General features: G+C 40.0%; 2 protein-coding genes across 4 annotated transcripts; both read left to right on the plus strand.

Annotated features, from left to right (window-relative positions):
* Positions 1 to 33226: 33226 nt before the first annotated feature.
* On the plus strand, positions 33227 to 35726 carry atp5mc3a (ATP synthase membrane subunit c locus 3a). Of its 2 annotated transcripts, none has more exons than XM_034128885.1 (5): positions 33227 to 33300; positions 33496 to 33590; positions 34381 to 34455; positions 34858 to 35048; positions 35159 to 35726. In XM_034128885.1, exons 2-5 carry the CDS (start codon positions 33552 to 33554, stop codon positions 35271 to 35273), a joined length of 420 nt encoding a protein of 139 aa, XP_033984776.1. In that variant the 5' UTR covers positions 33227 to 33300; positions 33496 to 33551; the 3' UTR covers positions 35274 to 35726. The 2 variants fall into 2 exon arrangements, with proteins under 2 accessions (XP_033984776.1, XP_033984777.1); XM_034128886.1 differs by having other exon boundaries at positions 33281 to 33388.
* Positions 35727 to 36712: 986 nt separating this feature from the next.
* atf2 (activating transcription factor 2) lies at positions 36713 to 53046 on the plus strand. 2 transcript variants are annotated; one of them, XM_034128883.1, is made up of 12 exons: positions 36713 to 36788; positions 37316 to 37389; positions 37865 to 37961; positions 38045 to 38163; positions 38275 to 38403; positions 39058 to 39236; positions 40183 to 40297; positions 41915 to 42007; positions 44432 to 44665; positions 45066 to 45272; positions 48296 to 48401; positions 51150 to 53046. In XM_034128883.1, the coding sequence occupies exons 2-12, from the start codon at positions 37342 to 37344 to the stop codon at positions 51323 to 51325; spliced, it is 1503 nt and encodes a 500-aa protein (XP_033984774.1). In that variant the 5' UTR covers positions 36713 to 36788; positions 37316 to 37341; the 3' UTR covers positions 51326 to 53046. The 2 variants fall into 2 exon arrangements, with proteins under 2 accessions (XP_033984774.1, XP_033984775.1); XM_034128884.1 differs by lacking the exons at positions 40183 to 40297; positions 41915 to 42007; positions 44432 to 44665; ... (1 more) ...; positions 48296 to 48401; positions 51150 to 53046 and having other exon boundaries at positions 39058 to 39382.
* Positions 53047 to 62082: the final 9036 nt, after the last annotated feature.

Below are 62082 nucleotides of genomic sequence, written 5' to 3' on the forward strand. Positions count from 1 at the left end.
TTCAGTCACGGTGAAGAGAAAGAGCATATGACTACAATGGGCTATTATTGGCTATAATAGGGATGAAGCAGACTCTCAGGAGAGACTGGGAGACTTGTGAACTGGAAATGTCTGCTGTTCATCACAGCATTTTACAGCCAACATTTTCTCTGCAAGAGCAGCATCACTGCCCAGGATAACTTACACTGATGCCTCACTTCATTTACACAGGGCAGTTTTGCTTCTGCTTGAACAGAAACGGCTGTTAGGTGTTGGAAAACTAGACAACTAGACCACTAGACCAGCCCCCTGTATAGATCCAGATATTCCACTGAACAGGAACCCTCCTCCCTCCCCACGAATATCAGCATCCATCTTTGTAATGAGGATCGTCATCACTCTCTTACGCTGACTGGACCTTCCTTTTCTCCCTCTTTTTGTTCGACTAAACCAGAACTATCTACCTCATCTTTCTTTTTCGCCTCTGTGAGCCACCCAGCGAGTTAGCATCACTCACTTTATCACCCCCGTTTCCTTTCTTGCATCCTTCTTTCATCATTGACGCCTGTCTGTGTTTTCTGGCTCAGTTAATGCAGCCGCAGTCACAACACTGCTCACCATCGCGCCCTCTTTAGCCGTCTCTCATCCCTCCCTGTGTTTGAAGGACCCCCCCCCCTTTCTTTACAGATCCCTCTCCCTTTCTCTCCTCCCTTCCCCCATACTGACCCTCCCCTCTCCCCCCCCCCTGGCTGGACCCCTCTCTCTGGTGCGGGGCCTGGCTGTCAGGCTCTCTCCTGTGAGTGCGGCTGCTGTGATTTCCTCTGGGCCATCAGGTGGGCTGCTGCTAACTAGCCAAGCCTGAGACAGGGTGACCTCAAGCCTCAACATGATGGGTCTGAATCAACAATGTGTTCGCCTAAACAGGGAGGGAGAGACCAAACAACTTAGAGGGCTGCCTGCCAGCGAGTAAACCAACAATGCTGCATCTCAAAGTTATCTACCTGAGGAAATGTTATTGTCCAAGTAAGCATTTCATTCCTTTCCCTAAAAGTGCCTATTGGGTTTAACTTATGGCTTTTTAGTCTACACTAAACTGTTTTCGCTTGGCTGTGTTTGCTGCAGTGTTTGTCGCAGTGGTGCCTCACAGTAGGTGTACTGTAAATCAACTGGGTGCAGCGTGAACTGTCATTACAGTGATCATTAACACTCGTGATATCATCAGCGCATGGCAGACACTTAATTATCGGATCCCTTCTTCTGTTTCAGAGGCCCTGGTGTATTTTTCTTTTTCAGAACAATTTCTGATGTCTGCAAAATCCATATAAGCCTGTCTGATTAGAACAAGCTCAGTTTAATGAGTTTCTCCTGTGCCACCGTTTCAGATGAATCTCATTAAGGGTAATCATACTGTAGTGTGAGTTCTAAGGAGGACTTTATACACAAGCCAAGGCTATCTAAATTGATTTTCCCTCTCAGTATTGAGCACTTAACAGGTGAGATTCTGTTGGTTAGATGAAGAATGTCATTCTGCTAATCAGATATAAAGACTGATCAAGTAAATGTTTCTGTCAAACGCCACTGTGCTGTGACTGTACAGAGCATTTGCTAGCATTTAGGTAATAATCAAATTTAATGATGGCATTACTGAATAGCTGAGGCTTGCCGCAATCGCTCTTTCCTCTCCTGGGTCCTTCTTCTGCTCCTCAAAATGTTTCAAACTTTTTCTCTTCCACAATTCCCTTGAGCTAGCCTCCCATCATATCTGAAATGCGCTTACAGCAGTGGCCGTCTTTTGCTTGAGAGCTCTTTGCCTTATGCTTCCATCAGAGGAGACTGAGTCTCACAGATGCACTGCTTAACAATGCCATCCCCTGTTCCCATCAGAGGGGGGAAGGTTGCGGAGCTGCGCCCCGCAGAATAAGGGGGGCAGGTCCCCTGTGATTGGCGAGAGCTGAACATCGATGCCAGCTTCCATCTGTCATGATAGCCTATCTCTGAACCTTCAATCTGTCAAAAGCTTGCTGCCTAGCTGAAGGCTCCAGGAGATTTGGCGTGCTAAACAGATTTGACAACAGGCATTATCACTGTGAGGGGCCCTGCGAAAAACGCCATCAACGTGTTAATTGTGGCTGGAGATGTAAACTGTCACTTCCCATCTCATTTAACACTTGCTTTGCCAATTTTCTTCTCACATCGTTTTCCTCGCTTTAGAAAACATATGGAAATATTTTTGGCTCACACTCTAATCCTCAAATAACGATATCTACTTTATAACTTTCACCAGTAGTTTCAGGCCTAGAAATTGTGCACAGTTTTGACCTTTGGTTAGCTGAAAAGTCAAGACAGACACTTCTACTGTTTGATCAAAGACATGCAGAGTAATTGCATCAGTGATGAGTCTGTGATTGGTTGATTTAATGTGAAAAACTGGGCAAAGTTAACATTAGCTAGTTCTAGTTAGCATCCAAAGTATTGCCACTCAGGTTTCAGTTGAGCTAACATGTGACCTCAACTCTACTTTTTTACTTATCAATTACTAATACACAATTGATATTAGCATAAGAGTTATATGTAAAGATCCAAACTAATATTTTACACATCATGACATTGTCTGCACACCATAGATAGACTGTATTAAATATGGACATAGTCTCCGTGATGTCACCCATAGATTTTTGAAGAGATGTAGTGAATCTCAAAAATATTCACCTACAGTATACAGTCCTTGGCATCTCTAAACACCTCATCTTTAAATCAAAAATTGGCATCCTTGGTTAAGTTTAGCAGACAGGAGAAGGCTAGCCACCTGAGATGGCACCCACCTGTCACTAAAAGCGGCCACAGACAAAATAATGTGTAACTTTAAACCTTCATATAAATAAAACTGGCAAGTTCTATTGCAAAGTTGTATAAGAAATAAGAATAGAGGCTGTACCATGTTTATTTTAACATTGGCGTAGACATTCAATTAACTGTTGTTTTTGGCACTTAAATAATTCCCATTCAGTTTTATTTTCAGGAAGAAGAAATATATCTCAATAAAATATTCTATATTTTTTTATGTAATGTTTCCCGTAAAAATAAAGGTTTAAACTGTTAATTAAACTCTAAACTGTCACTTCTCTCTCATGTGTTGTCATTATATTATTTTTTCCCTTTCAGAGGCGTTAACACAATGTCACGCCTCTTCCTATTAGCACTAATTGATTATCCTCTATCAAAGCACCTTATTATTTGTGAGTTGTAGCGATCAGCCCTATTATTTGTGGGCTTTCCCCTGACAGGCCTTTAATGGTGATGGTTGGTTTAACCCCAAGGCCTTGCTAATAGGATTTAGCAGCAGGTGACTGGTAACACAGACACACACACCCCTCTAACCCCTTCACCCCGAGGAATATCAGACCCTCCCACTGCCTGCTGGCTGAAAGAGGGGAACAAACACTGCGCTGATACAGCCGCGTCACTCCCTCTGAGCCGAATGTATCTGTATGTGCTGCAGCATCGAAGGACTGTAGTGTCACTCCTGGCTCTTCCCCTTTGTTTTGATTCTGTGGACTCAGGATGCATGCAGCAACGCAGACGTATGCCAAAGCCAATGCAAATACAGCTGAGGCATACGCGGCGCCATCTTGGAGATGACAGACGACGGCCAGACGAAAAAGGCCACGGCCCCTTTACTCTGGTTGACTCACGACAGCGATGTCATTACAAGCCACAAGGTTTGCAGTGTCTTGTGATGTGCATTTACTAAATTAATTACTGGAGGCAATTTATAGATTAAACAGCAACAGATTCTAAGACAATAACTGTTCTAACATGGGAAATAATTCATTAATTCAAGTGTAATCAACATATTTGAGCAGTTAATGTGTCATTAGCTGCAGAGCATCAGTGGTATAGGCTTGTGTAAATGCTGTCCCCTGAGTATATGGATAACAGGGCTGTCAGAACTGCTAGTTTACCCAGGTGAGGCCTCTGTGTCATTATAGTGCCCCTGTCCGTCAAGATCAGAGCGGCTAACCGAGGCACAGCTTTTATCACTTTATTTGGTGTCCATCCGTCCACTGTCTGCAGACAGCGGTAGAGGCTATCCATTTCTTCCCCGACACTGATGGGAAGGCGGAGCGCAGAAAGACTGGGTGGTGCCGATGTTGGGGGGGGGGGGGGGGTTGTAACACAGTGAGAGCAGCACCAGGAGGAGCTGGGAGGGGGTGGGTTTGTTATCCCGGTAATTAAGGACAGAGTGGCCTCCATGCCGGGTGTGCGGACAGGATGTGGCAAATTACTGGAGTCTTTGTGAAGAAAAGCTGCTCCCTCTCTGCTCCGTCCGTTCTCAGGGGACCTCATCATCTTCTCTAACAGTCAGGATGGGATTTTGTACCCTCTATTCCCTCACCTTCTCCTTCCCTCTTTCTGTCTCTCCGTTCTTTTCCTTTCACTTCGCTCTGTCACCTGCATCTTGAAATGCATCATAAGTCTAAAGAAACATTGCAGCTTTACAATTGTAGATGAGCATGCTTATTGTTTTGACTGTAACACTTTCAACAGCCATTTGTTGGGATTTTTTCACTCAAACATGAAATACAGTTTCATATTTACATAAAAGATTTCAATTAGAGAATATTTCTAACATCATTGGATGGCTTTTGATAATTAACTCTGTTTGTGTGTTTCACAAGGTGATTCCCCTGACATACACAGAAAGATAGAGAAACAGGAAAACCATAAATGGTAATTTATGTGCACATTCACTGTCACAAGCGACAGCTCAACAAACACCTTTGAGACCAAAACAAAAGTGTTTTGTTACTTTGGCATCGCTGTATAATTCCTGTAAAGGAGGACATTATGGCTCTTTTTTTTCCTCTTGATGTTTTGCTCTGGGTTCCTCAGGCGGCGGTGCTCAGGTGGGGCTTGAGAGAGCGTCGGCCCTCACAGCGACACTCGGTAGCAGCCGCCGCATGGCAAGACAGCGAGAGAACACTCTGGGGTTTAAAAGTACCCAAAGCATCCTGGGTAATTAGCCATTACGGCGCTGTCACCGAGGGTTCTGCAGTCAATACAGAGATAATTTGGGCAATGGTGAATGACAGTGCTGTCCAGGCTTTTGGGATGATCAAGGACAGATCCAGCTGCACAAGGCATCTGTCAGGCCCATGAATCACTCCTCCAGCCAGCAGCTGGGTGAGTGGAGCAGAGAGAATCGCTGGAGAGGCATGTGCAGACACACAAATAAACATGTTCCCCCTCTCTCCCCTCACCACACCGGGAAATGGCTATTAAAGGTCTGCCGTTACAGAGCACAGAGTGGAAAAGCCTTGTTACCTTCAGTGGCAAATGAATGACATTGGGAATAAGGTGAGGAATAAAAGTCAGACCAAGGGGACATTTCTCACAGTTATTTCGGCTGCGTAGCTAAAACCAAGGAGTGCAGTTGGCATGCAAAATTGGATCATCCAGTTTTCAATGGAAACGTTGTAACAAATGAGTTTTACACAAATACAACAAACCTTTCTATCTTGATATTTAAATTGCCCCTTGTTCTGTATGACTCACTACTAGACAAACAGCTGAATAAAAACATATTTAGATTCAGGTTTTAAGATTTAAACTAAATGGGATAATTTTATTATAGAAATAAAGAGCTGAGAAGAGGTAGAGGTAACAAAAGCATATTTGTGAAGCATGCTGTACACATTACACTCCTTTAAAACGTATAATTGAGCATCATCCACCTGTTTGCCGAGCCTACTGTATTCACACCATGTTTATATAAACGATTAAATATTGGAGATAACCACATTTGCATTTTCAAATCCATCCATCCATACATACATGAGTAAATAGAAACATGCATTTAATTCAAACAGCATAACAATTATTAGTGCAATCGTATAAATAAAAAATCTGGTAACATTACTGTACATAAAAGTCACTTTGACAATATACTGCGTACGCTTTAGTATCTGCTGATGTTTCATTCCACAACATTATTTCAAATGTTTTCATGCTGGATGTTATTACCAATATTTGTATTTTACCAAAATGGGGAAAAATCGTATCACTTTTTTTGGGATAAAAATAAATATATTATTCTGCTTTAATTTGTCATTATTCAACTGTTTGTAAGATCACCATAGATTTTGAATAAATTACATTATCTTGAGCTTAACAACACCTTGTTCTTGTTGCTCTCATAATATTAACTTGTGTTTCTATAAACTGATCACTGATAATGTGTCCATAACTACTCATTATAAAGAGGTTCCCCTCCTGTCATTTATTTTAAGTTTCTGAATGACATCCCAAATAATAACACATGGGGAAAAGCCAGTATTACCAAAACTATTATCTTATTATCATGTTGTAGTCACAATTATATGCAGATTGTATTTTATCTACTTTAATTGTAAGATATTCTTTGCATTATGTCAAGAGTCATGTGCGTTTTATATGTGTTCGCCAAATAATAAGTATTCTGTACCTTCTCTGATATCAAAAGAGCTATAATCAGGAGTTTAGAGCTATGATACTCTTTCATTGGCGATTAGAGGGAAAGATAATTTGCTGTATATAGATGCACAAAGCTCCTCTCTGAGATATAGGTCCTACCTCGATGCAGCGTATTTAATCATAGCTGTAAAGGCTCTGCCCTGGGACTGGAGCTTCTTCTTATCATACTTTAATCAATATCTCTCTCGCTATGTTAACACAAAGCAGTCCTCTCAACACTGTAGAGGTGCAGTGTCCTTGTGCTATTGATGATGAGAAATATAGGTAGAAATATGATGTGGTTTGGTGACCTGTGCAAACACTGTATTACTTAATTAAGAAGGCTAATTATCAGTCAGCATTTAAACAATCAGTCTTTCTATATATTTATCTTTTTGATGAACATATTATATTATATTAACTTCTAATGATTTCCAAATGTTTTAGTGTGGTTGCATTAAAAAGCAGAAACCTGTTATGGAAAAGGGAAGCGGATTTAGAGTAAGTCACCGTCCCTCAACAAAACCACTACCATTCATCTAAAAATGGAATTAACTTCATGATAGGCAGTGAGAGGTCCTATCCATCTCCGATACAATGAATTCAAAGATGCAAAACGCTGACAGTCAATTAAAAATGAAAGATAATCCACTTCCCCTTTTTAGTGAAATGCTTATATTCAATTTCACATATGTGTAACAAATGCCCGCCATGATTTTACATCAGTTTGGCTATTTATCTCTTTTCTTCTGAAGTGGAGAACCATAACATTTGAATATTTACCTGCAGGGTTGCTATCTTCTTGGTGAGTGTTGTGCGACCATATTTTAGTATTCCTCAGGGATCCATTCCCGTATATGCGGCCATAAAGGGAATTTGCAGAGAGCATAGTGAACATGTTATGACGGTCATTTGCTGTGCAAGGATATTTTCCTCCAAACTGCATTTTAAATGCTGTGTTTCTCCCCATTACTCTGCACTGAGAAACATTTAAATGCCCTTTAATTAGGTTGTCCTTCCTCTCTATCGATAGGCCACTGGTAATCACTCAGAGGACTAATGACTCCTAATTGAATTGCTTTAAAGTGAAACACAATAGGTCCTACCATCAGCACCCAAACAGCAACATTTGGGAAAGAATCCAGGTCATTTTGTTCAGCATTTCACTAATCGAAGTTACATATTTCCGCAGTAGCAGAGAAAAGCCCGATGTTACTGTGTTCATGTCAGATCATGCTCTCTCAATAGAGCCTGGGGAGGGGGAACTGGATGGGGGTGGCTTTCAGGATCATCAAAATCTCAGTAGATATTGATTTGATCTTTTCATATTGTCAAGGAGAAATCTAATCATAATAGAGCAACATAGCATGATATCTCCCTCAAATGTCTTTTAACAGCTATTGCAGCTCATTATCCAGTTTGCCTGCACCCTTCCCTCTGAAACAGACTGAAACACTCCTGAGGACCACAGACCTGTGAGGACGCCCGCTTCATTCACATGCTCATACTCAAAAACCACAGCTTTCATCTGCCATGCCTACAATTCAAAACAAGACTAGTGGATTTGCAGAATAATATAAGTGGGCAGTCGTGCGAGAGGACAAGAAGTATTCATGTATTTCTCCAGCAGGTCAAAGCCTTAATTATGCAAAATATATTCCCAGGTAGTTATAAAGATAGTTAAAGAGACTACATTCTGACATGTCTCTGAAACAGAGGTAAGGGGCTGCACCTTGAGTTAAACAGAGCTTAGTTGTAATGAAATGAAAAGTTGTAATGAAAAGGGTGAAGCGGCCGAGCAATTTTATATAGATACACTGTACATAGAGGGATTTTATATAGAACTTAATGATCCTATTTCCTGTAGAGTGTCATTGGCATCGCAGAAACTTTCTGTCCTAATTATCCATTCCAGCCTTCACATCTCTGCAGTCCCTCATTATCCCCACAGCCACCTCACAGTCTGCTCAGTGTTACATTAGTAAAATAGACCCTTTGATTTGTCTTCAACAGCACAGACGTTTGAGAAACAGAGGAAGGAACGAGAGCGAGAAAGTGAAACAAAGAAAGGGAAAGAGGGAAGGAAAGTCTTCTATATTAGCCCGGACGTGGCCTCGTCTGCTGAATATATTGACTGTGTCACCCTCGGGTTTTTGGGGGAAAAACTGAATTCAAGGCCACGCGAGGGATTTGATGTATCACAGACATAATAGGAGATATTTTGGTTTGCTCTCTGAAGTATGAGAAACCACCCCCCCCCCCCCACACACACCCTGTTGTATGGAGTGTGCGCTGCCGGAGGGCATTTGTAAAACAAAATACTTTACTTGACTGTGGAAACAATGAGTGCCCACACCCCCTGTGATTGTAATGATGCAGTGAAAACCAATTCAACTGTTCTTAAAACAAAACGTCCCTGATTCGCAGAGGCTCACTCTGTGTTGTGATGTTCTCCATGTTACCTGTGTTTCTGGAAGCACGGCGTACTGCAGGGAAACATCTCTGGGCTAAGTTTACAATGCACTAGCTGCCTGGGGCTCGCTTGTATGACATTACGTCGGTCTTATTAAAGCACTCCCAGTACCTAACCGGCCATATTTCAGCACAATATGACAGCAATAAGAACCTGATCATGTCGGGTCACTCTGTTTGAGAGCGGCTCCTGCCTCTGCTTCCTTTAATTAAACCCACACAGCGCTCTTTCATCTTTGCATATTTCACGGCTGGGACATTGATACTCATTATTTCTTAAGTCTAAACACCAAGACTGTGTCAAGAATGCATCCATCACCGGCAGGCTGCTTAGAGTCAGCAGAAATATTTTTCCACTCTGTCAGCAAATTTGCCAATTTGCAATTTTCTTACTGGGGTTCTGACATGTTTTTATCTTTCGAAGATGACTTTCAAATGCTGCGATCATGAGGACGGTGGCTTGTTAGTCCTCTCTCCCAGCCCCGGCTCTAATGACAGTAATTAACAGGGCCACATTAGAGAGCCACCTCAGGAAGCATCTGACTGTTCATTTGCATGGCATTAATACAGGAGGACGCTGTGCAGTGAGAGGCTTGCCACGAGTGCAGCAGTGCAGCTCTGCCTGTTTGGCAAGCCCTCCTGCTCTTAACAGCGCCTGGGCCTATTCTCACATTCATTATGTGCCTAAAGCTTGAGTTATCCTCTCCTTGGTACGGGGATGAATGTTATTAAAGGCATAGCTGTCTGACACAACTCTAATGAAAAATAGGATGTTTCTGAAGGTTACGTTGCCAGCTAGCTCACAAATGCCTGCTTCATTTTTCCCATCCCCAGCACAGGGCAATGTAATTCCCACCTCTTGATAGATCTTTTTTCTTAAGTTTGTGTGGCTCTGTGTGTAGGAGCCTCATCATAAAGAGACCTTTATTATCCGTGTTGCTTCCTCTGTAGATGCTCAACAAAGGGCGAGTCTGGACTTTTTGGCAGATCATACAATTGTGAAAAACTACATCTATGTGTCATTAAGTGCTGTTTTCTGCTGTGCCGGTTTAAATGAGAGGCATTGCTGTTTCTATTATGCAGAGGAGGGACTGGTTTTTCTGCTTTTATTATCAGAAATTATGTCTTTTTATTTTATGCATCGTCATTTCAGTGTAATTTCATATAAACATTATTGAGATTGTGAGCATAAATATCAGTATTAAAATACAGTATGCAGTCTGATGACGCATCCTCATGACAGAGAGGGAAGACTGCTCAGCATTAAGGGTCAGATTGCACTTTCAGAGCTCCGTCAGAGGTGGCAGGTCACGCTGAAGACGACCCAACCCGCCCACACTGACGGATCCCAGCTCTGGCCTAAAGTATAAACCCTCCCATCCCCCTGCTGCTGCCCCCTGCCCCGGGGTGGCCTCTCCGGTCCCTAACAGCCTCATCCACATGGGGGGCCAGTGACAGACATGCAAGACACCAGGCGTCTCCAATTTAGACACATTAAAGACTTCTCTGCAAAGTTACCATATTCATATATTTTAAAAGAGAATCATTGCTGCTATTGCAATGAACAAACACAGCACTGATGTTTGAAAACCTTCTCCAATTTGCACCCAAAGACATGCATGAATTCCTTATGAAAAATCAATGTTGAAGATATATCAGTGCAACAAATGCTCTTGATTTGAAGTCCCAAGACACCTAACGCCTTCCTTTTATATTGCACTGGTTATCTTACATATGTGAACAGGAGAAAATGAAACGTCAAAATACAAAGCAAACAATTCTGTCACCATCTGACTTGAACAGATGTACAACAGTAGTCTTTTCAAAAGACTCAGGCTTATTATTTATATATAAATATCTTATTATACAAACTATGTCTGTTGCGTTTGCCAGACAAATTGATGGCGGCAGCAACCGGCTCTTTTGAGAAAAATATATATTATTTTTAGAAAAGAAGAACATTAACCTCATTTGGAAAGTTTTCAGTACATAACATGCTGAGGACAAAAGATGGGTTTTGAGGGGAAATGCATTATTTCATATCTAAATAAAACAATGTAAAGAAATAAAGTCTAAGATGTAAAACTCTGAAAACAGTAATGTAAATTATCATCATAACATTTGCTTCATATTTAAATTATTTTTTTTATTTTTTATAATCTTGAGTTCCACAAACAAACTCTTCAACTGGAGAGGAAGGAAAGCAAATCTAATAGATTTATCACCAAAACAATCTGTTTCGCCACAATCACACTGCAGTTATCAAAGAGAAAATGTTGTCTGCCTTAAATTGATGTTTTTTATTTATCCATCACCTCAAACTCTTGAAAATACTTGATTAACATGGATACAGATTTCAGTAATGATTCATCATGACCAAGCGCATATCCAACATCAATATAGGACGGCAAAGTGTTACTCTTAACAAAGTAATTTTGCGTAATAAAAAATTAAATAACAGGACCCTTGGGAATACTTTCCTGTTTTTTCCACAATATTACATTCAAAATCACATCATGTGTTGCTGCCATTCAAGTGTAGTATTTTCAGGCTGCTCTATTTCCAGGGTTCTAGCTGCCTGTCTGCTGTGTAATCAGCTACAGACCCTAAACACAGATGTTTCAGGGTCAGCCAGCAAGACCTCCGACAATTGGTCACCACCTCTTACTGCGTGTAAATCACAGCCAATGTCAGCGTCTCCAAAAACCATGGGTATGTGGGTGTTCCCCCTGCCAGAAACCAGGAGTTATGAGCCGATAGTGGTGCCTTTTATAATGCTTAATCTTTGGGAACTGATATTTTGGGTTTGTGACCCGTGTCAGCCTTGTGTGTTTATTTTGTTAAGCCAGCATTCACTGCATATTAAACTGAAAGCTGGTACTTAGAAATAAACTGTATTAAGTGAAATATTTGCACTTTTTTCAAACAAAAGTTAAGGTTTACTCATGTGAAATGCCCTACTTATTCCATTTTGTTGACTTGCAACTGTCTGATTTCATAGCACGATCACCTGTGGAGCGTTTAAAAAACATGCAAGCATCGTCGCTGTTGTCTGGCATCGTGGTTTGTTAGGGATGTTTTTGAAGCAGCGACTCGCCGTGTCAGATTATGCCACACATCCATTTGACTTTCATAAGCTGTTTACGCTTCAGAAAATGTGGCAATGGCTTCTCTCTTGTGCAAAGGCTTTTACATATGTTTTGTGTCTCAGAAATGCTGCCCCAGTTATCGCTATCATTCTAAACAAAACAAGCCCACAAGGTTACACGAGGCTTGTCATTTTCACTTTTCTTTTGTTATTTGCCTCTTGTTTGTTGTTCGGATAAAACATGCAGGGAACATTTAAGTACAAAAAAAAGAAGAATAATACAATGAATTCTTACATCTATCAAGCCGTGACCCAAACTAAGGGTCCCTTTTTATTTATTTCGTACAATATCCTAATAGCAGTCCCATTATTTCTTCATTCTCATGGAGAAACTACAGTGTTCCTTTTTTAACAGCCATGTCTGTGAAAGTATTTATGGCTTATGTTTTACACAAAGCCTGGTAATAATGTGTTTAATGTGGACAATATTGCTTACACATGGGCTCTTATTAGTGAGTGGTAGTCTGGTCTCAGGATCAGTGGCAGTATCCTTAAGGGATGGCCTCTCTTAGGCAAGGATGAAACAAGTGCATGTGAAAAAAACCAGCATGAGTCCTGTTCAAAGGCGCAGACGAGTTCTGACTGGATTAACATTTATTGACCGTTCAAGCTTTCCCTTTTTTACACCCTGTTTTTTATTTTCTCTTTCCTTTTTTTGCTCCAGGACAAAGATTCAAACTTAATTGCAGTGGCTGTTCCACCAACTGATCACCAATGTGCCAACAAAAGCCTCCCTAATAGGCGCTTCATTAAGGATTAGAAAGTCTCTATTACAAAACAAATTAAGCATGCTCTGATCTTAACCTATAGGTCGAACGGCATTACAGCAAAGTTTAAGCTGTTAGATGGCTGAAAAACTTATTACGGGTTAGCGCTGAGGTAGCAGTTTGGTATTGATTTTACGATAGCTAGGTATGATGATTTATGGAGTGCTTGTGTCAGTATAACAAGCTGAAGGACACACAATATCATCTCCAACATCATTAAAATTCAGAGGTCTCCAGAGCTAGCTCATCAAGTACTGTTCACCACCTTGGAATTTCACACAGACACACACACACACCCATACCCACACACATATTGTCAGGAAAATCAGGATCAAGATAAGGTGTGTATTCATTCAGCCTTTCAGATTTTTAGAGTTTGCATTACTTTGATGCAGTGCCACATTACGTTGTGATTGTTGTTTTGTTTAAAAAAAAGAAGGTTTACCCTGTTTTCTATTTAATTTGCAGCATGTTATATTCTGATTTGGGTATAAGCTTAGTTAATGTTTATATCAATCGTACAGCCCAGCAGTTCAAAAGGTCTACCCTCAACACGATGAGCGCCTCAGTCTCTCAGTAGTCAGGGCAGTAAAATGTGTGGTACACTAGAGCCCCCTGTGGGCACATGGCAGTACTGCTGGCTGCTAGGAAAGAGCCACACTTACTTAAATTTGGATGAGGATTTGTTGTTGACAATTTGTCCCAATGCTCATGATGAACATGATCTGACTGCTGTTGTTTATAGTTTCTAAACAGTTTTCAATAATAATCGGCTACACTTCTTCACCAATCTGCATTAACATGACTAAATGGATATAAATGCATTTCTTTGTGGAAGTTTCTTATTTTACCGTAATTGTAATTTTAAACTCTAAATATAAATGTATAACAAAGCATTGCTTCTTTAACATTTTTGCAATCACACGACAGACACATTTAAGGTCCAAATACTACTCAAATGTTTTCCATTTCTTACTCTAATTAAGAAAGTCGGGCTGCAAAATATGAATACGATAATGAACTGAAATTGCACCGTCCACATCAAAATCACCATTAAGTAACTTTACTAAGAAATATGCCTGTATAATGCATACAGTAATAAAGGGAGGTGATAATTAAAAAACAAACAAATCATTTAGCTGTCATCCCACAGAAACTCCCCTCCTGCTTCCCCCCCCCCCAAAAAAGAACCCCAACAAGGAGACTTCAGACTACCATATCAGGTCGGGCTGTCCGAGGATCGGCCTGTGGGATGAAGGTAAGCTTCTGTACGTCTCTCTCTGTCTCTCAGATTCCTCTGGATCCACCCCCCTCCTGGATCCCAGATTCTCTCCATCATCTCCTCCAACCGTGAGGTCTAACCGGCAGGGCAGGGGCGTGTGGGCGGACATGCTGGGCGCTGGCAGCGTGCTCCGTCTGCTTGTGAGTAATGCGAGTACAGAGACGACCCCCTCCGCCCCCACACCACCCCAAACACACACACGCATCTCACACTCATAGCGAAGAGACGGGCCGTAGATGGAGAGGCAGGCACTCCTGCTGTGACTTGGCGCACCCCACTGGACAGCTGGAGACTCTGGGAAAGGAGGCGCTGCCAAACATGCCTGACGGAGCGGGGCAGTGCTGGAGGGGCAAGGCAGGGCGAGGCCTAAAGGTGGCTCCCATACCTGCAGCTGATCACCATCCCATCATCTGTAATTATCCACGCTTATATACCAGTGAGATCAAAACAGGGATGGTGAACACACACACACACACACACACACACACACACACACACACACACACACACACACACACACACACACACACACACACACACACACACACACACACACGAGCACTTGTAATCACATTAAAAGGCGTTGAAAACAGACCAGTGACCATCCAGTGGAAACCAATGAGTTTAAAATGAATGCACCTAATTATGTTACTCTGATGAGGAAGATGTGTCTGCTATAATTATTTAGATTGAAACAATTGAGTCGCAGTAATAGGCATAATGTGTGCCGCCATTGTTGAGCTAATGCCAATTATATTGTATAACAACAACAATTTAAACTGTGAACAATAGTTATTACTGAACCCGGGGCAATGATGATATCTTCTATGTATGAGTCATATTTATATTCAGTAAATGAAAGTAATTTTGTCTTATGGCTGCAACTAATGTGTATGTCCATTATTGATTCATCTGCATACAATTAATGCTAATAATTTAGAAAATATTTAAAAAAAAGGTTCATTATAATTTGTCCATCTCCCAAAGTGACATATTGAAGAAAAGCAGCAATTCCTCACATTTGAAAACATTTAACTAATTGCTAATAAACTTTCTCAATATATGTAAAGAGCTCTTAGAGAAAATATCTTAAGATGGCTTATGAAATGTTTAACCAAGCCAACAATTCACACACGTTCCCTCTCCGGGTCAAACAGCTTGCACGCAGCATATATGCAGATTAGAGCAAAGTGTTGCGATCTACATTGAGACGCTTCATCACAACCCTGTCGAGCTGGAGCTATTTTACAACTATAGCCTTTAATGCAGGACAGACCCCTCCCTGTAAGGAATAATATGGCTTTAATGTTTTGAATGTCAAGCTACGCCCCCTGCAATGTGTTGGTGGCCCATTTTCTCCTCCTTCATTCTCAATCTATGCTTAATCTTGATTCATCAGTGAGTGCAGCTTATTATGAAGCCCTGACAGCATGCTCGGGTTCTTGATAAATGACACTGCTCAGGCCACATTCAAAATGTGAGGCTCAAGTGCCAATTATCTATGCAGACCTGGTTAATAAGGGGATCTCTTGTTAACTATCTGATCGCAGTATGTGCATCATTTGTCATGAAGGCCCCTGTTTACCTCAGAGACAGGAGTTCCCGAGACCTCCCCTGCCTAACATATGTAAAACCTGGATCTTTGTTCCTTTAATAACCTTTTATTAACAGCCTGACATCATGATTAAGTTTGGGTCCAAACACACGCACAATGAGGTACACAATTACCCTCGCCCACTCGCAGAACTGCAGCCGATCACAGTCAGAGAATAATGAATATTGAGCCGGCGTTTGATCCATCCCACATCGAAAGCCCAATTTGCTCAAGCACCTGGAGCTGTGCCGCCGCATGCAGTTTTTTGAGGTGATGATGGATACTCATGGGAGCCTATTTCCATGAGCACATCTTCTCCTGATTTGTAAAGATGATAAGTGCTTTGACCTTAACTCATCATTACAGCTCATTAAAGCTTTTGTTTGTTCCACCTTGGAAGAAGAAGCCGTTTTTTAAATCAGCTCGTTTGAAAGCATTATGGCTCTTGACTGTTAAGAAGTTGGAAATGCTGCTTTAGTTTTCATTTAGCAACTTCTCTGAGGTCTCAAGGTCTCAGATTAATAAACACTCGCTGTGGTCAGAAGTGCGGAGCAGCCGAGGGAGGTGAGATGCCCCCTGTCCTCTCTGAAACCCAGCATTGCCATCCTGTCAGCCACTTCTTGATGTCTGGCTCACAGCCTCGCTGCTCGCTCTTAGTATGTCTTCTCTTCCTGGGAAAGTAGCAAATAAAAAATGTTGCAGGTCTGCATAGCCAAGGGACTTTGTCTTCCATCAAGAAACACCTCTAGCTCGTAAGAGCAGAAGTTGTAAAGTACTTCCAGACAGCACTTGGAACATTCCTTTTAACCTTAGTTGTCCACCATGAAATATGGAAAAAAAGCATTTATTGAAATAAATAATTAATCAGTGTGTATTCTATTATTGCTCGGATATGGAGTCAGTAGGAAGCCAGGTGGAACGATCAGATCTTCACAGCATCCCCACTTCCTGTCCCCCACAGAACGCTAGACTGTCTAGGCAGCATCTGCTGAGGAAAATAAAGCCCCTTTTCCTTCTCATGTAGAGAGGATCATTTGCATAATATCCCCCTCTGTAAGGTGAAAACAGAATAATAATTGGTTTGCCCTTTTCTCTCTGTGTGTTGTAAAACAGTTAGGAATTAATTTGAGGATAACTGTGCAATTAATTCTAAATGCTAAAGATGGTGTGGGGGCTTTGATTCAAAGGAGGGGAAAAGATATACAGGCTGAGGTCACGAAACAAAGACTTTGTGATTCTGCTGTTGCTAGAACTCACCGCATTTAAACAGTGCACATGGGGTGTGTGAGTATTTGGTTGACAAACAAGGGCAACTTGCACGCTCATTTACCCCTCCACATCTATTATTACTCTGCCACTTTAGTTCCAGCTTGCTGTTTATACTCAGCTGTGTTTGAATATTCTCGTCTTAATGATGAATAATAGTGCTGCGGAAAAAAGGGTGCATGAATACTAGGATTCATGAGTCTGTTTTTAACCTCGTTACACAATGCTGTAAATTCCACATGCATCCCCATTATAGCTAATGAGCAGCACAGTAATCAGAGCCTGACTGGGTGTTGTGTTTTTTTGTTGCACAATGCTGCGTTTAGAGTGAGGGAACATGCTCTACCTTCCTCAGACAGATGTCGATTACAGCTCCTGTATGTACAGCTTGAAGGTCAACATCAGAAAGGATAGTTTGACATGGCAATACAGTCGCTCCGACATAGAGTTAAGGGGATTTGACACAAGCACATATCTGTTGCGCTCCCATTTAGGCCAGCCGTGTGATAGTGGGACATACTTTGAGTGTAGTAGCAGTGGCCCTGGACATGTCTCCCCTCTCCCGTCCTATTAGGAGTTGCAGCTTCATTCCCCGACACTTCCACAGTGGGGAAAAAAGAACACGCCTCGCCATGAGTCCCAATTACACCTAATGATGGCGAAAGGATGGAGCACATGCAGATTGTGCCGCAGTTCCTTTGTCACGCCAGGCACAAGGCATGATCATTTATCACACCAGTCATATCCTGCACTCCTCCCTGAGTGCGACAATGAATCCCAGCACATCATCCATGCTGTTATTTGTGTTTAACTGCCAGGAAAAGGAAAATAAAAGCCCAGTTACAAGGCGTTGCAAGAACACGGCTGTATCCTGTGAGCAAACGTGAGAGTCTTCACCATCAGGGAGGAAATGCGGAAGTCCTCAAGTCCTCAAAAATAAATCTGTCATGACAAAGTCTACACACACACACACACACACACACACACACACACACACAACCGGGTGCCTTTCTCCCTTGTGTTTAGGTAATTTTATTAGTAATCAATTTTGGCTTTGATACCCAAATGCGATGAGTGTAAGGTCTATGTGTAACATGTTGAGAGGCGGGGGGGAGCTTAGTGTGAGATTTGGGAGGTGTGTGTGAGTACACGTGCTGCCGCAGCAGAGAGGCGGCTCGGTGCTTGTCAGTGGCTTTCTCCTAATCCTGGTCTGATCTTTGTGTTTGATCCGCAGCATGGTCCTGAGACAGCATGAGCAGCAGCTATTGCTGTAATTTAAAGTCAATATTGTACTCATGATCCCTCTCCCCGGGCTAACAGAACCGCCTCTCACCGCGATGGAGAAAGTCATCTCTGCTGCTTACAGGGAATCCTCAGCTTGAGTAGTTCTCCTCTCTCTGATTCTCAACAGAAACCTGGATGGTGGGTTGTGTTTGTTCCTGGGAAAAGAAAGATAGAGGATTAGATTTTCCTCTTTGCTGGTGTCTTGTCTCTTTCCCGACTGCTGACATGCCATGTACCCCTTGTGCAACAAAATGATGATAAACTCAATATCCCACTTTTTCTTAGTTTTACTATCCTGCAAGATTTAAAACATCAAACATTTCCCAATCTTTGAGCAGCAAAATGTAAATACAAATAGCATATTTCCACTGTGTACTGTATATATTCCAATAGACAATATCATGCTTTCTCATGAAAATGTTACTGTTGGTGACCATTCCTACAAACCCCATCAGATATTGTTATCGACTCCAGGATCCAGCTAACAAGCCCATAGTGACATCAATAGCTTTGATGATTCATTCAGAAGCACTTTAATAGATCTAAGATTAGAAATGGGGGTCTCATCCACAAATCTCGTCCTGTGTTATTACACCGAGAGCTAAGATATTTATCCTGTGTGAACAACATGAGATATAGTATAAGGGTGGCTCAAGGGCCCATTAAATCCATACATGTCATGATCGGCAATGTGTTACACTAAAACTTTCGACAAAATGCGTTGCTGACAAACACTTTGATTGAGGCTGTGCAGAGCTGTAAATTTAAAAGCCAGGGTCAGTGAACCCTCGATAGATGGAGGTGAAATGTCAAAAATTGATTCCTTTAGTGGACACAATTTGTTTTGATATAGTGTGAACCTTTTATTGTGGTGTGGTTTTACTATTTGGCGTTTCTGAAGGTTTTGGATTCAACCAAAAGGCTGCTGACTGCCGATTACCATGGACAATCAGAGGAGGAAGGGACCAATCATGTTCACTGGTGTAGCAGTATATGGTACAGAAAGGTTAAAGGGCCTTATAGGAAAACACCCAGTTGCTGGGAGATCGGTTTGATGAAACCCATTTATGCTTTATTGTGCACTATGATAGCACTTCCAGATGGTGGGTGATACTGACTAGCTTTGCCTCGAATATATATATAATCTTTTCTAATATTGTGTCCTAACAACCCACATTTGCTTAAAAAAAAGAAGCAATTTGATGTTTGGGTGAGATTATTATTTGTTTTCTTCTTATAGAAATCAATTAAGAAAGAAATCCAATACTAAAAATAATAGATTAATCTAACTATGTTGTGAAAGCATCTTCAGAGAAACAACACCGACACACCAGGGTGCTCCTAGTCCTGAATATATATATATATTTTCTGTCACACCACATTCAAGTTGTTGGAGCAGCGATCTTTAAATCTTTACTTTTGGTGTCGTTTTTGAGATTGTAGCTTTATGATCCTAAACAGTTGGTATTTTCTATACTGTCAGTACATTTCCTCCTTGATGAAGTTCGTGAAAATCTGCGTTATAGACAATTTCAAAAAGATGTCTTACCTTCTGGCACAAGGTTAACCTTTGACTCTAAATGGCAATTAATCCTATATTCCCCATTCAGCCAATCGAGCCAATATAACACTTTAACACCAAACTATTCAAAACTAGACTAGACCCAAGGACATATCCATAAGTACCAGTTGAAGATACTGCAACTCTAAACTCTAATTCCTATTTGTGGACACAGACGTATGCCATTGGCCCACTTACAGTATAGCTTAAATGACTAGTTTAGTTAACCTTCCTGTTTAGTCTAACATATTGTTATGACAGCAATAGTGCACTGTATAATTTCCACGACATTAGCATCAGTCATCAGCCCGCCCGCTATAAATACACCTGACAGCAGAAGTGTGGGGAGAGTTCTTCGCAGGATAGTGCACAGGACTCCAGAGGTGAGTTACTGATGGTGCAGCTCATGAAATATTTGCTGACTTCTATCACCTATGGGACTACTGTTCTGATGGAGCCAATGATATGTGCCCCTATTAGTCTCTAAGGAGGTTTCCTAGCCCACTTTCACCCGTTCCGTGCCAATTAAGTAGCAGAATTATGTATATTAGTTGGAGTCACTCGCACTTCCATGCAAAGGAATGCGTATGTGGAAGGATGACAGAGAGATAGCGTTGAATAATTGGAGTGAATTTTCAGAGCCCTGGAAACTCAATCATATGCTGCCATATGCTAACTATTTTTAACCTATTCCTCCTCCTTCCTTCATATATTCCTCTGCAGAGATCAAGAACAAACTCTGCACTGCTGTTGCTTTGCCTAAAGTAATTGTTAAAAGTCCACATAACATAAGAACCAAGGAGGTTTCATTAAAAGGGGCCATTTTGAAATGTTAAAAGTAGCACCTCACACTTTCTTGAAATAACTTGTTTTGATTATGTGTGTGTATGACACCAGCTTTCATTCTAACGTCTAATTATTTACACTGTTCCCTCCATCAATGATAAACAAGTAAATGGTTTCCAAAAGCTTCGCATGAAGAAGCATTAATTGAGCTCCTCAGACTTTCAGTAAACTCATTAAGTCATGCTTGGCTTGTCATCCATACAATGCTCACAGGCAATGGCTCTTTAGTCTTCTGCGTGGAGCCGGGTGGTTTGTGGAAATATGGAGTGTCACAAACAGACCTCTAATCCTCACAGACACTTCCCACAGTCATCAGTATTCTAATGACTCACCACCGCCGTCCCAGGGTGTTTATTTTTAGAGATAGAGAGATTGATGAGGTGCTCATATCATCCTTAACCACCAACTAATTAACTAATTAGGACATTCAAATGAAGACTTGCTCTGGATAATGCAGCGTGGCTTTGGCATGGGCAAACAGCTCTTGATATAACTGCTTGACTCAGCTTCAGGAGGGTGGTGGTGGTGTTGGAGTGGGGGGGTTCAGCATCATGGTGTCTTACTCATATTCGCCTCATTGGTGGCAAATAGTTCTGTTACATTATTGATGAGCGCAGGTATTGATCAGACAAAATGGCGCTGCATTGGAGGACCACAGTGACACTGATATTTATATTCATGTATTCGTACCCTTATCAGAGCCTGGGTGCCTCCTTACAGCTTCTCACACAGGTGAACATGAAGAGGCCTCATGTAGATCAATGATTTGTCATCACACCCCAATAAAAACCAATCCATCCCCTTCATTGTCTGAAGATGCACTTTTGTTTTTCAAGATCTGTAATGATTTTCAATCACGCTCCACTTACGGTGACTTTGAACTTTGAACTCATCTGCTTTGGAGGTGAAAAGCCTTGAAGATATTGCTGCCTGTATTCCATTTTATTTATTTATTTATTTTTCGCCATTGACTCATTCACCCTTTCACCTTGTTCTCACCACGTTTACATCCTCTCTTGGTCGGACCTGTATCATTATCCGCCTATTTGCACTGATTGTTAGCCCACCTGGAGTATTGTGTCAGCGTTCTGCAGGAAATGTGAATTATTGCTGTTGTAAGTCAGCTACTTAAAAAGGCTAACGTATCTCCTGATCATAATTTGAAGCGATGCACCTCATTCTCGTCTCGTTTTGCGAAAGAATGCTTTTGACACTAACATTCGAGGGTTTAATCCCACATGGCTCTACTTTAAAGGTTAATAATCCTTTTAATTAAAGGATAAGCCTGGTATTGAACACAAAATGTAATCACCAACGGATTACCAGCGGGATGACTATAGCCATAGCAATTAGTCCAATAATTAAGGTTTTAGTGCTGGACAGAGATGAGAGCGCTCTGGTGATGTGTCATTAAATTCATAGAGTTGTTAGGACGCTGTGAATATGTTAGTTGCAGCTTTACAGCAGCGCGTCTGCATGTGCACTCGGGGTGGTGGTGAAACATGGCGTCCCAGTGGATGGAGACGCAACAGCTGTTCTTTCCTGAGCCTGGTGTTTCGCACAATATGATCGCTCCATCAGCAAGCCCACTCTCCAAACAGCCACATCTGCATTCATCAAACACACCTATCAATAAACAGAGCCGCGCAACAGATACATGATCTCTGAGAGGGAACAAAAGAGCAAGTGTGGAAAAAGATGTCAGCCGTACACTTTAATCACTGATGTTGTTAATCAATAGAGCGGCTTCATATCTTTTAATTAAGGTTTTATTTGCAGCAAATGTTTGCCGAATCTGTCTGCATGTCTTTTGTTTTTTTCAGTAATGGCACCAGTTGTGGCTGGGGAATGGAGGTGGCAGCTGCTGATGACCAGTCACGATGGGGCACTTGTGTTTGTAATTGCATTTTGTCACCTACAGAGGGTGTTAAGAATCCTTGTTAAAAGCTGGGGGAAATCTCATAGTAACAATTATTGTAGAGCAAATTACCAGGTAGGCAATATCTAAGCTGTCAGGAAAGGTTAGGAGGAATGAGAGGAATAAGATGGACTATTCAGACATTCATCATGGCCATAGTTGCCACTTCCAAATTGAAAATTGGAGGGAAAGCATCCTTCATTTTCTCAAAATCTGAACGAGTTAGTTCTGATTATTGCTATGATTGACAGAAAGGCCTGGATAAATAAATGGAATTGTAATTAATTTCTGTGCTTGTGTCTTTGATCCGATCCAACATACATGTATCAGCTCTTAGTGTTTTGGCGTGAGCAATAAATGACGAACAAGATGTGGCCACATGTGCATCAGGACCATATGAACATGTATGTGAACAGCACATGGTCGATGCACATGAACATGTATTAATAGATGTAATCTGGCCTTGGAAGGATTTGGGTGGATTTCTTCATTGGCACTGGCTGCAGAGGTACCATTGCACAGCGTTGCCACAAGAGACGTTCAGTCCACCATCTGTCTCTTTTAACTCGTATATTACATTTATACCACAGGCTTGGAAATGTAGCATCCGCGTTTTAATGGGAATGTGAGGCAACCGTAAAATAAATATTCTCTCTTTCCTCTGGCAGCCGGGATGTAGATGGAGCCAGGAGCAGCGTCCGTGTTCATTTGCAACAGCATTGTCCTTTGAATTCCATTTATGGCGAGCTATAAATTGAATTATTGAAAAGCTATTGTTTGTTGCATGAAATCAGTGAAGCAGTAAAGGGGTTAAAGTCAAAGAGTCGTAAAAACAATAAGCAAGAGTGGGGAAAAAATCTACTCCAATCAGGATTGGGTCAATATTTAGCCCCTTACCCTATCACAGGATTTAATAGGACATGCTCCATGTGTATTTATGGATTGCAGACATCTGCTGAAAATGGGAAAAGGTTTAGGCTTTATTGATTCTGGATTTTAAAAGTTTCACTCAGTGACACATAGGTAACTTTAACTTTTGGGGGGTAAACATTTTGGGACATGATCTAATTTGGTAGAGAAAGTAGGCCTGAGCCTGAGAAGAACTTCTGCTGCTAGTCCTGTGGGTACTGACAGTGAGTCGTACCTGCTGGGTGACAGCTTGAAGTAATTAAATACTTTCCTTATTCATTCTTAAACACATTTTAACATACTGTTTTGTACACTATATCTAAAGTATAGAGCTGGAATAATTCAATGATTGAATTAATCCGCAAGTATTTGTCTCTTAAAGGACATGTGTGTTATTAAGTGGCATCTAGCTGTGATATGGAAGTGTTCAACCAACTCTCCAATTGTGTCGAAGAACGATTGTTCTTTAGGTATTGTTTGTGAAATGCCTTCTTTGTTTTTGGTTTTCCTTTTCTGGACTACTGTGGAGGGGTAACATTTTGGAACAAGATGAACTCCCTTCATTGATATGAAGATCTAATTCGAAGCTATCGAATATGCAACAATTATTAGTTTCAGCTGATTATACTCCAATTCAAATCTATGAATATTCTATTTCTGACCAAAAACCCCCCTAATATAATACATACTGGTCCTTTTTAGTAGTGTTGTTAGGCAGGAATGCCAATAATTTCTTTGTCTTCTAATATTAATTGGAATATTTTGGGGTTATGAACTGTGGGCTAGGCGAACAGGAGATTTATAGATGTCAGTTGGGGATCTAGAAACAACTCATTAATCGATTGATTAAGGATGTACCAAACGTGATCATCAGACTTTACCAGCGATCGAGGAAGTCCTTCAATTGTTCTCTTAAGTGAAAATAAAAACACAATATTCTTAAAATATACCATTAATTAACAGCCCTGTATTCAAAATGTAACCTAACTATATGAACTACAATACAAGTATTCTCAGCAAAATGTACTAATTATGCCGAACAGCCACTTTCACAGATCTGGCTCCTGTCTCAGCTATCTCTGTTTAGTCATTTGCAAGCTGTGACCATTGTTGATTCAAGGTGAGACCTGATATTATTGCCATATAGGCTTGTGTTTTTATTGTTGTTATTTTCAAGAATGGGCCCATTTTGTCATTTAATTGAGGCTCATGGGCTTGGCTGTGAAACGGCACACAGGGGAATAAGACGTCAAGTGGCTGAATTTCCACAGCCATTAACTGCTCCACACTCAATTAGAATGCATAGAATCCTGACATTTCATAACTTATGGGTCTCCAGGCTGATATAACCCCCCGCTATAAAAGAAGCCACATTCTGAAGACACAGAGCCAGATACTTACGTCCTCTTTGAGATTTAAGCGATTGTGAATGTGTGCAGTGCACAATCAAGGCTGGTTAAAAGGCATGCATGATGTGATAAAAATCTTCCAGGGGGCTCTGTGTTATTGCCACTGTTCCTGTGTTAGTGTGGCGTAAACATATCGTGCTGTTTTGCACAGCGGATGCCACAGATGACTCCTTTGAAGCTACGCTTTCTCTAACTATCAATTAAATTCAGTTTCATGGCAGCATTCTCATGTTTGCATGTCAAATAAATCATGTTGCTGGTAGAAATAACGAGAATGCAGGATATACGTATGACACTGTTGTGATGCAACATGAATATAAAATATGAACAGCCGCAAATTGAGCGAGTTAATAAAAACTAGGATTTGTTGTGCCGCCGTCCTGGGAAAGGTGATCCTGACAATCAGAATTATGAGGACAGAAATGTACTTTGATTGCTGTTTAATTTTCTATGGTGATCTCTCAGCACCACTATAACTCAGTTTGAGAACAGACAGGTCCTATTTGCCAGGTAATTAATAACAGGCCGCTGAGGCAAGATTTAGCTATTATTTCTAATATGTTGTGTGATTGTAAAAAGCACCTTTTCCAACAGTACGATTGCATTCATTTATATCTTGTTATTTTGTAAATGCTTTTCCAGGGCTTTAATTTATACAAAGTGAAGGTGAATCTTCAGCACAGCCATCAGTAATCTAATTTAAAAAGAATCTGCTGCTATCTGAAGGCTTGCCAATTAATTCAGATTGATTGCCTGTATAATTTGGTATATTACAAAGCGCAGTATTAAGCTTCCATTACTCTGGGTTTGGCTGTTTGCTCCTTTGAGCTTTTCAACTTATTTTTCATCATAACACTTAACATAAAAAAGCCTGTTCCTTAATTACTCAAATCATGGATACCAGGGTGTAATGTGGAGGTGATGAGTTTTAAGAGCTTCTCTACTAATCATAAAGTACCTAACATGGATTAGGAACAGAGCAAAGAAATTGAAGTCAGAGGTGGGGCCATAGATCACGCTTTCTTTGGGTTCTCCGTTGGTGGCAAACTAATAAACTTAAAATAGGTGAGGCCCTCAGCAATGAACAACAAAGCGCCATCAGCCGTACCCCCAAGGTGGAGCCTCCTATAGGTCACCGCTGCTGTGACTCTCGACAATATGACAGATTAACGACAACAGGTTGAGCCCTGCACTTTCGGGCCGCCCACAATCTCAATTATGTCTGTCTTAATGTACACTGAACAGCCACAATCGCAGGGCCATGGACAGGGTAAACACACTTGCAGGAAGCAGACTAGTGACAGGATAATAAAGTGCCATGATTGATTCGGCTCGCTGTGCCAGATCGGTTTATTGTGTGGGAGGAGTGGTACCAGATTGTGTAGGTTTCTGTGGTGAGATATATTGTTGGCTACAAGGTAGGCTGGTGATTATATGTAAATGTTATGGCTTATATAGTGTTGAGATGCGTTTGTAAAAAAATCACTTCTTCCATAGGTCTGCACTATTTTCTATTTAAAAACTTATTTTGACAGCGGAGGGTTTTTTAAAAGTAACATTTAAAGCACACTTAGTACTTCATAACAGGTAAAAGTACTGCTATGAAAATGCTATCTAAGTACAAGTTGGCATAATGTATGTAAAGTAACACAATGAAAGTAATCATTGCAGAAGATTAGCCCCTATGAAGATTAGATATATCATTATTGGATGGATTATTTGAAAAGTTTAGTGTGTAAGTATGACTTTAATGTTCAAATGTTATTGTTAACAATTCAATAAAAGTAGGTTAGTGATCTGTAAAAAACTATCTTTGTTAATTAAAAATGGTTTGCTCTAAAACAAATGGGGAAGAATGCCCATTAAAATACCACAAACACTGAGTTAATGTTTTATTATATATGAAGAATAACCAAAAAACGTTTATTTTATCATCATATAAAACCTACAGAAAAATCAAATTAATAAAATGGATGAAGTAAAAGTTTGTTAAATATTGACAGAAACAATTAGTGGAATAGATGATTTTCCTTTGATCTACTGAACCATTACAGCTCTACAGTGTTTCCCTCTGAAAGGCATTGGAGTAGAAGTGTAAAGTAACATAAGCACTCCTATTTCAGTTCTTTTTTTTGTTTCTAAAAAAATATATTTACAATGCCAAAATTCCCTATGTTTAAAAAATGGTTAAAAAAAGAAAACATGGTAACCTGGCTGATGTGTGGCCACCAGCGACTGTGTGTCTGTGCTCGTACATTGGAAAGAGAGTTAATGCGTATTAATGGGGCCTGTAAAAGCAACTAATTGAGCATTCCGGATCTTGCTGAGTTGGGGATCTGTGAGTGACATTGTGCAGCTCCAGGACCTCCACCAGACTGCCTTTATTAGCTCTCTGAACTGGGATGTAGGTCAGGCCATTAAAAGCAGGAAGGGTTTTCCCACTAAATATATTGCTCTGACAGCCTCATATTTGACACCCCAGTCTGTGAGCAGTGCTTAGGAGACATTTGCAGCAGCCGGCGGTGAACCGCTCTAAGTTAGGGGACGGTATATAACGGATTGCCGCTACACAAAAAAGTTAATCCTAGTTTAAAGTGATTTAATTGAGCACAATAAACTGCAGCCATATGCATCCCATACAAATCCACAGAGTGCAAAGTAAACATGCCTTGAGAATCACTTTATGTGTAACAAGTTTCATATCCAAGGGTTTGTAATGTGATTTTGTTAATGATCGTAACAAAGCATGCATTTATTTTTGGCTTATGTGATTACTTTTATATTAGTTAGAGTGCAATGTTTATAGAAAATAAGCATTGACTATTATGAACCTCATCATCTTTTTTAAACATAGATTTGTTTCATGTTCAACAAAAGAACAAAGCTCTGAACGCCTCCAACACGTGTAATACCATTTAAATAAAAAGCGCATAATTTTATTCGTAGCTTAACACTTAATCTAAAACAGTAAGTAGAAGGGCAATGCCATTTAAATAGGGGGCAGCACAATGCCATTACACATTGGCCTTTAAATCATATATAATTGCTCTTTTGTGTAGTAGTCTGTAACTGCAGTTTGACTGGAGCTTGATACGCACAGTTCTTCTAATCTACTACGCACCATATAGTGTCTGTCTATCAAATACACTCCCCATATGCCGTCCTTAACCACCTTCTGTCTGCTGATACTAACGCGCACATCTTTGTTAGGTGTTATAATAAAAACAGACAACAGTACATCTGAGTAATGGATCACAGTATGAGGTCAAGCAGATTCCTCTAAAGTGGCCGGCTCGTTTTCTCTTCCTGTCACCAGCTTTGGGTGGCTTTTACTAAAGTGTCATAAGCCATTTCATTGTAAATCTCAGTGACCTTGAAGTCACTAGAAAAAGCACAGATCCGTAAACCAATCATCGCACGGCTGCCCCTGTCAGCCACGCTCCTGTTCACACAGCCGCTGCCTGAATTTCCTGATGTTAAACAGAGGAAGGAGAAAGAAATAAAGCTCAGTTCACGCTTAGTATTTGTGAGAATGTCAGTTTGAAACTTTATTTAAAAAATCTAGCCAATATTGGCATTATAGTTCTGCTGTAAGGGATTGTTTTAATAAAATCTCTGTTCTGTTGAACGTTCCTAAGCGCAGGACATCCAGTGGATATAAAGGTGTTACAGACTTATCTAAAAAGTCTAGATAAAGACTAATGATACTGCAAGCCTCAGCATTTCTTAGACCATTTCCAACTGCGCTGCTCACCAGCTGCACAAAGATCAGTGTTATTATGGATTTGTTGAAAAATCAATTTTGGGAATGCTAATGTCCTTTATATCTTTCAGAGATAAAGCATGCTCGGTGCATTTCTGTGGGATGATTTCGTATCAGAGATCTGCCCAGCCCCTACTACTGTAGATTATTGGACCAGCTGCTTTTAGGCTGTCTGCGCTCTCAAAGAAACAGTTTCTCAGGTTCTCTGTATGACCTACGCAGGTTTGCATACTGTATCTTGTTCACAGGCCAAGTCTTGCAACTGTGCTATACTGTATGTATTAAAACAAGTGGCTGGATTCAGTTTCCACCTGATTTTCCACCTGTTCTCCAGTTTGCTCAGGGAATAAAAGTGCACTGTGGTGTTAAGTAGTCACTGTTTTAAGTAGTAACTTTACCACCAAAGAGGCACCATTATATTCTTTAGTTTCACTGGCTGTTTAGCTATCTCTTGATCATGTAAAGTGAGTCCACTATTCCTGCTACATGTTGCCACTGAGCCTCAAGAAACTGTGAAATGATTGAATAATATAGATCGAAAAGTAGAAACAAAACATTTGCATCAATGGAATGACTTATTATCAGCAAAAAAATAGGGAAAACATGTATTTCTGAAGTATGCCTCATACTGAGAAAAGGACTCGTAAAAGTGATGATGATCTCAAGGACACATTACAGAGTAGTAAATGGAAAGTGTAGTATGCATAAAGATAACACTTGTACTTAGTTGTTCTGCGTCTATAGGCTAGTATTTTGTTTATATGACCAAAACTGTCAACAAGTGTTGAAGTGAGACCTGTAGTGTGATCTTGTAGTTGGACTTGTTTTCTTGATTTATTTGTGTCCCCACTATCAGATTTAATAAAGTTTGCACAGATTTGTGTTGTCTTTAATACAGACAACTTGTAAAGAAAGCCCAGTAGTTTCCATGAGAGGCTTTATGATTTATCTATTAGCTTTAAGCTACTTTTAAGAGAGGAAACTGCCCTAAGCTATGTACGTGAGAGTAAGACATCTGAGGTGGAGGCAGATGAACTGTAGCCCTCCAGACTGTGTATCCTTGGTCTGGACAAAGAAAGCAGCCTCAGTAGTTCCGTGCAGCATCCAGGAATGGAGATTAGCACGGAGCCATCAGCTGCAGTCCCTCCCTACCCGGCTTCTCCTGTCAGAGCGCCTCCTCCCTGCTTGTCAGGAGCTCCGACGAGGAGCTGTAAAAACCTTTTCCCCTCTCCTTAACAACTGCAAAACAACACGCACACACCCCGGCTGAGGTGCCTGCTTTTCTGAGGCCTCTGACAGGACGTGCTGCAGGCACAAATTGTAATTCATAAAGGTTAAGGGGGTCAATGCCTTTTATTACCAGTCTGAGTGCATCCAGCTTGATGGGGCGGGCATGCAAATGGAATGTCTCAGAGTGTTCTATGCAAGAACTCAGACAGCGAGTGCGTGCGTGACTCTCAATGGGAGGAAGTAAAAAAAGGTGGAGGGGGGGGTGCGTGAGATAGCTGCTCTCTCCACCCTCCATAGCCATGTAGGACCATGCAGCCGCTGCCCGGTTAATTAGACAGTATGACATTGACCTCAGGTAGTTAACGGCCACTTTGATATGTGCCGTCTAGCAATTAATATATTGTAAATCCTCATGTTTTATTATAGGGCTAGCTCTGACCTATAAGTGTCTGCATTACACTTGGGTCTACAATACATTCTTACATTTTACATTTGCATTAACATAAATTCAATGTCAGGAATGTAAAATTAAAGATCTGTTTTATTTGTTTTCAAAGCCTTCTGTTCTGCAATTACATAAATAACAGGAGGTTAAGAGATTTAGACCAAACCAGGTATTTGATCACAAAAAGGGGATACAATTATTTTATCTATGGGATAGTTACTTAGGTGTTTATTAAGAATAGATAATATTGTGTTCTGGTTATCATGCCAGTGGATTTTAGAACAATGTTGCAAAGTCTATGTTTTAAAAATCGTTTGTTCAGTTACCATGACCCCTGCAACAAAGGCTAGTCCTACTAGTCTCTATTGCACCCTCTGCTGGACCTTTAGGAGAATGTCTTTGTTTGTGGTTCCTCAAAGTACACTGCGAGCTACTCAGTCTCTTCAAGATTCAAGGCTTTTATTGTCATATGTACATAGCTACAGTGTAGTTATGACAATAAATTATTAGGTCACAGGCCTTTCATCTCTTGTGACTATATGATACCATAATACTGGACACGAGACACAGTTTTACCAGCTTATGACATTTTTAGAAGTTTGGTTTTGCATTATTGTTTCTAACACATGGTCATACATTCATGCATTCATGTGAAATAAGCTGTTAGAAAGGATCTACTTGGCACACAACTAATACAGCTAAATGAACCAGCTCAAAAATAAACACGTGAAACAAACTCTGCAGAACAGATAGGAATTATAAAGCATAGGGTATAGTATACCACTGAAGAACATAAGACAGAATAGAACACACCAGAATAAAATGGAACAGAATGTGACAGAATAGAACGCACCAGAATAAAATGGAACAGAATGTGACAGAATAGAACGCACCAGAATAAAATGGAACAGAATATGACGGCAGAACACACAAGAATAAAATGGAACACAGTAGAATAGTTAGAACAGAATACTATAGAATAGGAAGGAACACAACACCATAGGATAGAATGAAATATAATAGAACAGAACACAATACAATATGAATTGAACAGAATATATAAGAAAATAGATAGGGTGAAATAGAACAGAATATGATAATATTGAATACAACAGAATGATCAAATAGAATATGATAGAATAGAAATAATTACATCAGAAAATAACACAGAGAAAAGATAGGGAAATAATATCTATATATATATGATATATATCATTTAGTTGTGTTTTTTTTTTAATGCAATGCTCTCGCTGTCTTCTTCTACATTTCTGGTTCATGTATGATCTACTGACTGTTTGAATCTGTGTCTTCATGTTGGCTGTAAAACTAAAAAGATCATATACCTGAGGAGCCACTGAAATTCCTCTCTTAAAGCCAGCATGCAGCAAAGGCAGACTCCCTGTGCTCATTACCTTTCCATCACAGACCAGCTGCTGTGGAGTCATTCATCACGATTACAAATCCGCCCGGTGCAGGTAGCCCACAGCTCCACCATCAGCTCCACCATCAGCCTGTGAGATGCACAGCCCTGAGCCATCAGTCCCTACGGGCAGAGTGTGAGATTTACACCCCAACAGGTGATAGTAGTGGACAGCGCCAGGCAGCTTTTGTTATGAGGGAAAAACTCATTTTGAAATCCTGGCTGAAATTCTGCTGTCCCCGCAACCAGGATGGAGACCATTTGATAATAAAATAGGGTTTTTCTGATGTTGTGCTGGTGTTATGATATCTACAATATCAGAATCAGCTTTATTGGCAAAGAATGAGTAAACATACAAGGAATTTGACTCTATTTTGTACTTACAGAGAAATAAAAATACAGCTAAAAACCATAACTCATGTTTAAGTAAACATAAACATTAAGCTATTTTGTACATGTCAGTAGGATAACTAATATATAAACAAAACAACAATGAGCAATACAACTTCTTTAAGTCAGAAGATTCTTGGTCAAATTGTAAAGAAAATAATACAGTAAAATCATTATCACAAAATTGTTAAAACACCTTGGAGACAGCATTTGCAAGTGCTGTACGCAAATATATAAAGGAAAGGGAAACACATTGTCTTTCAGAAATTAGAATCACGCTAACCTTGTCTAAATTGCCATTATTTCCTGGTTTGACCGCAGCTAAGCAAAAGCCAAGAATTTCCATCTTTGAATAGTCCCCTGGTCCCACAGTTAAGCCAAGGTCTACTCAGAAGGTGTTTCTTAATGTTAATGGTGACGGATAGATAGGGCCACTTCCTTCCTACACAAGTCTTAGAATAACATTTAAATGTCTCAAAATGATTTATCTATTTGTTTTTTATTTTATTTAGAAGTAGAAATGTCTAAATAAAAAATGTACTTCTATTGTATGATATATATATTGTTTTAATATATAAAAAAATATATAATAATAACATTGTTTATGTTTTTTTCATGGGATTTGTTCGCAATAAGAAATGATCTCCGGACTCACCATAAGTCTTGTGAGAACCTGTGTTTTAACTAGAACATCACCCTTATTTTATTTATTTTTATGTTTTTATTGCACTATAATATTAAAAACTGTACCTGAAAGTACCTGCATTTTGTACACATTTACATTAATTCATACCTATAATGTTAATAGTTATAATGATGTTGCTGCTGCTGGTCTGGTTAATTTATAAAGAAAATCTGTACAAGGGCCCTGAGGGGAAAATTAGCTATATATATTATATTCTTCACGTGGATAAGAACAAAGTATAAGTAAGAAGTGCAAGGACAAAAGATGTAGAAAATAATTTCAGAGTGTAAACAACGGTTAGATTTGTGAATGAACGTTGTTGTTGTGATCAATATCAATAAAGTTTCTGTGAAATGACCTTTCACTGTCATCATCCGGGTCTCTACACACGTCACTTCGCGCAAGCGCACTCTTCAACTGTGGTTCGTCCTCTGCAGTCGGTAAGTGTGTAATGGCAGATTGAATGAGAAGCCTACTTCTACAAATCCCTTTTCATCCTCTCTCCTAACTCCACTTTGTAGCGCGCAAGTGAGGATAGCATGCAGAATGGATGTGAATGTACATATGAGTGGCTTTATTTTCTTTGTGGAGCATTTTTACACCCGTTTGACCTTACTTCTCTCGTCTTCCCACAGAGACCCGGGCTTTAACCATATTTGACCAAACCGGTTAATACTACTAAAACAGAAACATGTACGCCTGTGCAAAGTTCGTCTCCACGCCGGCCATGGTGAGTTTGCATTTTCATGTGTTTTCATTGAATTCTCCTTTCCTAATTCCGTTAATGAATCCGGTGGGCCTCTGTCTGAACTTGAGTGTAGCTCACTGACAAGGGTATGCAGCCTAGGCCAACAGGCTAGTGAGCTAATGCTAAAGCACAGAATGACTGACAGACGTTTTAATCTGTGCCAATGTTGTCATCGTAATCATGAATGCTATGCAATGGTGCATTCAAGGTGTCTTTGGAAATCTGCCTCTGTCTGTGCTTTAGCATGTAGCATACATATTTAGTCATGGCCGTTAGCTAAGGTCATTGCAAGCCTCTGCTAGCTGGATTTAGTGCACAGTTCCCAAGAATCTCGTACATATGGATGTGCAATTGATAAACTATCACTTTGTGTATTCCAGCTTTGGTTGCTTCCAAATAGATATAGCCCTATGCTTTAAATCCTCCTCCAAGGTCACAATTAGGTTTCTAGTAGCTTTAGCAGACTAGGTGGTTTGAATTACAACAGGGCAGTTGTTCAGTAAGCTTGCTATTTGTGTTTAATGTATCTGGCTACTGGCTCAGATGAACAAAAACTTCATTTTCAAAGCAAAGCACAGACTGTACTCTTAAACCTTTAAAGGCCACAGGTCATGTAGTGTTTGCACTGCATTGAATGACACTGGAGTTGACAAAGTGACTTCAAGGTGCTTTCAACTTGCTCAGACTGAGAATGGATACCAAACATATGTTTCATTAAGCTTACATGTGTGTTGTGTCTCTAAACTAAAGTGTGTCTGTGTTGTTGCTGCAGCTCCGCGCTGGTTCCCGGGCTCTTTACAGACCCCTCTCTGCCTCAGTGCTGTCCAGGCCTGAGCTCAAAACAGAGGTAAGAAGAAAAACATGCTCTCTACTGGGACTGCAATTATCTTTTAGTTATTTTAAACTATACTGATTGCTTTTAGTCATTTCCTTCATGAAAGAATGTTAAAATGTTGAGACCACAATGTAGCAGCTTCGAATTAGTCTGACCCAACTTGTTGTTCAACTATCAGTCTTTCAGAGTTTTTGATATTCTTTTTTAATCTGAAATGAAGAAAAGTATGAAGCATTGTTATGAAAAAAGAGTTGTTGAATACAGACTTTAATTTGGTCATTTTTGATTAATCAATTATTCCTACCACTTATATTTGCTTCAGTACTGTTTGCATGTCAACCGACTTCATTGTCATATCTACTGCCGTTGGTTTTAAAATGTAATTAAAGAGTATTTTGTCTTTTCTTGCTCCAGAGCTCTGTTGCTCTGATGCCACAGAGCCCCCTCTCCCTGGCCACACTGAGGGGCTTCCAGACCAGCGCTGTCAGCCGGGACATTGACACCGCTGCCAAGTTCATCGGAGCTGGAGCCGCCACAGTCGGAGTCGCTGGATCCGGAGCTGGAATTGGGACCGTGTTCGGCAGTCTCATTATCGGCTATGCTAGGTTTGTTCTTGCAGACATGCATCCCAAAAACATTTATCTTGGATTATTAGATTTCTGGTGAATGCTTTTGTTTTTCCATTGAGGCATTGACAGTCTTCTCTTGTTTGCAGGAACCCATCTCTGAAGCAGCAGCTGTTCTCATATGCCATCCTGGGATTTGCTCTGTCTGAAGCCATGGGACTGTTCTGTTTGATGGTCGCTTTCCTTATCCTGTTCGCTATGTAAAACTCTGCTGTCAAACAACACTTTCATTACAAATGTGACTACATATTTTATTGTGGCAACCAAAATTGTTCCGTGTTGGTGTCCATGGAAATGTACATTTTCAAGTCTTTCAGACACTGTCAAAATAAGCAGAGCATGTATTGTACAAATGTAAGAAATTACGTCATTAAAATACATGTATTTGACTATTTAACAATGGCATTACAACTTTTATGTCTGGAATTTCAAGCTAGCAAAGTAGAGGGCAGTGTGCTTTTTTGAATGTCATCCTTTCTGTGAAGCAGCTGCTCGCCATGAATCAGCTTTGTTTTCTCAGCACATCACATGCAAGCTTTGGGGTCCACCTTCATTATTTCTTGGTACAGATGCAGGTATACAGTACTGTATTTAAGGCAGCACGTGAGTGCTTGCTGTTGTAAATGTAAATTAAATAAATCTAGATGGTTTAATTACTATGGGTTTTGACTTTTTTCAATATCATGAAAGTCACTGCTGGGTTTTGTTTTTTGCTAACTTCAAGTTGTTCATGAAGCAAATATGCCAAACATTGGAGTTTTTTTTTATAATTTTCTTTCATATTTGCTATTTTGGAAATGCTGGTGGGCTTTTTATTTACAATGTTTTAGTTTTACTAAACTGAAGAATTACAAAGTGACTAGGCTGTGAGATTTAATAGCAAACATTTATGTACTATTTTCATAATTAATAACCCTGAAAAGTAGCCTTATGGAAAACAAATGTAAAGTCTTCTATTGAAAGCTACAGTATATGCAAAAAGGTAATATTTATCCCAAATTCACATGTAAATATTCCAGGACTAGGGATGCTAAAATTCAAAATTAACAAAGGCTTTTATTTAAAATGAAATATATCAAGAATCTTCTAGGTGCACAGAAGCCAAAATAGGAGTCTCCAACATGACCTCAGGTGACAACTTAAAGCCTCCATCCATTCCAGCAGAATGTATACATCAAAACTTGCTTGGATGGCATCTTTAAATTATTTTATGTTCAAAAACTGCACAACATTTTTATTTTTAAATAACTTTTTGGGGACAATTATACAAATGTGCACTACCTATACAACTGTAGTCTACACTGCAAACATGCCAGGGTGACTAATGTTCTATTAATTAATTGTGAATTTAATTCCTACTATCTTGCACCACCTAGCAGATTTTCTAGTTTCTCCAAGCAAATCTTCTTCTGAAAAGAAAGGCATGCTTTTTACAATTAAAATAAATAAGAGCGCATAAACGATCGACCATACCAATTAAATGACTAAATAAAGGAAAAAGAAGTCTTAAACATTGCTATTATCCATGGAACATAACACTGTCTGTGTGACGTTAACGGAAGAGCACAAGCTGCTCTCGCGATACTTGAGTACAGACGTGGGGATTTGGAAATCCAGGGTTGTGGCTGTGGGGTAAGTGACCATTTAAACTCATAGCGAATGGGTACAAAGCGGTTGTAAAAGGCATCGTTTGTGGCTCTGCGAAGGACTTATGCTCCGGTACAATAAAACGACCTCGAAACAACCATTGACATCCCCTCTGTTTACTGAGATATTTAGGTCTAAACATGGCGACGCTTGTATGTTATCGCTTGGCTCGGGTTATTGCATGGAAGCGACGAGAGCAGATTATCTCACCCTGTTATTGTTTGTTTGTGTTGCGCTTTCTCATTATATTTTACATCATATTTTTGCCAAAGCTGCAGCTGGTTATAGCTGAAGAAGTCGTCCTCAGCAGGACAATAATGAGAGGACCGTGTTTTATGATGACACTGAGGTGTAAACAAGCAAAGCAGCCGCCCATCATCGATAGGCTTTGTCCACATCTCCAGATGTTCTCTCTCAGGACTTTTACCCAAACAGTGCCTTATCGTCAATCAAACATTATTAATAAAATATCTGTTATAACCTCAATGTTTATTTACATCTTGAATGATTCACAGTTCGATTTCTAAACAGTTAACCTTACATTAATGCACGTCTATACGTCTAAGATTTTGCTTTTTGCTATACTTGTTTTATTTCAGGGTGACACAACAGGAAAACCCTTAATATGAGTGATGACAAACCTTTCCAATGTACTGCTCCTGGCTGTGGACAGGTAAGTCCTCTCAGTTTTCACACATGTCACTTTGAGTCCCTGTCTCAAATTACCCTTAAAGGTAATTTGTTGGACTATAGCTGTTTTCAACAGTTACAAAGTACTTAACTGAACAGGTTGAAAGACTACACTGTGAAGATAATAACACAAAAACATAAATTAAAACAAAGAAATTGAACATAAATAACAGATTGTTTACTTAAAACAGGTAAAGTAAAGCAGTAAAAGAAGGATGAAAACTTGTATGACAACAGACTTACTCTAATGAGCTGTATTTCTCTAGACGAAATGTTAGAAATACCTGAAGCACACTTTTATTATCAAATGTATGCTTTGTCTTAATTCGACTATTGAAAATAAATATGTTTGAATATGACACTTGCAACCAAGAGAAGACATGACGTTTGTGTTACAGACCATATATATTGATCCTGTTTCGCTGTTCTGTCTGTTTTTTTGTTTTGACCATACATAGAGATTTACAAATGAAGATCACTTGGCTGTCCACAAACACAAACATGAGATGACCCTGAAGTTTGGTCCAGCAAGGAATGAAAGTGTCATCATTGCTGGTAAGTGCTCTGGTAATGTCCAGATATCTTAACTTAAATGATGCTTTACAAGTATGTGTAGTAATGGTTTTATTCTATTGCAGACCAAACACCGACACCCACCCGTTTTTTAAAGAACTGCGAGGAGGTCGGACTCTTCAATGAACTTGCAAGTCCGTTCGACCATGACTTCAAAAAAGCAGCTGAAGATGACATTAAAAAGGTTGTTTTTGGTATCGAACTATAAGCATATCATGAACTACTGTTTGTCTGATGGTGAGCATTTATACCACTGATCTGTTTTATTTAGATGATTTTACTCATGTTTCTGTAGTTACCATTGGATTTGTCACCTCTTGCAACGCCTATCATGCGCAACAAAGCTGAGGAACTCACAGCTATGGAAGCACATCGAGATAGCCCTCTGCCTCACCCCGAATCTACGACGAACGATGACGTGAAGGTAAAGCCTTCGAAAAAACAGTTTGGAGTATTTGTGCTTATCAAAGAGAGTTAATAGGGCTTAGATGAAGAGTGAATAACAGCTGATCTCCTGCTTTAATGTTCATCTAATTTTCTCCTGATCAATCAACTGGTATGAATGTTAATTTTGACTCAACTTTCAAAGGTAAGACTTTCATGAAAAATGGCTGACAGTACTGCACAAAATGATTATGTATACATGTTCATTAGAGATATTGGATTGACTTAAACTAAGAAGCTTTTTCCCTCTATTTAGTTCTATTTTATTTTCTGATATTGTAAAGAATACTATGGCAGAGTATTGCTGCAACGTCAGAAAAAGACAAATTCACTATAATGTGAACAGTTTGTCCTAACAATATATATTGTAGCTGTAACTGGATACAAGCATATCACGTCAGCATATCACGTCAGAATGTATGTTGTAAAAATGAAAATTATAACTTAATATAATGTAAACAATTATTGTTTTAACAATAAATGTTATTGTTGAACTATCCCTTTTAATCTTATACTGGCATGGCAGCAATACAATTCTATCCAAATGGGTAATTTTGACCTCATTTTATAATAATTTGAAGTAACTTACTTTTTCAATACTTCCTGCAGCTAAGGTCTTGTATGGTGTTCACAGGATTTATCTTTGCAGCCATCCTCACTGCCAACCTCCACTATAGTCCACCCTGCATCCCTCCAAGTTCCCAATGTACTTCTAGCAACCTCAGAGGCTAGTGTTGTAATTCAGCAAGATCTCCCGTCACCAACATCTAGCTCTGTTATTACCCAAGTCCCATCCACTAATAGGCCTGTAGTGTAAGTAACTCCTAACGTCCATTTTTTTTAAATCATAGTTTTTTTAAGTCATCTTTTTTTAATGTATTCATATTTGTGCATTTTTGTCTTGGTGAGCTCATGATTTATGAGGCATGACTGTTTTTGTATTATTTATTTATTCACACTGTGCCGGAATTGTAACGTTTGGCTGTAGACCTTATTATTTCCGTCTTTAGAAATAACATCAGCATTGCTCAGATATGGACTTACAGCTCAGTGTATAGCTTCAGGTCAATTTCTGAATGGTGGAAACAAATATTTCCCCAATCAAAATCTTTGAATAGAAAAACTTTATTAAGCCCTCATATAGGATTGTGTGGTTTAAAGAGCCCTCCTTTGAACAAAGATACAATAAAATATGAGTACTGTCGTACAACACCGACAATGTTCAATAAATACATTGAAATTAATAGCTTTTGTTAAAAAAGCGGTTAAAAAATATGCTTTTGAAGCGATTTATGGATATGGATTTGCTAGAGTCTCCCTTGGCCTTAAATTCAACAATTAATGAATGGACAAAGCTACAATGGCCGATCCCACCCATTCTGCCTGTAAAATATGCTTCAAATCCAAATACATCGGTAAAATACATCCTGTATTTACGTATACAGAACTAACAACATTTAAACACTGTTAGTTTAGTGGAAGCTGATTGGTTTGACCCGACCAGAAGTCCATATCTGTGCAACACTGACACTGATCACCTATGGGGTCTGGTGTGGTGACAAAATATGTGTTCTCATATTACTGTGTATTTTGTGTTGAACATTGTTTTGCTTTGTTTCCGTAAGATGTTGCCTGTTTGTGACATATTGTTGTTGTATAAGTAGCCATTGTGGTCTTTAGTTTTGGATTCTGTTTTGAGTGTTTATCACAAAGTTGTGAGTTATTCTCCTCACTTGGATTTATTTTCTCCCCCCCTCAGCCCGGTGTCCGGCACCTTCCCTGTGCTCCTACAGCTGCCTAACGGCCAGACCATGCCAGTTGCTATACCTGCGTCTATTACAAGCTCAAGTATACATATTCCAACTACAATCCCTGTGAGTATGCTGTTGCTATTTTTGTGTGTTTGAGTTACAACCAAAGTTTGAAAATGTTTGTTTCTGATCATTTAGTGAGTACTAATCAGAATTAGGAATGCATACAGTGACCTTTACTCACTGACCAAATAGCAATGTCACTAACAAATGTGTGTTGATGACCTCAAGGTCCATTTAGTATCTGTTCTAGATCTTTCCAGCTCTACAACTAAGAGTGTGGATTTACATAATGGATTGTAGGAACATTTGACCTACTGATACTTTGGGAGGACAGAATCCCTACACATATTTAAGCGAGCTTATTCGCTTTTCTAGATCACCTGTTGACCAGCACATTCTGGCTGAATCTGGTGTCTTTCCACCATTGTTTACATTATAGCACATAAATGTCGTCCATGCCAATGCATTTTATACTTTATAATGCCCCCTATAATTAGAAAAATACTTAAACTTGTAGGACTACTGATTATAAAAATCTTTGTTTTAGATGTCATTTCTTTCTATAATGATATTGAAGCTAAACCTACCCTTCAGAACAACCACTTAATGCACCTTGATGCTTTGCCAGACACAAGCTCACTGTGTGTCACCCACTTTACAAATAAAAAAAACATGGTAGGGACAATTGTGCACATTAGTACAATTAAAGTTCTTCCTTTAGTGATACTCTTATGCTGTAGTTATACACTACTATCACATATTTTCTACTTGGACCGAGGGATTATTTACAAATGTGGCCCCTCAGATTTGGCAGTGAAGTGAGAGCTGTAGAGAAGTAATGGAGTTCAGAGCAGGACTGTGTGTCACCGTGGCAAAGACACGAGGTTTGGCTGAGGCATAGCCGGCTCTAGTCCAGGACACTTCACTGCTATTTGTCCTTGTACAATTACAATCAACGCTCTTGATTTTTGGCAGAACAGATAGATGACACTACTAACATGTTTCACAAACCAATTGCATACAACCCATGACAGTGTCCCATATTGGAAATGTGTTATAAGCGAAGGTCTTGTTGCTGTTTTTTTTTTTTTTCAAACGTCCCCCATGTGGAAGCTTGTCTTGTTGTTCGCTGCAGTCCTGATTGTCTGTGTGGAACACTGAGCAGCAGATGATTATCTCCTGATAGCAGCACAGCGGGGAAAAAACCTCTCTCTTCCCAGTCTGTGGGGATTGGGAAAGCCGTTGACAAGTAAAGGAGGGCAAAAGTAGATGGAGAACACGAGCCACCACTGGGCCTTCCTTTCACTCGATCATCTCCCCCTCCTCCTTTCTCCCCTCCTCCCTCTGTCTCATTGTCAGCGGTTGTGAGAGGAGGCCCGGCCCTGGCCTTCCGACTCGTGTCTCTCCATCCCCTCCTCAGCTTCCCTGCCCATATGCTCTCACGCAGGCAGGCAGAGGTTCATTAGCGTGCACACGGCATCTCCATGTGGCGCTTCCTCTACAAAATAACAGGCCATCCAACCTAATGAGGCTGAGATATGAGGAAACTCTGAGAGCCTGCCGCAGCTGTGTGTGTGTGTGTGTGTGTGTATTTGTTGTGTGTGAGCGCCGCCTGCCTTTTAACAGCCAAAGACACATTTTCTCCATGCTGATCTGTCTGTGTGTCTCTGCCGTCAGCTTGTCAGACCTGTCACCATAGTGCCTAACGTCCCCGGGATCCCAGGACCCCCCTCGCCACAGCCACAGCCCGTCCAATCAGAAGCAAAGCTGGTATTAATTATCTCTTCTCTTACATCAAATACCATTTTCATGTTGAGTCTGTTATTTCCCATCTGAGAGATAAAATAACAGCCAAAGTAATGAGGGAGCTTGATGAGAAGCGACCTTTCTTTGACCAGATGAGGGCGCTAGTGACAGGTTGGGTCTGTAGTATTACACTAACTGGGATTTTTACATTTTTATTATTTTATACCTTTTAACAATAGACTTTCCATCTGGATTAAGGATGTTGTATTTCTTTGAATCGATTCATTTTTACTGGTTTATAGCAAAAGCTTAGCTGATTAACTGACTATTTGTTCGAAAAAATAATGGGTTAATAATCGTTGTCATTGTAGATTTGCTGTTACAATAATATTAATAATATTAATAATAACATTCATTAATAACTTCATTTTCCTATCACCTTTCATGCAAAAAAAATGAAGAATAACACATTACAATAAGTACAACTACGTATTGAAACATGTGCTTTTTCTTCTTTGTTATATGTGAAACTAACCTGACTATCCTTAGGTTTTGTCTGTTTGAGGCAATATTTTATTTACGCGTTATCCAATCCTCTTTAAGTCCCATTCTTATGAACACCTTATTTTATGAACGCTTTGAAGGATTTCTTTTTTATTTGGCACAAGTGTCTCGATGATGAACTGATTAGAATTGATTTGGTGGTTAAAGGTCAAAGGTCATCCCCATACAACACATTTTTGGCCATAAATCAAGAATTGACGTTCTAATTTTGACAATTTCATACAGTGGATTAAATGATGATAATGATTTTGGACAGAAATGCATTTAAACTGCATTTTTACTGCTTGTCAAAGTAACTATTGTTCACTAATTTGAGACATTCCATTGACAAAACGATTAAATTAATTCAGAAAATAAAAAATACTCACAAAACTGATTGGATAATCATATAAAAACAGAACGCCCCGCCTCAAAAACATTCCAAATATCTCTCTGTGGGCAGAGGATGGTCATAGACCTGCTGTTTCTAAAGTGAGTTGAAGGGCAGGGATATGGAGTGTAGAGAGGGGGATCAGTGGCAAAGTGATGGAGCACAGATCACAGGACCTGTAAGTGTTCGCAGCGTGCTCCGCCTGTGGAAATTAACAGATACACTGCGGAGAGGAGGTGTGTGTGTGTGTGTGTGTGTGTGTGTGTGTGTTGTAGGGGAGGATTGATCCTGACTCGAGAGGAAGGAGTGAAGGAAGGGGGAGGCGAGGAGGTTGTCGGGGATCATGGGGTACGGAGATGACAAACGTGGAGACAGCGTTGTGCTCAGCACGCCGTCACCGGGGCCAACCGGGGGGGGGGCTACCAGCGAGAGCCAGCTGGGGGCATCCTGGCACACGCTCAGCGAGGCACATTAAGTCGGCCTCACCCTGCATGGAACCTTTTGTTCAGCAGAATCCTGCCTGACCTGCCCCCCCCCCCCCCCCCCCCCCCCCTCTCACTCGCGGCGCCTCCCACCGCACCCAGCTCATCAGCAAACACCTAATGAGCCCGCGTCAAGAAAACAGACCCCCGCTCAACCTGCCCGCTCCCCGCCCCCCCACCCGACTCTCGGGGGGCGCGGAGACGGCACTTTACAAGGACTGATGATGCTGCAAAGACCACAATAATGATAATTAACTTGCTGAATTTAGAAGATTATGCTGTTAATTAGTTGCAAAATAAAGATAAGTAATATAGTAGCAGATGGTTGAATAACACCCATGAGATGGAGGGTTATTACACTGATGAGGTTTCCGTGGCAGAGATGAAATATGGATCCGACTGGCTTTCCCCTCTTTCTATGGGCCATTCCAAGAGAATAATATCTTGTTTCTGCCAGAAGAGCTTCTGGAAGGGTATTACACGATAAACTAATTTGGTAGATAGATTGGTCTGGCAAAGGTAGTTGTTAGAATAATGTGGTCCTCTGTTTTCTCATGTAAATGTATTCCCTCTCACTTTGTTATTGCCTCGAAAGGCTCATTCACTTTCACCTTGTTTGCTCAGTGTTTGATACTAGAGGAATTGGCCTGTGAGTCATGGACACCAATCTGTAGGGAAGTAGTTTCTGTGAATGTGGCGCGATTGTGTTTGGCATATTCAATCCTAGTCCATGTTCAGAAATATACATGTTTTGATAGTTTGGGTCAAATTATGTACCGTGGATCCCCATCCCATTCTTTCATCAGTAGGGCTGCCCCCTCTTAGACGATTTGTAATCTATTGTTGACTAAAATGTCTTTATCTAGATTGTTTTTCATGCTTTTTTACAGGTAAAATTATATATATATTGTGAAAACACATGTCTTATCTGCCACTGAAAATGGATTTTAAACATATTAACTTTATATAACTTATTGAGATATATGAAAAATAGCAACAAAAAAAGACTGTTTTTCATGATTCTTTTCCCAGAAACTGAAACCCACACTAAGCCAGCTGCCTCCTCAGGTTACCAATGGAAATGTTGGTGAAGTCCAGAGCAGCGCTGTCACCCACTCTCCTGCTCCCCCTTCCCCTGCCCCGGCAACCCCCACCCCATCTCCCTCCCCGATGGCGGTCCTGAGTCCGGCTCCTCTCCTGCTCTCGGCTGAGGAACCTTCTGCCCTCTCCCTTCAGCAGCCAGCCACCTCCACCACAGAGACCCCTGTGAGTATCCACACCTGCAGCAGACACACACTTTTGCTCAATGAGTGTTTCACAAGAGCTTCATAGAAGAGTCTTATTTTTTATTGTATCTGTGGGAATACGTACATGCAAGAAAAATACTTAAATGTGTTCCTTAACAGACCTCGTTAAGGTCAAGGTCAATGATAGGTGTTTACAGCAGGGCTGCATGTTGAAACTCAAGTATTTTTTTTTTATACATTATAAATCTACCTGTAATATCAAAAACCATCAATCAATCAAGTACCAAAAACATTGCATGATCATATTTGTCCCCTCTTAAGGCACACATCTGGTTTGGCAGGGTATATTTTGTAAGGTATCACAAGTTCTGGTTATATTTTTTTACTGTTAGTTATTGTTTTGTATTGTTATTGTTTAGGCGTCCCCAGCGCCCCCTGTGCAAAACCCCCCGAGAACAGGAGGTCGGCGGCGCAGAAACACAAGCGAAAACCCCGATGAGAAGCGGCGCAAGTTCCTGGAGCGAAACAGAGCCGCGGCCTCTCGCTGCCGGCAGAAGAGGAAAGTTTGGGTCCAGTCTCTGGAGAAGAAGTCTGATGACCTCAACTCCACCAACGGACAACTGCAGGTGCTCCTTACCCCCTCCCCTCAGCTTCTGTTATAGCAACAGCTCCTTCATCTGTCTTTCTCATGTGCTGTTATGCATCAATGTGTCAGTTTTTGTATGTTTTGCATGCTTGCGTTTGTCTGTTTATCAACATGTGCTGTTGGTGGAAGCGTGTGTTCGCAGACTTTTCCCTTCTGTGGTGATGAAGTCATTAAAGCCGATTAAGAAGAGCTGCCGTGTGACAGCAGCGGTGTGTGAGCCCTTTACATCGATATGTCCCTGTCAATAAAGATGTATCCTCCAGATGTCAGCCGCGCACAAGCGTGTCTTCGCTTCTGTCTCAGCAGTTTACTGAATGGCCTCAAAAATCTCCTAGGGAAAGGTGTCTTTTTGAACCTTCATTTTGCTGGAAGCAATTAGGATCTGATGCTGACAAGTTCGAAACAGTTCATGTATCTGCTGTCTCTGTTGATAAGTGTGAGCCGGGGGTGCGGCACATCGGTGTTCCAGACAATTAAATGAGATGTGGTGTTTATTTGCTCACTGTCTTATTTTTCTATGAAAGCAGATTTAGTTGTAGTGGGTGGAGGAGGGGATACATGACAATATAAAGACATTGGTTCATGTTGTTAATTAATATCTGTGTCAAAACATTTTTGATCACCAGTTGTCATGAGTGTGCTTTTTGAGATTACATTTGAATATATGCAGATGAAAAGGGTTAGGGTAAGTTTAGGTGTGTCAATAGAAGGGTTATAAACGGAGCATCGCTGTTAACAGGGAACAACATGTGGCAGGGAATAAAAGGGCGCTTTATATGAAGGCATTAATCAGCAGTGCAGTTTTTGTATAAAAGCCCATGCTGACATGGCCCAGCTGATCAGTGAAACTGCCTCTAATGATGCACAATTATTTTAACATCATCCTTAACTGGCTTTTTAATGAGGTGTCAGACCAGACCAGGCAGCTCACACAGCTCCCAGCATCACCCAAGGCCTTTTTCTATATTTTGATTATTTCACAAAGTTAGAAACCAGTTTTACAGCTTGGTTCTGTTTAAAACACCAGGTATGATGCAGTGTGACATACTGTACCTGTTGGTGTGCATGAATCGCAGCATTACTGGCACAGGTTCTATTTCATTTTCTGGGTGAATGTTTGTGAATGCATTTGTAAATCAAACAAACAGTTTATATTTTAACAAACTAATTGAACTACATACTTGTATGGATGTTACAATTTCTGACTTCTGTTTACAAGTCCGTCTTGCGTGCTTTCGCAGATTGGAGGGAGAGTTTTAAAGGATTGTGTTTTAAATTGGCCGTAAAAGGCTGCAGTTATGGTGGAAGAGCAGTGAATATGGCTTTGGCTTCATGTGATGCATACGCTCCTTCCAGCTGTGTTTTAAATCTGTCTTACAATAGCTCAGCCCTGCCAACACCAGCAAGACTAAACAGATGGAATCAAATAAATTGGCTGCTTTTAGACTAATAGATTAAGCCGCCCATAGTCCTTTAAAGGAGAAAAGAAGGAGCTTAAATCTGCCATGGGGTGTTCTGCGTGCCCCTGGCCGCTTTAAATCCAGTAAAAGTCACCTTCAGCGTAATGTGGCCCTCTTTTACGACATGCAGAAATCCTCAAGTCCCCTGAGAGCCGTAACGACACCAGAGTGTAAATCTCAGAAGCATCCACAAAGTTGCACTGACAATCCCAACAGCTCACCTCTGACTAATGTGCTGCTCGTAGCCAGTGAAGGCCCATAATTATTGTGCAGGAAAAAGAGTAAATGACTTAGAGCTTTACACTTTTCCTGTCTTTACCGTTTCTAGTACCGTTACCGCTTTTCTTGTCGTATTAAAGGATGAGATCCCATTAATTACTGGTAATGAAACCAATGGTGGATGAGAGTTACGGCTAATAGAGAGAAAACAATAAACGGACATTTGGTGTAAATACTGTTTTTACTGTGTGTGTGTGCAGATTTGGGTTCAGAAGAGATCTCGACGCATATATCAGATGGGGCTGATATTTACATTTTTAGCCATATCAGTTTTTGCTTAAAGTGGACCTATCATGCTATATTTGAAACATATATTGTAGGGCCATACCTATATAAAACATGTCTGTGAAGTTTGTTTTTCAAAATACCAAACAGATCATGCATTTTAGCCATGCCTCATTTCGCTCTATTTGCTCTTTTCCAGCCCTGTTTTTGCAAGGGCTGATTCTGCTTTTGTGGCAGACTACAGCGCCACTTACAGGCCTGGCATATGTACTACAGCGTCTCCAGCGCTTTCGAGCGGTCTCTCATTCCCCTGATAGGTGGAGAGTTGCCCATATAGGCGGAGCGCCCCTTTTCTGACGTCAGAAAAATTAAAATAATAATAATAATCAAATAGAGATTTGGGTATGGAGGAAAAGAGAGAGGGTTGTGTTTTCTGACACTTGCTGAGTTCCCTGACACACCGGCGACACATATTCATGTATAAAAGATGTACGAAAGTGCATTTTGCATGATAGGTCCCCTTTAAATGTGGGCCAAATAGTCATAAGAACAGTACTGAAATATAACAAATGTGTGTCATCATTACATAGATTGTCCACCACCGAGCATCAACATGTTTATTTTTTAACTATAAAAAAAGCAATTGCTCAGTTTAAGGTATCTTTTGGTCACAATTCTTTAAAAAAACTAACATAATTGATCTTTATCATCTCTGTTACATATGTTTAAGTGTGTTTATATAAAAATGGAGGGTACATTGTTATCAGATACTTAAACGTTTGAATATATTTATCAGTATCGGCCTCCAAAATGTAGTATGGGTTGGCCTCTGGTTCAAACTTAAGGTTCAAACTTTATAATGAAATGCTCCCAATCATATTTTAATTAACCATATTGGGACCTTTGTTGGAGTTTGGACAATCATTGCACAGATTTGAACTACCTGCACATGTCGTCCATTTGTCTCCATGTTGTAATCGGATATACTGTACGCTCCAGAGTGACCATTCTATTGCTGTTGTGTATTCTCCTCTCAAAGAGTGAAGTCACCCTGCTGAGAAACGAAGTGGCTCAGCTGAAGCAGCTTCTTCTGGCTCATAAAGATTGCCCTGTAACCGCCATGCAGAAGAAATCCGGCTATCACAGTGAGTAATGCTCCATTATTCTCAGCCCGAGGCTTCCTGTGAAACGCTTCTAAAATGAAGGACATGTCTTACTTATGGCCAAACAGAAAGAGCTATTGACTTATTAGATAAAAAGAAAAACTTTGCAGAAGTTAAGATATTAATGGGCAGAAGGGTTTCAGACAAATTTCTCGCTGCCGGCATTGTCCAAGTCTTTTGAAGAGGCCACAGGTGGTAACCACAAGAACTGTTTCCTCCTCATTTGACACAAAATAAACATTTGTCACATGCGGATAAATGTCTGCAGGACATATTGTCGGGTTGTCAGAATAAATAAGCCTGATCTGTGTTTCTCTAACTCCTACTGTGCATGTGTTAATTCAAATATAACTTCATACTACTTACATACGACAATCACAAATATTTAAACATAATTGTGCTGTTTGCAGCCTCTTCATTTAAATGTCTTGTCGTCAAGGCGCACAATGCGTCTCCTTGCCAGTTCTTGTTCATCACACGGTCTCATTTAGAATCAACAATATTTCTTCGTTTCCAAAGACTAGGCCTCTGTCATTCTGATTTTCCAGTCATAACTCACCTTCCCTCACAGATGAGCCAGTATGCAAGCCGCTTCTCCACTGTGATGTAAACCCCTCCGCTGACTTGTATTGACAATGATTGCCTCTGAAATGAGTCTATTAAAGCAGCAAGCTTGACAAGACTGCAGAGAGATTCTCATTGCGGGGTGTCCACCAAGCTAGGCTGTTCATTATGCATCCCTTATTGCTAACCATCCCACTGACACACGTCCTGTGCATTATGGGACTGATGGTTTGCAGGCTAGAGCCGGCTGTCAGAGCCAGGTCTCATTTGGTGTCGTCTGGATTGTTTTTTTCGAAAGATCCACAGATGAATTGGGTCATCTTTCTCATGTGTTGCCGAGGATGTCTGTCCCGTGTTTCTGGACCTTTGTGAAGGATGACATTTGGAGCACTTGTTACCCTGTTTGGGAAGATATAACCTCATCCAAATACCCCAGTTCATCAGTGTGGCTCACAGTGACAGATTTTAGACAAGCAATGAAGGAAAACCAACTAATGTGAAAGGAGGTATAAATATCTGGCAAAATGAATCCAGTGGCTTTTAATGTACCTACATCGACCTACCTATTGATTAGTTTCTGCTTTTTCAGCACTTATTTTATAGTTTCAGCTAATCATTTCCACTTTTTATCCACAACATCTAGCTATATATTTCATTTGCATCAACTACTGCTCCTTCAAGCAGTGAAATAGTTTGCAAAATTCTTGAATCCAAAAGTTTGAGCCAATTCCACCATTGCTTATATTTAACTTTTAAACATCATTAATTCATTAATTCATTACTTCGTCTGTAGCCATCTATTTTGAATATTTATCCATTACTTTACCTAAGCTTTTAGACGTCTACCTACATAATTTCATGTACTTTTGATCACATTACACATTACTGTACAGATGCTATAGCTGGTTGAATATGTTTTCAATTAAATCATGTATCCTTCCATATACCCCCTGGCAGTTGCATAAGTACACCCTGAGGCATGAGTACCCCTGGTTTGGAGTCACTGAAGAAATCGATCTTGCTAATTAGTGACTGACTGATCTGTGGCCCTCACATATGTAAAGGGCCTCATGAAGCCCTCCATTCTCTGGGTGTTACATATCCTGTTAGACTACACGGCCCCCCAGGTCTGGTAAAGACCCTTCATGGTTCTGCCCAGGTGGGAGGACATTACCCAGACTGCCCCGCAAACAAGCTAAGACAAGCTTACACTTGGCACGCAAAGCCGTCCATCTGCTTACAGCGAACCCCACTTCAGAAGCCAAGAGAGCAGAAAGAGGTTCTGGCTTCCCAGGAAACTAGATTTTTTGGAGTATTACGATACATCCAAAAGCCACCCCTTAATGTCATTAGGAGTAATAATGCACACTTGAACATGGAACAAAACCACCACGCTGATTTATTCTGAGGTTGACCTTCTGCATGGTAAAACAGCAAGGGAGTTTATAGTGCTTTGACATTCACTTGCACTAAATCACACGGTCAAAGTCCAGTCAGGAAGGCAGATGAAGCCTCTAATGTGAAGACATTTGTATTTGCACTTTAATTGCTTCCTCTTGCTCTGGAATCTGTATTTAACACTCTCAAATACGAAACCCCGGTCATTAATTACAAAGTGGCATAACAAGTGACTTCATATCATTAACAATATTAATTATCACTGTGCTCCTTATTCCTTTACGAAACAGAGCATGAGAGTAGTCTTTTTTTCCCATCAGGATCCAATTAATTCAATGCAACTGCCTAACAGCTGGTGGCATTTCAACTCCAAGTCTTCCCTACTCTCAAGTGTGTGCATCATTAAAATCAGGTGCTGTAATCATCTGTCGCTGCAGTAGTTGGCAAGGTAACAAAAAACAAATGAGAGAACAGTTAGGGATGGGAAACACTGCCACATGCCCCAGAATGTAATGTACCCTTATGATGTGGGTTTACATTGACATTGGAGCTTTAATTAAAGGAAGGGGTGCAGAAGTAGCATTATGGGGATTAATGAAACAGTTTGCACACACCACATGCAAATAGCTGTTTTACATCTGATTAGGCCTACGTGCCAAAGCTTTCCCCAGCCTTTCTAGATGATATGCTGTAATGTAAGAACATCATAACATTATAATGTTACAAGTTTATTGTTCAGTGGTTATTCTCTCATCTTTTCCAACACAGTCTCGGATAAGGACGAGAGCTGCGAGGAGATGTCCGTCCCCAGCAGCCCCCAGAACGAAGCCATCCAGCACAGCTCCGTCAGCACCTCCAACGGGGTCAGCTCCTCCTCCACGACCCCGTTCGTCTCCACCGCGTCCAACCAGAGCACAGAGGAGACCCAGCCTTCAGGGAGCTGATCGCCGCAAACCGTGCCCGAGCGTCAAACCGTGCCCGAGCGTCAAACCTGGAGCCTCTTTTAATCCCTGCGACAAACAGAGGGATTCTCTTCAGTTTTAAGTGTGGTGTTTTTCATTGATTAAGATTGCATTGTTTTTGTTTGGTCCATTTTGTCCTCCTTTCGCAATGCTTTTTGAAAATGCAAATGTTTTCTCTGGAATTGATGAAGACAAAAGAACAGGCACTTTAGGTGTAGATGTAAAACACGTGGTTCTAAAATGATTTTGTACTTGTGTGATTTATTTATTTATCTTATGTTTGTATTTATTTATAAGCGATCAGCCTTAAAGTTTGATCAGTGAATTGTTAGAGACCTTACCAAAGTATGTTGTGTGGGTCATTTGTAATTAGTTTGCTTGTTTGTTTTCATGACTTTTGTAAGCACTATCTTTATGATGAAGTTACATAAAGATGAGTCACCTTTTTTCGTAATTTGCTTTTTCAATTTTGCACATTTTGAGAGATAATTGGTGACCTTTTTAGAGATTGACAGCCCACATGTTATTAAGTACAGGCAGCTTTTTAGAAGTAGATTTGAATACTGTCACATTACACACATGTAAATGCCTGAATCAGATTTAAGATTTGACAACTCTTCTGTGAGTGAGATCAGATGTAGTCACATTGTGCTGTTTGAATGTTTGCGCTCACCTCTGCTTGTAGAAATAGTGTTGAGGAGGTGAGCCGGTTAGAAACTTGTTATTTCATTAACATTCCACGTGTTGTCTGATTGTTCCTGAAGCAGTGATTGTAGGATTGCAGTACCTTTTCCATTACTCAATCTTTGTGATGTTGACATTCAGTGCCATTGACTTCATTCCGTGCCATTAATGTTTTTGTATCTTCTGTACATTTGTAATGCAGATTAGCTCAAACTGTTAACAGATTAAGGGTCTCGTGAACATCTTAGTAAGGAAATATCTTGCTTTGTATCTTTGCTTTGTTTACGGCTTCAACACAGAACACAAGATGTTGTTTTCATGATTGCAATTTTTTGACATTTTTAGAAAACATTGTAAATAACATCAATGATACATTGTGTGTGATCTTTTTAGGTGTTATGTACTTTTTGTAGAATAGTCTGGGGACAGAGCTGAGCCCTGTTGACCACATGAACTCTGTTAGACGTAGATCTTAACAATGTTTAAATCATTAAGATGACTCGACTTCTCATGTAAAATAAAGCGTTCAGATTTGAACTGGAAACACATAATATATATTAGAGTAACACTACTACCGCCTGTAAGAATTGTGAGCATTTCATCATTGAAATAATAGTAAGAAGAAAGTCACACCATGAAGTCAATTTGCCTTTTTTCTTAGTCTGTCCTAGCTTACTACTGTGTAGTTTTAAGAAAAGCTAAAAAAAAAAATGCTTTTCTTAATGTATGAATCGTTTTTATTTTCACTGTTTTGTGCTATTTGCATGAGATAATAATTCTCCGCGAGAATGTAATTGTTTTAATCGATAATGTCGGATAAAAAATATAATTAAACAAGTTGTTTCAACTTGAGTTGTGACTCTAAGTTTATGAAAGCTTTGGTTTGTTTTACCTCAGCGTTACTGCTAAAACAGGAGTGTGATACTGTGTTGAAAGTGTACTTGTAACTTGTGAAAGTTCTGTATAAAACATTTGAATTGATAAGTTGTTGTAATAAACCTTTTAATATCTCTTTAAAATCCAGTTTTGCTTCAATGTATTGCTCCAGATGGAAAGAAACTCTGAATATGTGATTGGGCTAACAACATTAATGGCTGTTCATTGGGTTTCTAACAATAAGATTATTTTTTTATTTTTTTTTATTTTTTTTATTTTTTTTAGCCTTTATTTATACAGGTGTAAAATCTCATTGAGACACAAGGTCTCATTTTCAAGAGAGACCTGTCAGTGGTAACACTACCACACAAAGTAATAATAATGTAGAAGACAATCCTCCCCACATGCTTTACCAGCTGTTACAATGGGACAATGTCTTATTGCTTTCATTCAAAACCAGTGTATTGATTTCAACCTGGCTGCTGCATGTTGTCAAAACTGTAAAGGGATGAACACAAAAAATCTTGTGGTGTATTCTGCCACCTTGTGGATGATCTAGAGTTATCCATATTTTTGATAACATATCATTACTAGCCATAAGTCAACTGGATATACTGAATATTTATGTTTTTCCTAATAGTTCTCCTGCTTTCAAAGGTACTTAAATACACACACTTAAGTACAACAATATGATCAGCACAATGTATCTCATTTACACTGAAAATAGGCTAATGGTGGAGCTAATATTTTACAACTTCAAATACTGTTTGATAGTTTTAATCAATAACTAAAAGAAAGACACAAAAGCCAAATGCATTAACTGGCTATAATAACAAAAGTAAGGAATAATTGTGCTGACAAAAAACAAACAAACTGAAAACATAACCTTCTAAAAAATATGCCTTGAATAGTGACTATAGCTTTCAAATAAATGTTGAGTAAATTGTAATTGCATGGATGCAATGGATGCAATTATTTGGACCGGCCAAAATACTTGTTTATCACTTTCACATATTTTCATTTAATGATAAAAAAACTTAGATTTTGATTTGTTTTGGTTGCTAAATCAAGGTTGGAATGACCTATTCATATTTTGTGCTGCTCTATAAAGACAATAGGCTACATGTTTTCCTCTTCTGATCCATTATTTTTAAATGATATAGATGATCTCTTATTTGTATATTGCCTTGTATATCTTGTCTTCAGGCCCTATGCTTTTATGTAAAACACTTTGTAATGTCTTGTTTACGAAAGGCGCTATACAAACCAACTTGCCTCACTGAACCAACACTGAGCTGCCATTTCAGCCATTTAAAGCAAGCAAAGCTGGTGATGCTGACGTTTCCAGGATATAAGCATGTTCCTAATAATTACAGCAGTAAACAGGTATAGGCAACACATTCACTGCTGAACTGGAACAACACTCCTTCCTGTCATTATGGAAATTAGCTGAGTTCCGTATGGGATGACGCAGGCTAAAATGAACTGAAGATTGTCAACATTGACAGTGTTGCTAAGAGTGACCTGTTACTGTTCCTGCAATTGTGTGTGTGTGTGAGAGAGAGAGAGAGAGAGAGAGGAGAGGAGAGAGAGAGAGAGGACGAGAGAGAGAGAGAGAGGAGAGAGAGAGAGAGAGAGAGAGAGAGAGAGAGAGAGAGAGAGAGAGGAGAGAGAGAGAGAGAGAGAGAGAGAGAGAGAGAGAGAGCGAGCACGTGTTACCGGGGTTTGTTTTTGTTAGCATTTGGTGCTAGCTAGCGGCTCTAACCGCTGTGAGAAGCTGTTTCTACAACAAGGTGGAGGAAGAGTTCTCTCCTGTCTGACTGAGAGGCTCAGATAACTACAGCTCAGGTGAGGTAAAGGACTTTATTTTACTTTAAACTTTCAGCTAAAATCTTGGTCTGAGGAGCCAATGAGCTTAATTTACACAAACAACCTGCATCCGTCATTCTCAAATTACAGTCTCAATGTGTATTTAGTCAAACTCACATATGGAGCTGCTTCAATATCTCCCTTTGACAGTAGGAGGAAGACTGAAATACCTATACTCTTCACTGCTTCTATTTTAGTGTTACATTACTTATTGTCTTTCACGGAGAAGTTGCATCAACTGCACATCATGGTATTCAAGTGTAAGGATTGTGTTTAAATTGAGTATATAAACTGCAAAAATAAAAAGCAGTAGGCCTACAAATCAAAGCAGAAGGATTGTTTTTTTCTATGAAAAAATGCATGCAGCTCAAATTATTAGAAAAACTAGTGTTTGCACAACCAGCATTCATTTACTATGAAAATGTTTCGACCTTGATTGTGTGTGATATTTGCTCACATAATGAAGCAAACGATCCCTGAGCAAATTATGATCTGCATGATGCACAGCTGAAGGTTTCCCTGATGTCTCCACCAGCAACGGCTCTGAGTGTCCAGCAGGTGGCAACACATCCAAACTAATACCCCAAATGCAAATGGATGAATGTATCTGCTTTTCATGGAAACATTATTCAGATTACAGCTAGGAGAACTCACCGAGATGTAAACAAAAAAGCCTCTCAAAAGATCTGAGAGCTGTTTGAATGTTTTACTTATTCATGTTGTTTCATTTATATTTGAGACTATGTTAAGTTAAGAAAATAATCAATTTTCTCTCATTAAGTGTTTTGTCCTGTTTACAGAGACACAATTGTGCCTCCAAACACACTGAGGCTCCCTCACAGTGTTAAAGTGGGGCAGCCTTGATTAGCTGCTGATCACAGAGGGGAGAAATGTAAATGTTACTATGTAGGTCACAGCCTTTACGAATAACAACACTTTTGGCTCGATGCTGCATATTTACAGAAATGAACCAGAATCATGCGACAGTACAGATCTGCATCTTTGAAGTTAAATCAAAGGGGAGAGAAAAACAAAGTCAAATCTTATTTTTCCTTTCTTTCTCACATGCAGAAAATAATTAATCTGGATTGTGTGATTAATTAAAATCCCCCTGGCAAACAGCTCTGCCTTATTCATTATTCATCCTGTAATGATTTTAATGTTAATTTGATGAGGTTTCCCATTAATGAATGCATGTGTGGAGGTATCACCATTTTCTAGCTACAGCAGCATGAAGAGAAGCGTATATCAGTGTCCTGTGTGGTGACAAAAACACACATTGTGAAATAAACAGCATCATCACTGAACAGCAGCAACAGTCTCCATATTTCTCTAAATTACGAGCCACACATGGATGCGAAGCCATACCATACGGCAAAGCCTAATTGGGAAAGGCAACAGGAATAAAGATGGCCTCTGTACTGGTTGGGAGTCTCTCTGTGTTTCCCTCTCGATAAATGAGCAGGATAATAATGTGGAGCCGATCTGCTGACAGGCAGGCGGCTCCAGCTGTTCCCATAATTCGACAGGTATTACGCTTTGGCCCTTAGCAGACTGGCACTTAATTAGGCAAGGATTAAGGCCAAACAGCCTCATTTACGTGAAATGTATCACAAATACAAACAGGCTGCCCTTTCTCCTTCAGGGGGCATCAGGGGTTACATTTGAAAAACGCAGAGGTTTGCTCAAAAGAAGATGCTCCAGGCTTTAAACTCCAGATTTCTCAACAATGAAGACTCTTTCCCCCTGCTGAGGGGTGCTGTTTTGGAGCACACGCTCTTAACCCCTCAAATCCAGGGAGACAGAGATGAAACAGCTTGATTTACATTTAATTCAGATTATGCAAATACATTGGTCACGTCCCAAACCAAACACGGGACACAATGCAAGCTGCCTGCAGCACCCAGCAAAGATGGCCTCTATTGTTATTCAAATTCAAGGAATAAAGTATTGCTTTCATACATGGGCTGGGCATTTAATTGAACTCCTGATGAGATATAATATGTTCTCTCTACAAATATTGATAACCACTCATTATTTTCACTTGGCAAAATCCACACACTATCATGTGGAGTCTGTTTGCTTTCGCTCTTGATTGGAGGGCGATGGGCACGGCATCTGGCTCTGCCACCCGGGATGTGCATGTGTTTAATAGTATTATAACGGAGTATCAGCTCAGCTATCACTGAGTGCAAGGGTGGAGACAAATCCCCAGTGGGCATGTGCACGTGCATCGAGTGAGCTCTACTCTGCCAATCCCTCCCCTGGGCTTCCCTGGTGGCACCGTGATCTCCTCCATTAGCCTGCGCTGACATTAGCATTCATGAGGTCTATTCATGGCAGTAGGCCTTTGACTATATGTGCATACTGTATGTTGGTCTCCTACTCAATTCTGTTTCCCATGTGAGTTTGCTTATTTGGTTATCAATATTTAATAGTGGTTAAATTGGCTTTCTATGCTGCCATTGACGGGTTATGAAACAACACTTCAAGCAAGCAGCACCCTAAGTCTGAAGTTTCTATCATTTGTAGTCATTTTAGCATTGTTTGTGTCATTTTGCATTTCTTCGTCGTCTTTTTTAGTAATGTTGCATTTCATTGTAGTTGTACATGCATCTCTTTGCAGCTGCTTGTGATCCCTGGCATCTTTGTGGCCGTTGTGTGTATTGTTTTTGTCTCTTTCCGGGACAGTGTTCAGTCATTTACGTATGTTGTACACTGATGATACATTGCTTTACCTTCTGGTAAAACAAGGCAGAAGAGCTCGGCCAGGTTCATCTGGTCATTATTTAATGTTTGCTATGGTGGGAGAAGATGTTTTTAGATCCTAAGAAGAGAAAGGATCTGAATGCTTTTATAACTACTGAAATATTGCATTATTAAAATAGTCATTTAGACCTCCTTTAGTTCTTGCAATGCATCATTCATCGAAAAATGTAGTCGTGAAAGTATAGGGTAAAACAGGACATCTATCTAGTTACTTTAATCCCACTAATTGTAAGACGTCTCAATATAAATATGCAACTTAACATTAGTATATCTGAAATTTAAAACACATCTTATATCACTCAAAATGGAATAACATTAATTTAATGTTCTTTTTTCCATTAACTTGCCAGCTTTAGCAGGTATTGTGTTGTCTAATCATTAAGAAGAAGGATGCATGTTTTTCTTCACCACAACTACTACCCTTACAGAGGCCTCTGGTAAGTGACTATAAAAATGATTGATAACTTCCAGAGTCGTAAACGTCCCGACCCAGGCTGTTATCTTCTTCCTGTATTGCTCATATCTGATCCATGTCTGCTAGCCACTCTGTTACAGTATATCTTCTCATGATGTGCTTGGCAGGAACTTTTCATGATTTTTTTATGAAGAATAGAAGCATGAAGGAGGTTTTTTGTGGTGCGTAAATTAGTTCATTTAAATAATTTATAGGTACTTTATGTTGCAAAACAATACCATTTTAGACAACAACATTAGAGAAATATCCCCCGAATATAATTGAAGACATACATCTGTTTTGCAGAATATAGAGTTCCAGAGTTGTACTGCAGGAAATCCTCTTGTCCCTAATGGATGTTTTCCAAATTTTTTTTATTGGAAACATCTGCCCGAGTACACCAAATGTGTATTAATCTGCAGCAAAAATAGTCCCCAACGACTGCAAAAAAGACCTCCCTTTTGTGAAACATTTGCTGTATACTGTACTTCATGTTTGGGAGGAATACATGTGCCAAGGATGAGTGCCCAATTTTACTTCAGAAACTATAGAAAGATGAACTGATGCATTGTGGATGTTGTTACAATCATAACATTTGCTGACAATAAGAAAAACATAAAATATTGTCAGCCTTATTTTTTAACTTAAGCTTTTTACATGCTCTTTCTAGCTTATATCATCCAGCTGAAGCTGCTGTCTTCTCCATCTGCATTTCTTTGTTCCTGACAGTATTTGAAGGCAAAACTGTCTTGATGTTAGTTTCTGCTCCATAATTCATAAACATTGATTCAGTGATGACAACAGCGGTGAAATTGTCTTCTGATCTCAGCGTGAGGACAATTTGCTTTTAAATGATTTTAAAATGTGCTGTCGAGGTGCGTCCTGAGATGTCTCTTAACTGAAGCGTTGACTGACCTTTCGCTTCAACATGCTTACACGAGGGAATCTTCTTCACTAACTGCTGATCAGCGCAAAGTCTTATTGATTGTCAGACACTTCAGCGGGGATCTGAGGATTGATTTCTTCTAGAGATGTGTCAACAGGAATTCTTTATAATTGCTCCAATTACCATATTTACGTGGATTTATTCTGTTATTCTGTTGGACCATTTTATCATTATGTTTTATAATAAGTCATCCTGCGTGTAAAATGGAAACTGTGCTCCTCCAGAAGCCATAAAACATCATCAATGTGCTCTTGACATTGACTCGCAGTATCGAGTCACCCCTCCCCCCTCCAGTCCTTCCCCACACCGCCCCTCCCCCCTTTGCTCCCTGACCAGTGTTACTTATTGCTTCTGTATCGTTTTGGGCACAGTTGTGTTGATTTATTGGCTCTGCAGCGATCTTGATCCCCCTCATTAGCTCTTTCATTACGCCGTCGATCATTTTGTGGTGGGCCATATTGTACACTCGGTTTTATTGAGCCGGCTCTGAGAACGTTTCTGTGCTCGCTGGTTATCATGATAAATTCCTTAATTTCTCACATTCGAGCTTTAGCGTTTAGTCACTTTGTTGTTAGAAATAAGAAGAAACAGTTCAAGATCCAGAAGATTGTCCCCAGTTTACAACAAAGGATATTTATTTCTCTAATTTAGACTCATGTTATGTATAAATTGGAACACAATATCAACTGGACTATAAGGTATTGACACTGCTTAACCTGCAATATAACACACATATGTTGTTTCTACGGTGAAATAACATTATTTCACACTGCTTTTTGCTGACATAAGACGCTTTAATCACTGCCAAATGTCATTGCTTCAAGTGCACTTCCTTGTCTCCTCACTGTATTAGTATACACTTTATACTTACTATGTTTAGTGTATATGTTTTTTAGTCCTCAATACATTTATATGATTCATTTTGTATTGTACTTATTCAATCTTGGTACATTTAAGTGATTCTTAAGTTACAAATGTAGCCTGTAGATCTATTCTTGTTCTTCTGCCAGTGTCTCTTTGACATTTGCATGTGTACAGTGTGTTTGTTTATGTCCTAAGGTTAAGGTTTGTTCTCTATTAGCTCCCTATTAACAAAAAAATATATATATTACATCAGGAAATGCTCAACTAATCAATTGAGCAACATGGAGAGGTGGAAGGTTTTAGTTTCTAATTTGATGTGATGCACAAAGTAAGCAGCTTTAGAAACATCTGCAAATAAGCCTACTGCTGCCTCTCTGTTCCTTTGTTCCTTCATTATTAAACCAACATTCAACACAATTCAAGGTTAAATATAAAATCCCACTCTGCTGCCTAGACAAACAATGCTTTACATGTTTTAATAACAATACAGATGTGTTGCAGACATCTTAAAGACACTAATAGTCTTCTAAATGGTGATTGGCTCCATTGCCTCTGAGGCGGTTCACTCAGGTCGTATTCACCGTTATGCTCGAGGAGTGCAGCTCCACTGAAATGACCTTGTAGGATTTTCATCAGGTGAGAATTTCACACGTGACTCAAAGAAATAAAATATGCAAAGTACCCATTTTCCGTCTGTCACTCTGAATTATATCAATCAAGACACTCTCTCCATTTTTATATTCAACTAAATTGTATTTTATGAAGATAATAAATCCTTCTCTCTTCAACAATGACCATAATGAGTCAGGCATCTATCTACACTGTCTGATTGTGCTACTGCATTTTTATATTCATCACCAGCCATTAAAAAATCAGCCATGTCCATTTTTGTCACAACAGCTGTATCTTCCAATTTCTTCACCACTAACTCAAGTCAGTCACCCTTTAATGGGATTTCCATAAATCTTCTAAATGGGTTTAAAAGCAGACTCGCCTCGATGTGGATTTCAGAAATCCTTCTGTGGACTTTGAAAGTTTAAGATGCACACAATTTGACAGAATTTGTTCTGTCTCAGAGAGCTCCTCATGGTCTCGCACCCTTTTTCTTCAGTGGTTAAGACATGTTTGAGCTTGATAAAGTTAATGGGATTACAGACGAGGCTGCTAAAACAGGATTTAACTATCTAATGTTTAAGAGCAGCGCCAAGCTAATGAGGGCACTTCTCATCACACATGAAGGGGAGCAGGATTACTGCGGTTTATCAGATGACACCAGGGACTGTGAGGTCACCGCTTTTATTGGTGGTATTAAAGTCTCTCTCGTGCTCATAAAGTGTATTATAGCGAGGTGAAACGAGGATCTTGTCTGCCTGACAGAGACGACATAAACGCCTCAGCTCTTCGGGTCCTGCTGTTGACAAACCTGTGATTCTGAACACTGAGCTGAGAGAGGGACAGACAGGAAGTCAGGAGATATATTGTCCTCAGTTATCATACAATGAGCATAGTATGATAGTATGGAGTAATAGCTCCATTGCTGTCCAAAAACGATTAAAACATAAATAAAGCACCCTGTTCTTTCATAAATCAGAGTGTATATTTGCACCCGGGTAAAATACAGGTATGCTGCTATTTACCCAGGTGCAAAAAGCATTGTTTACTATAGACACCCTGGTAAAATAGCATTGTTTATTATAGTCACCTGGGTGCAAATAGCATTGTTTACTATAGTCACCTGGGTGCAAATAGCATTGTTTACTATAGTCACCTGGGTGCAAATAGCATTGTTTACTATAGCCACCCGGGTAAAATAGCATTGTTTACTATAGCCACCCGGGTAAAATAGCATTGTTTACTATAGTCACCCGGGTGCAAATAGCATTGTTTACTAGTCACCCGGGTGCAAATAGCATTGTTTACTAGTCACCTGGGTAAAATAGCATTGTTTACTATAGTCACCTGGGTAAAATAGCATTGTTTACTATAGTCACCTGGGTGCAAATAGCATTGTTTACTATAGTCACCTGGGTGCAAATAGCATTGTTTACTATAGCCACCTGAGGCCTGTACTACGAAGCCGGATTTTCGCTTAGCCGGCTGACTTCAGGGAAAACTCGGGCTTTCCGGTCCTACGACGCTGGTTCTCTTTTTAGCGGGCTAGATCTCCATGGTAACTTATGCTGAGCGGCTAACCTCCTCGGGAGGAGGTTAGGTTGCAGGCTAAGAGATTAACTCAGTGAAAGCACCGCCTGCTGACCAATCAGAGCTCCATGTGTG

Source organism: Trematomus bernacchii, unplaced genomic scaffold, assembly GCF_902827165.1.
Source record: "Trematomus bernacchii unplaced genomic scaffold, fTreBer1.1, whole genome shotgun sequence".
In the NCBI taxonomy this organism is placed as follows: Eukaryota; Metazoa; Chordata; class Actinopteri; order Perciformes; family Nototheniidae; genus Trematomus; species Trematomus bernacchii.

Excerpts from the sequence above, each read along its gene's own strand:
- atp5mc3a (XM_034128885.1), top strand. The coding sequence starts at position 33,552 with ATGTACGCCTGTGCAAAGTTCGTCTCCACGCCGGCCATG. Across the intron at positions 34,456-34,857 it reads GGCCTGAGCTCAAAACAGAG|AGCTCTGTTGCTCTGATGCC; the intron begins GTAAGAAGAAAA and ends TTCTTGCTCCAG. Across the intron at positions 35,049-35,158 it reads CTCATTATCGGCTATGCTAG|GAACCCATCTCTGAAGCAGC; the intron begins GTTTGTTCTTGC and ends TCTTGTTTGCAG.
- atf2 (XM_034128883.1), top strand. The coding sequence starts at position 37,342 with ATGAGTGATGACAAACCTTTCCAATGTACTGCTCCTGGCTGTGGACAG. Across the intron at positions 45,273-48,295 it reads CCACCAACGGACAACTGCAG|AGTGAAGTCACCCTGCTGAG; the intron begins GTGCTCCTTACC and ends CTCCTCTCAAAG. Across the intron at positions 48,402-51,149 it reads GAAGAAATCCGGCTATCACA|TCTCGGATAAGGACGAGAGC; the intron begins GTGAGTAATGCT and ends TTTCCAACACAG.